Here is a 59,008-nt window from a genome sequence, read left to right as displayed (position 1 = left end):
CCAAGGGCAGTGGACGCTGGGTACGTCCACATGCCGTACAGCACATCATCTACTTGCACCACTTCTATTCAGTTGTTCACCAAGGTTATTGTGGTACCTTGCAGTGCTGTGTTGCCTATCTGTTATTTTATTTTGTATATTATTTAAGGTTGTGTGTGAGTTTGCTCAGGCTACTGCTTCACCAATCCACTACACACTGAAAAAAGTCCGAGCCAAAGACAAAGAAAGAAAAGTTAGTAAGTATCCCTTTTTGTTTATTCCCCCCACCCTCCAACATTGGGATTGGAGGATGCTTCACATTGGCTGATCACTTATCACGACTGAGAGATGAACCTGTCTATCAACGCTGGAGAAAAACGGTTCCCCCCTCTCGCTTTTAACCATTCAATAAAAATTAATAACAACCCAAACGCTGAACGTATGTTTTTGAAAATCGACACAAATGAACGCCAATCATCCATGTCTAAGCACACTAATTTTCAGGGATCTAGCTTTAAAAACAAAGAAGTTATAGGTGATTTTTTGCCCAATGCAATCCTATGGAAAAAAAGTCTAAAATGGTAGATGGAGCTCCGAAAAGATGCGGAGTGCTCCACAAATGAGCAAACTGCTTCATGTCGCTCCGCTGCCCCCCCCCCCGGGCCTGATTCACCTCTGCTTTTGGCGGAGGCGAAGCGAGTCGCTCCGCTCCTACTTCTACGACCCGAAATGGAGTGGAGCACAGCCCTAATCTATATCCCGCCTTTTTTCCTGCAAGGAACCCAAGGTGGCATACATAATCCTCCTCACTTTATCCTCACAACAACAACCCTGTGAGGTGGGTTGGGCTGAGAGTCTGTGACTGGCTAAAAGTCACCCAGGGGGTTTCCATGGCCGAGTGGGGACTAGAACCCAGATCTCCCGACTCCCAGTCTGACCTTCTAGCCACTACATCACACTGGCTCTCAATCTGACTGTTTTGCCTAATGAGGGCTATTTACTAACAGATTGACTTCTTTGATTCCAAACAAGGTTTTACAGTCGACACTGAGCGAGCGTCCCAATTCCCCCTTCCTTGATCAGAGACCATTCCCCACCCCCTTGTAGCTGGTGCAGAAATAACCACACCGGCTACCCTCCAAGGTTAAAAAAGTGACCTCAGAGGAGAAGGAAAGGGAGCCTTCTGGTAGGCAGGGAGGGGAGGAGACTGGAGAGGGCAGGTTGTATGGTATCCTTAGCCGCCTCCTGCATCCTTTGCTTCCCTCCTGAAGGATCCTCGCTAGACCCGTTAAAAGGCCCATCTAGCAAACTGGATTGTCTCTGCTGCTCCTTCCATCCTGCATTGGATGATCAGATGTCTCTGAGTTTGGGGCCGTACAACTGATGGGATTCCACCTTTAAGCTAGTAGTCATCACCACATCTTATGATAGTAGCTTGTATACATAAGTTTTGCATTGTATGAAGGAGAGAATTCATGGTCTACTGCTAGTCATTTCATTAGGTGAACCTGAGTTCTAGTATGAAAGGGAAATTTCTACAAATGCTACTGTTGAGAGAGAGAGAGAGAGAGAGAGAGAAATAGGCAGGCCCACATATAAATGTAGTAGCCTTGAAATTCAATTCAATTAATTTTCTTTTTTGCAAGAAGAAGTTGATGCCTTAAGAGCAAAGATGATTCTTACTAGTTTTTTGGATACTGTTTAACACTGAGTATCATCACACAGGGGGAAATCACGTTTGCTTACCATCGCTTCTCCGCCCACATGTTTGTCCCTCATTATTTCTTTTGAAAGAGGAAGTAAACAATGTGCACGAGGCCCATTCAATGGACCATTTTGATCTTGCTGCTTCTCCTGCACACAGCAGGAGGTAGCATCAACTTATGTCTTTAAAAATAAGTCTGACTTACTAGGGTGGCATTTTGTAGTGCAAAGAAGGCTAGAAGGGGTGGGAGGCAGACAGCGTCGTGAGAGGGACCCATGAAAATCCGTGAGTGCCCAGTAATAAGCGTGCAATAAATCATTCATCTGATGGAGCTCAGTATCTTAAGGAATTGTGTGCTACCAAGTGGTAGGTTATTCAAAACACAGTAAACTGAAGTCCTCCAGGAGAACCTCTTTATCCAAGCATTTCAATATATTTTTACATAATCACAAGGTTGCAATAATTGTGAACCGCCCAGAGAGCTTCGGCTATTGGGCGGTATAGAAATGTAATAAATAAATAAATAATAAAAGTTAACACCTTTAGCCAAAGAGTTGGTGCATTTATATCCCACCGTTTTTCCTCCAACTAGCCCAAGGGGCATACATAATCCTCCTCTCCATGTTATCCTCACCACAACAACCCTGTGAGGTAGATTGGGCTGAGAGTCTGTGGCTGGCCCAGAATCACCCAGTGGGTTTCCATGGCTGAGTGGGGACTAGAACCCAGATCTCCCGACTCCCAGTCCAATACCTTAGCCACACCACCACACTGGCATTTCCTGATCCCAATGCTACAAGGAGGAGAGAAGGCACAAATGTCAAAATCCTTGCTTCTATACAGCTGTTACAGGAGACAGCCACTCAAGTTCTCTGGATTTGCAGAGTTGAGCTACCATGGCACCTTCACACTCAGAATTCTAATCCCAAATCTCTGCCTTGTCCTCCCTGCTGCTTCTTGGAACTATGTGTTTTTCTTCACAAAACAGATATTAAACTTCTCTCATAGCACCTGGTTTGTTTTTGAGCACCCCCCCACACACACACACACAAGAAGTTCATTGCCTTGGCAGGTAGAGTCTTTGTGAACATCACAGCAACTCATGGTACCATAAGGAGATCAAACGGCTCTAGTACACAAACTTTGCTACTGCTGAAGTATCTGCAGCAACTGTTTCTGGGTAGAATAAGAGCCCTCCTTTGTCCTGGCAAGGGCATTATGAGGCAGGATAGATTCAAGCTCGAGAGGCATTGGTGGGAATGTTTTACCAAAAAAGGGGAAGGTGTTAGTATCAGTATCTATCCATGCAACAACATGTTAAGGGATTGCACCACATAAAATGTCAAAAGGGTGCAGAAGTTATTTTATTCATGGAATGAGATTTCCCCCCTGGGATTAAGTCACCTGGGAGACCTTACTGGGGGTGGGGGGTGGAGTCACAGAATCGTAGAATAGTAGAGTTGGAAGGGGCCTACAAGGCCATCGAGTCCAACGCCCTGCTCAATGCAGGAATCCACCCTAAAGCATACCTGACAGATGGTTGGCCAGCTGCCTCTTGAATGCCTCTAGTGTGGGAGAACCCACAACCTCCCTAGGTAACTGATTCCATTGTCATACTGCTCTAACAGTCAGGAAGTTTTTTCTGCTGTCCAGCTGGAATCTGGCTTCCTGTAACTTGAGCCCGTTATTCCATGTCCTGCAGTCTGGGATGATCGAGAAGAGGTGTTGGCCCTCCTCTGTGTGACAACCTTTTAAGTGTTTGAGGAGTACTATCATGTCTCCCCTCAATCTTCTCTTCTCCAGGCTAAACATGCCCAGTTCTTTCAGTCTCTCTTCATAGGGCTTTGTTTCCAGACCCCTGATCATCCTGGTTGCCCTCCTCTGAACACGCTCCAGCTTGTCTGCGTCCTTCTTGAATTGTGGAGCCCAGAACTGGATGCAATACTCTAGATGAGACCGAACCAGGGCCGAATAGAGAGGAACCATAGTCCAGGAGTCAGAGAAGGATTTATTTACCCGAAGAGTGCAAAAGCTTAGTGAATTTTTTTTGTTTATATATGACATAAGTGTCTCAGAAAAGTGAGTCTTACAAAATTCCAGTGGTGGTGGGCTGCGTGATGACATTATCAACATGGCTGCCATGCTATTATGTAGTTGCCAAATTTGAATATGCATAACTGCTCACCTGTTTATGTTAGAGATGATTTTTTTTCTGAAATGTTTCAAATTTAACGACATATTTTTTGTAATTACACATTTTTGTTAACTCCATTAGTTTTGGAGATGATTACATTTGAACGTATAAAATCAGTGTTCACATTGGTTATGTGTGATGTTTAACCATGATTTACTCAAAAACTATATGACTTTTGAAAGAATACTCAATAACAAAAAAGTTGCGTTTTTTAAAGAGGATTAAGAAAATGTATAATAACATGGGGTTTACCACAACGCTTATGGAATTATGAGTGATATCTCGTTATACATCCACTTTCTCAGGATTGTATGATTTTACAGTTTATCCTACAGGGCTTTCATTTCAAAAGCATCCACCCTAAATATCTCTCGATCTGACGCACAGATTATTTTGAACATGTTCAACCATGATTTTTACAGTTGAACATGTTCAAATGTTTTTTTACAAAATTTCAAACAGGACGAGTATGATGAAATATTTAAAAAGACAATTTATTAAGTTGAATTGTTTTCAACTAATGTTTTTAAAACCTTCAGCAAAAATTTACAATTCACAAAATAAAAACTATGTTCTGTGAGAAAGGTTAACAAATAAATTTCATCAGATGTCCTCTTCGCTTTCATTGGAACTGCTGTCACTGTCAAAATCACTTTCCTCGTCTTCTTTTTCACTGTCCTCTTCTGTGGCCATTCCAAGATTTTCAGGGAGTGTTGGACCATCGTACCATTTTATGTGGTACCTGCCATTTTCCAAGTACCAGCCGTGTTTACCAGGATCAAGGACATTGTCAGGTTTTCTACAATCTGTTCATTTCCACAGCCATGAAACTGAATTGCTTCTTTTAATCTTTTGGATCAAAGCAGGTTTAGATGGAGGCAGCATTGTTGGGTCAATCCCTTTAACTTTGGAGAATGCCTTAGACTGGATCTTAGGTGTTGTTTTCTTCATAAATAGTCTGTATCTTGCTTCACTCACAGAGGAATATCTAGGGTGGCTGTACATGGCACAGACAAATTTCTTCAACTGCGCTATCTTTTCTTTGGTTAAAGTTAATGAACCTCCTAGCTGGCTGAGAATTTCTTGGAATTCATGATTCTTTTTCATGATTTCAAAGGGTTTAACCTTTCCCTGTCTTGCAAATGCAGCTGTGAAATCAGAACTTGTAAAACCGGGGTAGCCAGACAAGGCCTCTACCAGATCATGTCCAAGCTCCTCTGTGATACAAGTTACATTCATCGTCCTGCTGTTGTTGGAAGACACACCACTATCAAACCAAACCTGAGAGTTTAGGAAGTGCTTTTGATGGTAAATTAACAAAACCAACACATCAATGTCATTTGCTCTAACTGGGATATTCTTTGCCTCATCACTACCATGTGATGTATGTTGGATGTGCCAAATAATCCTTGTGTCTGCCTCTTGATGATGGCAAGCAAGATCAGGCACCTCTGTTCCCTCAACACTGACATCCTTGCTGGTGTATTTGTAACACATAGTCTCTGCTCTGACAAAGAGAATTTTGCCTGCCAGAACTGAAGCATACTTCTGATTTTTCCACTCATTGTATAGGAAAGATGTAAGGGATGTTTTAAACTGCTCATTCCAAAGTGCATCAACTGCCTTTTTGGGGGGTCTTCTGATCTGTGCCTGTTACTTTGATGTCACTAGTTGGTACAGTTGTTCGCCATTCATGTTCACAATTTTTTATACTTTGATAGCCATAAGTGCACCAGGTGCACTTCCTTAGCTGGTGTACTACTAGTAATGTGCTCCAGTAATTTACGTGCAAGAGCTCTGTAAGTTTCTAGGAACTTCAAAGTATGCAACACGAACATTGCATCATATACAGCCACATCTATGCGAGGTTGACCTGTAGTTATATCATGCTCCTCGTCTAAATTCTGGTACTTTTCTAGCCTGTGTATCAACTTACTTTTGTCTGTTTTATTTATTGATCCACCAATCTGAGCAAGAAAGGATGGCACAGTAGTTAGAGGATACTCAATGACTTTTTTCACATCACATTTTTGAACAGCTGCCATATGAATTACTTTACCGAAAGCATCTAAAGTGCATTTGGCAACCTCTAGTTTGTTTTGTTCGGTTTTCAGGTTACTTGATGCAATAGAAGATGCACAGTTTGGGGCGTGGGCTTTTCAACATTCTTTGGATCTTGCACATACATTTTTTTGAACTTTTCATCAGCTTCTTGCCCCTTAGGATAAAATGAAAGAAGATCCGGTGTGACTTTGTCATTGATTGTCTGTCCAGTTGAAATGTTCCTTAGAGGCGCCTGAGGATGCAAGTCTTGAAATGGGTTTTAAAAACTATTCAGGGTTGAAATTATTTTTCAATTTCTCTGTGATCATTTTCAATGCGTCCTTGTTGCAAATCATGCTTCGAATCTGGAGCTTTTGTAATTCCACTGCTTTCAAGTAAGCTGCTCACTATCTCACTTTTCAATGACCTTGTGATTCATCGGGCTCTAGCAGATTCTGAGTTTGTAAATACTGTGATGCCTGTAAACCTTGAAGCAGCATCAGCATTTATAATCTGCTCCAGTGCCATGTCAACTGGTACCCTAGAGAATGAGTTACTAGAGCACTTTATGCCTAGACCGCCTTGAGAAAGTGCATATATGACTTCAGCGGATTCATTTACTAGGTTGAGAAGTTTCAGGAGGTACACCGTCATCCATCGAGCATAGTTCAGCCTCTTGCCTGAAAAAAATGCTGGAATCATTTTCTCCATGGCATCCATATACATTTCAAGATTACTTGTCCTATAGGCTCTGCTGAGGAATTTGTAGATGTTAATTAGATCAATGTGCTGTTGATAGAACTGTTTTTCTGTGAAATCCTGATCTTGTTTTCCCTTTGAATTCATTGAACTCATCATACACTTGCTTTATATTTGAGCTTAAATAACATCATAGGAGATGAACAAGCTGGCTTTTGTCGTGGCAAATCGACAATAGACCAGTGCTTCATTCTAAACCATCTTAGAGAGAAATACTCTGGGCACCCAAAAAAAATCTATATGCCACATTTGTAGACCTAACCACAGCTTTTGATAGGATTAATAGGGATAGATTATGGTACAAGTTATGGCATCTTGGGATGGATAGGTGTCTTCTGATTTTGATAAAAAACCTATATACAAATACGACCATCCAAGTTAGAGCTGGAAGGGGAGGACAACTGTCGAAGGAAGTTAAAACATCCATAGGGGTTAGACAGGGTTGTCTATTAGCACCTATCCTGTTTAATATATACGTAAATGACATTATTGGTTATCTGTCTGGTAATTCAAACTTTCCTGTAGCCGTTGGTTCGAGAAAACTGAACGTACTGATGTATGCGGATGATATGGTGTTATCACAAAATTTAATAGGAATGAGAAGAATGCTTAAAGCTTTTGGAGAGGCCTGCAGGAAGGAACATCTGTGTATAAACTATTTAAAAACTAAAGTAATGGTATTCGGAGCTCGCCCCCCTAAACATAAATGGATGCTAAACGGTCATCCTCTGGAACAAACCATCCAATTTAATTATCTAGTATTTGCTTCAAGCAAAATGGCTTGTGGTCCAGTCATTTGGCGGCAACAAAGCTGAAAGCACAAAAATCAGCGCATACTGTGTTAAGATTTGCTAAGGTTAGAGGTGGTCAGCTGGTAGCCCCGGCTAGTAGAGTATTTATAGAGAAAGTGGTACCCCAAATAACATACGGTGCTGAAATATGGGGGGGCACAAATGTACGCCCACTTGAGGTTGTCCAAAATAACTTCTTAAGGACACTGCTAGGTCTCCCACCTGCTATACAAGGGCAGAACTTGGGGTATTGCCTATAGCATACTATATTTGGAAGACTATGTTTTTCTATTATCTTAGAATACAACATCCAATAAATAAATTAGTAAGCCTCTGTGCAAATGAACAGAGAATTTCTCCCTTCAGAAATAATTGGATAGACTGATGCAAAATCAGATTACGAAACTTTGGCCTCGATCCTAAAGTAATTTCAGGTGGAGACGTACAACATCAACGTGATGCAATAAGACAAGCACTGCAGAGCTATTTTTGTAAAATAGGCATGGCTGCAATTAAAGTCTCTAGATTTTCCGATAGCTTTCGGCTCATAAAATTAACCCATAGGGAAGAAAAATATCTGACAGAATTACCTCCCCTGGCCTTCGCAAGGAGCTTACTAGCCTGCGATTCCAGACAATGCCATCCAACTTTAGAGAGGGGAGATTCAAAAACATCCCCAGAGAACAACGTTTATGTATTTGTGGTGACCAAGCAGTAGAGGATACAGTTCATTATGTTCTATACTGTAAATTATACAACACCCCTAGAGATAAACATCTAGTGAGATTTCTGGCTTCAATTACTCATTATACATTATATTGAGCTTTCAATAAACATTCCCAAAATATCTTGAGAAAGGTCATCATTTAGTTTTTTCACCTGATCTTGAAGTTCTTCTGATGTACTGTTTTGGAGTTGTTCTATAAACTTCTGGAAAAGGCAGTTTTCAAGAGACAGGAAAAATAAAATGTGTACACATTTGCATCTCTTGCATTGCTTTCCTCCAAGAAATCCTTGTATTGAATCAGATGCCAGAATTTCACTCCCTGAAAGAATATGTTCAATGCCTGAACCTTCGAGATAGTATCCAACAGGTCCAAAGTAGGCTAACTATATGTGGAATGATCCAAAGCAAATGAAGAGATTGCGAGTTCTTTCTTGATTTTGGATCATGATTGCAGGCTTAGCCAAAGCCAGATCGTAATGAACCAAGATTTAAGAATCGCCACACTCAGCAGCTACTTGCTGTGATACCTTCATAGTGAAGTAGGATACAGTCTGTTTATGAAGAAAACAACAAACATTCTCCGAAGTTAAAGGGGTTGACCCAACAATGCTGCCTCCATCTAATTAAAAGAAGCAATTCAGTGTCATGGCTGTGGAAATGAGCAGATTGTAGAAAACCTGACAACGTCCTTGATCCTCGTAAACACGGCTGGTACTTGGAAAATGGCAGATACCACATAAAATGGTATGATGGTCCAACACTTCCTGAAAATCTTGAAACGGCCACAGAAGAGGACAGTGAAAAAGAAGACGAGGAAAGTGATTTTGACAGTGATGATAGCAGTTCCAATGAAAGTGAAGAGGACATCTGATGAAATGTATTTGTTAACCCTTCTCACAGAACATAGTTTTTATTTTATAAATTGTAAATTTTTGCTGAAGGTTTTAAAAACATTGGTTAAAAACAATTCAACCTAATAAATTGTCTTTTTAAATATTTCATCATACTCGTCCTGTTTGAAATTTTGTAAAAAAAAATTGAACATGTTCAACTGTAAAAATCATGGTTGAACATGTTCAAAATGATCTGTGCATCAGATCAAGAGATATTTAAGGTGGATGCTTTTGAAATGAAAGCCCTGTAGGATAAACTGTAAAATCATACAATCTTGAGAAAGTGGACATATAACAAGATATCACTCAGAATTCTGTAAGTGTTGGGGTAAACCCCATGTTATTATACATTTTCTTAATCCTCTTTAAAAAATGCAACTTTTTTGTTATTAAGTATTCTTTCAAAAGTCGTATAGTTTTTGAGTAAATCATGGTTAAACGTCACACATAACCAATGTGAACACTGATTTTATACATTCGAATGTAATTATCTCCAAAACTAATGGAGTTAACAAAAATGTGTAATTACAAAAAATATTTGTCATTAAATTTGAAACATTTAAAGAAAAAAATAATCTCTGTAACATAAACAGGTGAGAAGTTATGCATATTTAAATGTAGCAACTACATAATAGGGTGGCAGCCATGTTGATGATGTCATCACGCAGCCCCCCCCACCACTGGAATTTTGTAAGACTCACTTTTCTGAGACACTGATGTCATATATAAACAAACAAAAATCACTAAGCTTTTGCACTCAGTGGGGTAAATAAAACCTTCCTGGTTCTTGGACTACCAGTACCTCAAGCGATTTGGAAGCTATACTTCTCTTAATGCAACCCAAAATAGCATTTGCCTTTCTTGCAGCCATATTGCACTGTTGTCTCATATTAAGCTTGTGATCTATAACAACTCCAAGATCCTTCTCGTTTGTAGTATTGCTGAGCCAAGTATCCCCCATCTTGTAACTGTGCTTTTGGTTTCTATTTCCTAGATGTAGAACTTGGCATTTATCCCTATTAAACCTTCAGAATTCTCAACAGGCTGATCTCTCACTGGAGGGCTTCCCTCACAAGCCTCGGTCCCCTGCTTACCTGGTTGTGCCACAGTGCAGGTGACTTAGCAGGAAAGACAGTGGTCTGAGTCAGTGGGAGGAGTGCACTGGCTGCTCTGGGTGTGGGAGAGGGTGTGGATGGATGCAGACAGGGAATTCTCTCCAGGACTACAAGGAGTTGCGGCCTGGTCTCCCCTCCTGCTCACACATTGCTTGCCCAACCTACCTTCCCTTTAAATAAGGCTGGTTATTGCTGAGGACTTCAGTCATCTGCGGGTTGACAGGTCTAGGAAGGAAATTTACCTGGAGGAAGGATTGGAGGGTCTCACAGGATTTTCACCTTAGAATCATAGAATAGTAGAACCACCAATTCTTTCCTTTCTTTTCTTTTACTACTCACGTATCTGAAGAAAGCCTTTTTATTGCTTTTAGCATCCCTCGCTAATCTCAGCTCATTCTCAGCTTTAGCCTTCCTGATGCCATTCCTGCACTTCTGTGCTACCTGTCTGTACTCTTCTTTTGTAGCCTGGCCTTCCTTCCACTTCCTATGTGTATCCTTTTTTGTTTTCAGGTCATCTCTAAGCTTTTTGTGGAGCCACATTGGTTTCTTCATAGCAATATATAAGTTGGTTGTAAAGTTATCTGCTAAGCATCACTGTCACAACTTTCCAGTGCAGATGGTATTGGGCTGGATCCAAGTCAAGGGGGAAAGGGGTACTCACCCGTTCCCCTAGCAGGAATGGGGGTGTCCTGGGGGCCCACAAAGGAGCGAGGAAGGAGGCATGTGGATGGCACACACTGTGGCATGGTCGACCCCATGCTTCAGCCTAAAACCTCCCATGGGGTTTCCCAATACGAGGGCTGTGACATGAATCTGTAGCCATTAAATTGTGACCAATTTATAACCCAATCCAACTCTGTGTACTATTCGTTGCCTTTCCTAGGAGGGCACCCTAGGAGCACTCCAGGCGCAAGTGTTGAGTGTAATGCATACCCAGGCTTTTAAAATGCATCTAGCACTAAACAAGATGGTATTTACAAGCAATAGAGATAGTTGGTGTTTTCAGTAACAAGGATTTTCAACATGCCTTGACGTTTATGTATGGGTCACTTTACCAAAGCTCTGGGTTCTGGAATTGTAGTATTGCAGTTGACATTTTTGCTCAAAAATGGAAGGGTGGGGCAGATTTTGAACTGGGGTACAAAAATCTCCAGTTATGATTCTGGCAAAATGCTTCAGAGAATCTAAAAATGGTATGGAGTAGATCTGCTCTGATAGCAATACTACCCTATTTATCTAGAAATGCAGGGGTGGGGGAGTAAAACAACAGATTTTAAGAGTGCTCAGTTTTAGACTGAATTACTCCTATGGTCTCATCATGATCTACTTTTTGCACACCAGCACCTTAAGAAGCTCCTCCCACCAACACTACTACACACACCACAAAAACCTTTCATAGTATTACAAGATTCCAGTTTTCAACAAAACACCTATGAAAGATGTTTAGCATTTGCCAACATATACTAACTTAAATTTCACATGACATGGTAAAAATATCCAGAGTGATGAATAATACATATGATAAACTAGGGTGACCATATGAAAAGGAGGACAGGACTCCTGTATCTTTAACAGTTGTATTGAAAAGGAAATTTCAGCACGTGTCATTTGCATGCATGCAGCACCTGGTGAAATTCCCTCTTCATCACAACATTTAGAGCTGCAGGTGCCCTGTCCTCTTTTAAATCTGGTCACTCTAGTATAGCTCCTGCACTTTTAACTGTTGTGATGAAAGAATTTCACCAGGTTCTCCATATACACAAATGACACCCGCTGAAATTCCCTTTTCTATGCAACTGTTAGATACAGGAGCCCTGTCCTCCTTTTCATATGGTCACCCTAGATAAACATTAGGTTCAGCTAAAAATACACGGAAATATCCAACTGCCTAATAATACTGAGAAATTAGTAGCTGACCATGATGTACTCAAAGAAGACATTCTCTCATTATTTTATATTGCTAAAATGATACATAAATCAATTTTACTCATAAGAATCTTTACTTCCAGTGTCAGCCAAGAGGTTTGAACTAAATAACTTTGAGCCATCATACCTCACCCAACATAATTTTGAAAAGATACTGCAATCCAGCATGTACTGTCATGTAGTGAGTTGTTTTAATGCAACTTGAGTCTTGAAGTAAAACATTGCAACAAGAATTAATGACATGAGTAAGCAAATGGATTATCTTTTATTTGGTAATCATAAAGGTTATGTGTGTTTTTTCATAAACTCAAAATCTCTTTGGTGGGTGGCTGTCAATAAAACTGCCTTGTATTTAGTTGTATGGGAATGCTTTGACTTAGATTAGCATGGCATATTAGATATATTTTTATTTCTTCTATCTTTTAAAATGTGCATAACCAACACCTAATTAATTCACTCCATTAAATTTGTTTGCAGAACAAATTTCAGTACATCAAAATCTACCTAAGTACTTCTTACATTTTGAGAACTGCATAATGCAGTGGGCTGCAGCCAAAGTTGTGCGGAGGACTTCCGCTGGTGCAGTAGACAATTTCTCCCCCCCCCTTCCCCACCCGCAGCAGTCCTAAAATCTGCTCTGAATGGTCCCCCAACTCTCCAGAGCAGATTGGGGAAGGGACTGGGCTGCAGTGGGGAGAGGGAATATTCTCCACTGCTGAATGCCATTCTATCAGCAGACGGAGACAGCTGGATTTTACCTGGTAGGTTTGTGTCATGTTCACCATATAGATGCATGGTGAATATTACAATGGCCCTGTTCAGACGACACACTAAACCATGCTGCTTAACCACAAAATGGTTAATGGAATCCTTAACCATGGTTTACGGTGTCATTTGAGACCCGTTTTCCCTAACCATCTGCCCCGTTAACCACATGTTATTCAGTGTGGTTAGTGGCACTAACCATGGCTAAAAGTGTTGTCTGACACGTGTCTGTGGTTAAGGGTTTAAGGGGTTAAGGCATAGAGCTTCCAGTGCAGAGTTGACTAACTAGGCAGGGCCACTCTAGCCAGCGGGCTCTATGGCTGCTCTGGACTGCTGATTGATACGCTCGCTGCAGCTGCCCTTTCGTGTTTTGCATTAGTTTTTCGGAGCGATTTTTCCTCCTCTTAGAAGAGCATGCCTACAGCAGAGCTTTTAAAATCCCCACTTGCAATTTCCCCATATGAAGCATCTGTTTCTCCTACCTCATTGAAGCGCCATTACACTCCTTAGGTTCTGATTACTGTGGCTGCGCTGCCTGATGACACAGCTAGTGCAGCCATCCAGGAAGGCTTCCGCCTCCCCTGTGATGACTGCGAGGACCTTTTCTTCTGCTGCTCCCAGATTGTGGAATGGCCTGTCGGGAGAGATTCGTCAGCCTAACAGTCTTCCAGAATTTAAGAAAGCTATAAAGACTGATCTCTTCCAGCAGGCCTACCCAGTTGAATTTTAATTTGCCTTTTAATAATGTATTCGTTTTAAATGTTTTAATCAATTATATATATTATATGGTGTTTGCATTTGTGTTGTACAAATAAAATTATTATTGTTGTTGTTGTTGTTGTTATTATTATTATTATTATGACTGTAGAAGTAAGGCAGGCATGGCGATGCAGAAAGCAAAGGAATCGCTCACTAAACGGGACGATGCATGCATGTAATTGCTGATTTCATTGGTGCCTGCTCTAAAATGACGGCCGTAACTGCCAGGGCTCCTTGCACTAGGGCTGCTGGGATACAGGGTGGATCACTTTGTGATTAAGGAAAACTTAACCACAAAAGGTTTAAAAGCAGTGGCAGCATTTCTGTGAACCGCCCAGAGAGCTTCAGCTATTGGGCGGTATAAAAATGTAATAAATAAATAAATAAATAAAATAGAAAAAAAATTCCAGGGGGGCACAGCAGGGGCAAAGTATATTTCTAGGTGGGCGGGCTGTGCCCCATATGTTAAGGTCTCTGAAGAAAAATAACGATATATCTCACACTATAACTTCCATCCTAACCATATATTCTGAAATAAAACATATATTGATTTAGGTGTTTTTTAAAAAAAAATATAGCATGTATTAGCTAAATTCAAATTGCAGTAAGGAAAAAGGCTTTCAAACAAGGTAGTCAGTATATAAAAGCATTTCCTTGACATACAGGTTAAAAAGACAGAACATTTTCTTTAGAAAACAGTTACTTTTCAACCAGTGCAGGTAGAACCAGGAAGGTAGACTCTTAGTGTAAGGAAAGTGAGAGCAAACTGTGGGCCCTGTACACCTAGGAAACCCAATGTATGTTGTTGTGTGGTTATATAATGCCTATTTTCTTTGATATGTTCTTTATGAGCATCACTTAATTGCACTAAAATTGAGCCTCCTTTGGATTTCTGTGTTTGTTTGTAACTCTCCCATGCCACCATACAGGCTTTGTGGGCTGCACTTCTGTTATGCAGCTTCAATCCTGAATCATTAGCAGCAGCGTTTTTCCAGTTGTTGAACCTTTTATGAGTAAATGGATTTTCAGCAGTACAGGGATCTTTTCCAGAGAAATGGAGACAAGCAAAGCAAAACACAGCATTTTGTATTACACTGTATTCTAACCAAGAATAGCATTTGTACCATGCTGGGTTGAAATGTCTCCACGACAATTGGCCATATTTTATTGATGGATAACTTTTTAGCGCTGGCTGAATTGGACTTTCTTCTTGAGACTGTGCAATGTCACTTGGACCAGGTCACTTTTTTTTCTTTTTCACAAAGGGAGGCATTAACTCAACCCCTAAACAAGCACCTGGCAACTCTGAAACACTTTCGTCTTCAGAATTATCTATTTCAGAACTATCAGACTCACTACTACTGCCAGATAATTCCTCCTCCCAGTCAAGTTCTGGTTCAGTTAGTCTTTCCAAGGAACTCTGTGTTTCTGTGACATCAGACCTTTTCTTGAGTTTTACTTGGCTTGTGAAGTAGTAGTCTAAAGATCCAAAAGACAATGTTTTTGAAGATGATGCTCCTGATGATGCTGGGTGGGTTTTTTTATTACAATCCATTGCCTTTGTAACATGTAATAAAAGAAATAAGGCATTGAATATGGTGGGATTAATGGATGAAATTCTCACAATTTACTCTTGCATTGTGAGTAAATTCTTCCCACCCCCATTCCTGTCCTAATTCTCTGAGAAGAAAAAAGGAAGGCGTGGAGAAGGTAAAGATTAATTCTTTCCTCCCCCTCTCATTTTTTCTGTCCTACTGTAATGAGAAAAGAAGGAAGAGATCCATGGAATAAGCAGTGTTCTTCTAGCTGGCTGGCTGCTGGTGCTGTTGTATAGTTTGGAGGACTTCCAAGAATAAGTTTAGGCATCAGTGTTTTTAAGTGTGATGCAGTTATGAGTGCCCCCATCCCAAACCTCAGTTACCTAACCCTAATTGGTGGGGCAGAAAGTGGGTTCACTGGAGGCAGAGCCAAGTGGGTCACCTCCCTCCCAGAAACCTCTCCAGAATAACACAGTTATTCTGTGTTATTACCCCAATAAACAATCATACGTCCCCACACCCAGCTGAACAACAGCTGGCCTTCTCCAGAATACCCACACACGTTAATTTATTTATTTATTTATTACACTTATATACCGCTCCCATAGCCAAGGCTCTCTGGGCGGTTTACAGAAATTCTAAAATTGAGGTAAAAACAAGTATACAAAATTTAAAACTCTAAAACACAGAACATACATAAAGCATTAAAAACGGATTAAAAACTAAACATGTGGGTAATTAGGATGTGCCACCATATGCCTGGGCAAACTTAACCTGGCGCCGGAAAAATAGCAGCGTTGGTGCCAGGCGAGCCTCATCAGGGAGATCATTCCACAGTCTGGGGGCCACCACCGAAAAGGCCCTATCCCTTGTTGCCACACTCCGAGCCTCTTTCGGAGTAGGCACCCGGAGGAAGACCTTAGATGTTGAATGTAGTGACCGAGTATATTCACATCGGGAGAGGCGTTCCGTCAGGTATTGTGGTCCTAAGCCGTGTAAGGCTTTATAGGTCAAAACCAGCACCTTGAATTGGGCTCGGAAACATACAGGCAGCCAGTGCAAGAAGACCAGAGCCGGTGTTATATGGTCAAACCTTCTGGTTCCTGAAATCAATCTGGCCGCTGCATTTTGCACGAGCTGCAGCTTCCGAACCGTCTTCAAAGGCAGCCCTACATAGAGCGCATTGCAGTAATCTAACTTGGAGGTTACCAGAGCATGGACAACTGAAGCCAGGTTATCCCTGTCTAGATAGGGGCGTAGCTGGGCCACCAACCGGAGTTTGTAGAAGGCACTCCGTGCCACCGAGGTCACCTGAGCCTCAAGTGACAATGATGAATCTAAAAGAACCCCCAAGCTACGAACCTGCTCCTTCAGGGTGAGTGCAATCCCATCCAGAACCGGTAGAACACCCCCCCATCCTGTCAGCGGAATCACCTACTCACAGCATCTCAGTCTTGTCTGGATTGAGTCTCAGTTTATTAGCCCTCATCCGGTCCATTGTCGCAGCCAGGCACTGGTTCAACACATCCACAGCCTCTCCTGCTGAAGATGAAAAGGAGAAATAGAGCTGCATGTCGTCAGCATACTGATGCATACACTCCAAAGCTCCGGATGACTGCACCCAGCGGCTTCATGTAAATGTTAAACAACATGGGGGACAAAACTGACCCCTGCGGGACCCCATACTTGAGAGTCCACGGGGCCAAGTAATGTTCCCCAAACGTAAAGAACCTTTCTAACTCCGGGCAACCCCCTCCTGGTTGCCTCGGACCTGATCTTCCCATTTGACATACGCACGCACCACCAAAGAAGATGGAGGGTCTTCTTATCTCTTCATTGGACCCCCTGCCCCATGACCCTTGCTAACCAACTAGTGCCCTTCCTGGGCTTTTGCCCACCCCTTCCCACAGAGGCCAGGCCCACCTCCTTTTCCCACAGCTGAATCCAGTTAGTTTCTCCACCACCCTGATAATCTCCAGTTGCTAGTGGGAGTCAGACTGGCTCAAGGCAGGAATGATCTTGGCCGGCAGCCACCAGCTCTCGCCCTCCCCACCCGAGCCTGGCACAGCAGATTTGAAAACACAATAGAGCATACATAGAGAACAGATTTCACAATCACATAGCAACTGCTTAGAGGTGCAAGTTTGCACCCATGTCCTTCACATAGATCCAGCCGTTTTATACTTGGACTTCGAAAATACTTTTTTTGAGTGGGCAGGAGAGCAAGGGGTCTCACCAAAAAACCCTGAGCAAACTTTGCAGTCATGGAATAAGAGGAGAGGTCCTCTTATGGATTAGTAACTGGTTAAAGAACAGAAAGCAGAGACTAGGAATAAATGGTAATTTCTCCCAATGGAGGGAAGTAAATAGTGGATTCCCACATGGATCTGTATTGGGACCAATGCTTTTCAACTTGTTCATAAATGATCTGGAATTAGGAGAGCAGTGAAGCGGCAAAGTTTGCCAATGACACCAGATTATTGAGAGTGCTTAAAACAAAAGGGAATTCTGAAGAGCTCCAGAAGGATCTCTCTGAACTGGGTGAATGGGCATCAAAATGGAAAATGCAGTTCAACGTCAGCAAGTGTTGAGTGATTAAAGTTGGGGCAAAAAATTCAGAGTTGCCAGTGCTGCCATAGCATAGTATTCTCCACAGCCACCTCACTGCCAATGCCTCACTCTCAGAAAAGACCCCTTAAAGGACTGTATTGAGGGGAAGGTAGGGGGCAGCTTGCCGGGGGAAGTGGGAGGGTGGTGATGGCTTATGCTCCCCTTTCAGGGAGGCCCTGATCCTCCCTCCCTAATTCCACACCCACCCACCCCACACACACTCCTGATCTTCAGGAAATTTTTCACTCTTCTTCTCTGCCTCAAAACTGCCTAACTAGTTTGACTGGATAGAATGTTTGCATCAGCCCTACTTTTCTCTGTGCTCTCTTGATCAGATAAAAATTACGTTAATCGCTGCCAATGAGTTCATTCTAAGTCTTTCCAATTGCCTTATGAAAACTAATTGCCTTAAGATGACTAATGTAAGGCCAGAATAGGTGTCTTAAATGGATGTTGTCGTTTTTATGATTTTGATGGTTTAAAATTTTTGTATATTTGTTTTTAATGTTCACTGTTTTTAACTTTTGTTAACCGCCCAGAGTGCGGTTTATGTAATGTAAATGTAAATGTAATGTAATTTTGCATTTCACAACTAATCTTCTTAAAATTCAAAAGGTAAAAATAATTAAGCTTGCCATGCGGAAGGTAAAAGGCACGCATTGTTCCCTTGCTCTCCTGGCCAAACAAAAAAGAGGCGTTGGCAGTGACGTGGCTGGCCAAACTGTCTGAAGCTCAAACAAAAAAGAGCTTCAGGCAGTTTCAGCTCCCATTGCTTCAAATGCTCTCTGGGCTGCCTAGATGGTCTGAAAGCCCCGCAGTGGGTGCATGGTGGTGCTGCGTTGGTTAAACGACACAGCAGCCATCGTGGGACTGTCCCGTGAAGCTGCGACTTTAAAAAGTCAGAAGTGTTCCTGGACAAAAGGCAACCCCTGATTGGTTGCCCTCTGCCCTGGCAAAGGGTGTGCTCAGTATGCCCATGGCCACTGGAAACCCCGCACCCTCCTTCTGCATCGGGATTAGCTGCCACCACCCCCTGCAGAGGAGGCACGGGGTTTTGCTTAAGGTGGCAGTAACACGGCACCTTATAGGCAGCCCCCTGGACTCTCTGAGCACTACAACAGGGATAGTGAAGTGCTACCAAAGATCTCTCAAACCAGGGGAAATTAGCATTAAAATTGCAAATGCTGTTCAATTTAAGTGGCCCAGTTCAGAAGACACCTTAAACCATGGCTTTAACCATGGTAAATAAACACATGGTTTAAGGAGTCTTCTGAACACGGCCTAGCTTTCTGGCTTAACCACTGTGGTTAAAGCCATCGTTTAAGATGTCTTCTGAATGGGCCCAATAAGTGTGATGTGAAATGCATTGGGGGGAAATATTCTAATTTCACATAAATGCTGTTTGGGTCAGAGCTGGTGGTGACTGACCAGGAAAAAAGATCTCTGGGTGGTGGTAGAGAGCTCAAAGAAAACACTATGAAAAAGGTGAATTCCATGTTAGAGATCAGTAGAAAAGGGATTGGAAGAACTTAAACTACCAATATCATACACACTTATGATGTGACCACACTTGGAATCCTGTATAGTTTTGGTTGCTGCACTTCAACAAGGAAATTGTAGATCTGGAAAAGATGAAGAAAAGGGCAACCAAAATTATCATGGCACTGGTGCACCTCTTCTAATAGGAAATTTTGCAATGTTTGGGGCTTTTGAGCTTAGAAAAAAAAGACTTTTAAAGGAGTATATGATAAAGGTGTATAAAATTATGCATGGCTGAGAGACAGTGAAAACATCTCCCTATCTCATAATACTAAAGCCCATGGTTAACCAATAAAACTGATTGGTGGGAGATTCAGAGCAGATAAAAGGAAGTACTTATTCACACAGTGAATAGTTAAACTATGGAATTCACTGCCACAAGATGTAGAGCTAATCTACACCTGCAGCTCTTTCACTATGGAAGAGGGATGCTTCCGAATGCTCCCCACTTATTATTATTATTATTATTATTTATTTATATAGCACCATCAATGTACATGGTGCTGTACAGAGTAAAACAGTAAATAGCAAGACCCTGCCGCATAGGCTTACAATCTAATAAAATCATAGTAAAACAATAAGGAGGGGAAGAGAATGCAAACAGGTACAGGGTAGGGTAAGCAGGCACAGGGTAGGGAAAAACTAACAGTAGAAAGTAACAGTAGAAGTCTGCACAACATCAAGTTTTAAAAGCTTTAGGAAAAAGAAAAGTTTTTAGTTGAGCTTTAAAAGCTGTGGTTGAACTTGTAGTTCTCAAATGTTCTGGAAGAGCGTTCCAGGCGTAAGGGGCAGCAGACGAAAATGGACGAAGCCGAGCAAGGGAAGTAGAGGCCCTAGGGCAGGCGAGAAACATGGCATCAGAGGAGCGAAGAGCACGAGCAGGGCAATAGTGTGAGATGAGAGAGGAGAGATAGGAAGGAGCTAGACCGTGAAAAGCTTTGAAGGTTAACAGGAGAAGTTTATATTGGATTCTGAAGTGAATTGGAAGCCAATGAAGAGATTTCAGAAGCGGAGTAACATGGTCGGAGCGGCGAGCTAAGAAGATGATCTTTGCGGCAGAGTGGTGAACAGAAACCAACGGACTGATGTGAGAAGAAGGAAGGCCAGAGAGAAGAAGGTTGCAGTAGTCCAACCATGAAATAACCAGTGCATGAACAAGCGTCTTGGCAGAAGAGACAGACAAAAATGATCGAATCCTGGCAATATTATACAGGAAAAATCGACAAGATTTAGCTACTGCCTCAATATGAGGAATAAAGGAGAGCGAGGAGTCGAAGATAAAGCCAAGGCTACGAGCTTCCTTGACCGGAGTAAGCGTAACATCATTGACAGTAAGAGAGAATGAGAGATGAGGAGAAGGTTTAGGAGGAAAAACAAGCAATTCAGTCTTTGCCATGTTAAGCTTCAAGCGACGATGAAGCAGCCAAGCTGAGATATCTGAAAGACATGCCGAGATACGATCGTGAACATCAGGAGAAAGTTCCGGAGATGACAGATATAGTTGTGTATCATCGGCGTACAGATGATATTGGAGGCCATGAGATTGAATAAGCTTGCCCAAGGGCAACATGTATAAGGAAAACAACAACGGGCCAAGCACCGAGCCTTGCGGAACCCCTACTGAAAGGGGAAAGGAGGAAGACGAGCTGCCATTAGTCAACACGCTGAAAGAGCGACCCGCTAGATAGGAGGCAAACCAGTTATAGACAGGGCCACAAAATCCAAGGTCATGAAGGGAATCTAAGAGAAGATCATGATCAACCGTGTCAAAGGCTGCAGTTAGATCAAGGAGAATAAGAACGGAATAATGGCCTTTAGACTTGGCAGTAAGGAGATCATTGGTGATCTTAGTAAGGGCTGTTTCGGTGGAATGCAGAGGACGGAATCCAGATTGAAATGGATCCAAAGCAGAGTTACTAGAAAGAAAGTCAAGACAGCGAGAGTAGACCGCACGCTCCAGGATCTTTGAAACAAACGGCAACAAAGAGACAGGTCGGTAGTTAGATAGAGATAGCCTATCAAGAGTAGGTTTCTTGAGAATGGGAGAGACTGTAGCATGTTTAAAAGCAGAAGGAAATGAACCAGAGGACAGAGAAAGATTAATAATATGTAGCAAGGAAGGGAGGATAGCAGGAATAAGATTAATAAAGACGCGAGAAGGAATCGGATCACGAGAACAAGTGGAAGGCTTCGAAGAGCGCAGTATTGTAGACAGTTCATCCACAGAGACCGAAGGAAACAAAACAGGCTTCTCGAGGCACTTCCAGGGCTCGTCTGCACATCTTCTGGGCCGTCACTATGGCGATGACCCAGGAGGAGCATAGATCGCTGAGCAGCAGGGCCTGGAGCCCAGGCTTTCCCAGGGCTCCTCGAGGCTTCTCCTTGGGCAGCAAAATGGCACCGGCCAACAGCGCACGAGACAGGCTGGATGGAAGGGCTTGTTTCCGGAGCCCCTGCCCCAACTTTAATCCTGAATCAGAGAAGACCTGGAAGGAAAAATCCCCTCCTACTCTCTTTGCCTTGGAACAGGTATTATTTGTGTTTCCGCCCTTCTTTCCTTCTTTCCGCAAATGCCAATAACTTGACCTGGAGAAGTAAAAATAAACCATCTGCCTTTATTTTACTTTTTTTTAAAACTATCCTGTAGCAAGCATGTAATATTAATAATGATTTTTTAAAATTAATAATCCTCTGAAACCTGTTCATGATTTAGCTTCTCCCAATTTATTAATGAATGCCAATATACTTTCCATATTTAATAGCTTGATATTTTGTGTTGCATCATTTAGAATAAATAAAGAATTATCAATGAAGGGCAGGGATGAATGAAGGGATGAATGAAGGGATGAATGAATTATCAATGAAGGGCAGGCCTTTTCTTTTTCTTTCAATGCTTCAGTTCAATAGTAGTCCTTTTTAAACTTAACTAAGAGGAACGAAGAGGAAGCATCAAAGAGTTAACAAACGTCATAAGGAATCCTTTGGCTTTGTTTCATCTATCCATTGATGCTGGTTCATAAAAAAAAATCTGTTGCATTTGCAGTTTCATTTCATTTTTGTTTAAAATGAATGTAAGTTAATAGTGTGGTGTAGTGGCTAAAGTGTTGGACTGGGAGATGGGAGATCCAGGTTCTAGTGCCCACTCAACCATGGAAACTCACTGGGTGACTTTGAGCCAGTCACAGACTCACAGCCCAACCTACCTCACAGGGTTGTTGTTGCGAGGATAAAATGGAGAGGAGGATTATGCATGCCACCCTGGGTTCCTCAGAAGAAAGAAGGTGGTATATAAATGTAATAAATAATAATAATAAATAGGCTGTCAGAAGGTAGAACTCATGAATGAAACATTTTATATTATGACATAATCTATAATACAGCCTTTCCCCAACCTGGTTGGATTTGTTGGATTCCAACTCACATGATGGGAGTTGTAGTCTAACAGATTTTGAAGGCCACAGGTAGTGGAAGACTGCAATAGTACATTTGTTGCTGTCATGCTTGATTGTCTTTGAGTTTCAATCTGTTTTTATGTTTCATTATAAACTGCCCTGGGGACTTTGCTATAGGATCTGTGAACCTTTCCAGAGGAGTAACTGTCTTAATCCGTTGTAGCTTCCAAATTTCTATTGTGAAACATTCTCTACCCTACACGCATCTGGAGTTAATTCTGGCAGTTCACTATAAACTCTAATACTTGCTGTTAAATGCTAAGGAGGTTATAGGTTATCTCTTAGGAACAGAGAATGCTGTGGTCATGGGTAAATTAATTTTCTAGGATGCTACAGTAATTTTTTCTTGGAACAGAAACTTTCTAATTGGAGCTCTTCCGGAAAAAAAAAAATCTGAAAACTGGACAGATACTTTCTTTTCATGATCTCATCTCCCTTCTTGCTTTAATTCTTTTCTGGGGGTTTTGGAGGGACATTTTGGCAACTTTGCAACGTTTAGAAGAAAATCACATTTTATTTCTGTAGTCATGCTGGTGTGACATGATAAGTTAAAGACACAATCTTCTGCATATTTAGACAAGACAAAGTCCCACAACTCCCAGAATCCCCTAGTATGGCTGGCTGGAGAATACTGGGAGCTGTAGAGCTTTTTTTTTTGTCCAAACATGCATAGGATTCATCTTAAGTGAGTTTAGAAAGTGGTACTCTGCACATATATGGAAACATGAAAAAATTAGCAGGGTTGCCATTATTATTATTATTATTATTATTATTATTATTATTATTATTGCATCAGAAATGTAGCAGCTGTGCAATGTAGAAGTGAAATGATTCATTTTAAGATATAAAGGGGGCTGTAAGACCATTACACCCAGCATCCAAAATTGCTTAACAATACCATTGTAAGCTGATGCCTGTCAGGGCAGAGAGGTGCCCACCAGTCAAACACTGCATTTTGCCATTGTAGACAGTGAGGCTGCTTGCAAAGCGTGAACAGGTACCCTGGGTGCTGACATGTTCAATAGAGTGCCAGAGGCCTTCCTCACCTATTGCTTCTTCCAAGCTAGCTCAGGTTTTGCTGCCCAAAAGGGATTTGAGCAGTGATGTTTGGACTAGAGGGCAAGGTAATATGTGAGTGCATAGTGTAGCTTTACTAGTTTGGCTTGGCTTGTTTGAGTGTGTCTGGATCTCCTGGGCTCTAATGGCATCTTTCAGGAGTGTACCTGCTGGTTGTATGATCCATGAGGCAGGCTCTGGTGAGTGCATAGTCCTCCTTGACAGAAGGGGTTTACACTTGCTAAAGTAAGGCGAACAGATGTGAAGAAGCAGAGGCATCCCTTGTTCTTTTGTGTTCAAAAGCCATGAAGTGTCCTATGGCACCTTGAAGACTCACAAACTATGTTCATCTTGTGTGTGACTGACAACTTGCTCCACAACTGCAGAAACCTCCCCCTCTTAACAACTTCCCCCCTTCTCTGTCAATGATCCTATTTTGTGTTTCTAATTATCTTTATGTTAACACTTTGGGATTGCAGGCCCTATTGCAGTCAATGGAATTTCTGAGTAGGCATGTATAACGTTGCATTTTTCAGCTTGCTTAAATTATATCACCAACAGCAATAAAATACTAATGGCCCAGTAAACACCTTCATTTAAGGCTGCAACCCTATATTCATTTATCTGGGAGTAAGCTTGCTTGAAATCAATGGGACTTATTTCTGAGGTTCCTTTGGGTTGTTTTCTTTGGGTCCCTGATTGGGATTTCTGTTCTCTGCACACTGGGGCAGTGTAAATTCAGGGGATATTTGGATAAAAGGAGGCAAAGATCCTTGTCTAGCATTGTGATAATGGGCATCTGTTCAGATACATTGAATGTCTCACTTATTCTTTATTTCAGTTTTAACATTAAGATGTTATGTAGAACAGGTTTGTCTTAATTGTGTGCTGTGAAATCAGACATATGGCCAAGGCCATGTTTGGGTGGGCACGCCCCCTTGGGGTCTGAACATGTTGGTTGGCACACCCCCTTGGGGGCTGGGCATGTTGGTGGACATGCCCCTTTGGGGGCTGGACATGTCAGTCGGCACGCCCCTTTTGGGTGGCCACGTTGTCCTCCTTTTTGGTTTCCAAAATATGGTCACCCTACCTTAATTATTTTGGAACTGTAAACACCCAGAACATTTTTGTAACGGGGCAGAATATAAATAGTGTAAATTAAACAAGCAAGCAAATTACACTGCGCACAGTCGTGTGCAGTGTAGTTAAGGACCGTCAGTAAAATGAACATTCCGCCATGTTAAATTGAGTTACTGGAGGGAGGGTCAATCTAGCACCCTAAAATGAAAAATATTCCAGCAATCTTTCTGAAACGCAGTACTGCTAGAAAGAAATGCTGGCTTTACATTCCCTGCACGTTTCAGGGAGATTGCTGGAATATTGAGGGCTGGATGGGAGTTTAAAGATGAAAAAGGGGGGAAGTATGTCTGTCTCAATCTGATCAGACTTTACTCCTTGGTTGGTGACTTTTTTTTTTTTTGCGCACTTATAGCGCAAAAGGGGAAGCCTCCTCATGCAATCCTTTAGTTGGATTGCATTCCCCTATCCAGCCCATTGATGGAATGGCCTTTCTTTTTTCGAAAGACCATTCCATCAATTTTAAATTAATTTTTTAAAAACCCCATGTTTCCCTATGGGGAATCTGATAAGCTCACGCATTCCAAATTTGTGGGTTCCTGGTGCGCCGCTTTAAAGCCTCCGCCTACAACCCCAGCGTTCTCACTTCGAACCCTGGAGCGGGCGGAGAGCGAAGGGAGGTAAGTAAGAGCGCGGCAGGGCGGTGGGGCGACGTTGGGGAGTGAGGGTTGGGGTGGGTGGGCCCAGGCCGGGGGGTGGGAGGGAGTGAAGGGAGGAGAAAGCGGGGGAGGGAAAGCGGGGTGGGGGTGGGCGGTAGCGAGCATCTTGGGTGCCTCCTGTCCAGCCAGCAGGATAACATAAAAGTATCAGATTCAGAGGAAGTGGGGGTGGGGTGGGGGGAAATGATCTCTACACTGAAGAACCAATTATTGTTACAAGACTTTCCAGCTCTTTATACAAATGAGGGCTCTGGTTTAGAACCAGATGTATGTATAGAGTGTGTGTGTGTGTGTGTGTGTGTGTGAGTGATTGCTGGCAATAAATAATACAGCCTTCCCTGACCTGGTCCCCTCCAGGTGTTTTGGACTTCAACTCCTATCAGCCCCAGCCAGAACAGTCAGGAATGCTGGGAGTTGCTGTCCAAAACTTCTGGAAGGCTCAGGTTGGGGAATCCTGACATAATACAATGACCCAGTAATTAAGAGCAATTAAATATGAAAAGGAACTATTCATAGTTTCACAGAAAGGATATTCATCGAAATTAGCCAGCCAATGAATAGCCATTCCACATTCCCATAGCTCTAGCAGTATCATTCATCGAAAGATTAGGGATGAGAATTGGAAGGAGAGATTTAAAAAGAAGGAAGGAACAAAGTAACCAAAACAAATCCTTAATAATCTCATAAACAGAAATACACATGGTCACCTGCCCTCCCCACAGTTGTTTTGCTTCTCCCCGGGAGCTGGTCAGAGTTGTTGGTATGCTAGGAACAAACCACATTTATATACTGTCCCATAGCCAAAGCTCTCTGGGCGGTTTACTAGCTTTCTGCTAGTCTGTGTGGTTCCTTGGGACAGGAATGGGGCAGAACTGGATTCTGGTGGAAGTGGCCATCATTTGAGCATTACAAGCAGTGCCAGCATGGCAGAACCTATAAACACCCTTTGCCCATCAGACAGTATATATATGCTGCCTGTCAACACACTCCTCAATGCTCCTCCTCTGATAACCATGTCCTCCCCCCCCAAAAAAAAATGTCTCTGCACAGGGTTTTCATCTGCTGTTTTCTGTAGGCACTCACCATCCTTTGTGCCTTAGAGGCCTTCTCTCTCCACACAGATAGACATATGTGTACACATGCAAGGACATACTGTATACACACACAATGAGAAACACACACACACAGCACACACAGTTATGTACAGCACCACAGGCCTCTGCATGGCTGCATGTGCTATCCTTATCTATGCTCCCCCTCGTCCCACACCCATCCCTGTTGGTGCACGTGCACACATACGCAAACATGCACACACATGCTTTTTGCACCACCTACATGGCCTTAGTGCCGATCATTATGCAGATGAGACAAAGAGCGGATGGAGACCACAGCCTCCAATACTAATGCTTTCCAGCCCTGCACTCCCTGAAAAGCATTTGCATTGGAGGAGTGACTTGCTCTGGAGACAGTCACTCTCCAGATGGGAAGAGATGAGCCAAGCTGCACTGTCTGAATTTCTAATCAGAGGACTTTCTCTCCCCACCCCCGCCCCACCCTGTCTCTTCATTGAGTATACAGAGACTGCAGGGATCCCCTCACAGCGGAGAATCCAAGCATCTGCTGAGCAAACAAACAGGTCTTCTAGAATCAAACAGCTCCCTGGAAAATGGCTACCTCGGGACTAGTAGCTGATCCCCTTCCTTGGGAGAAACCCTTAAAAGGCAGCAGTGGGAAATCATTGACTAGATCTGAGAAGCACAAAGCTCACCTTGGACCATACCTCTTTTCCTGACTACGTGACATCCCTGCAATTAAGTCTGTACAGTCATCATTTCTGTGCCTCCCACGCACCTGAGCCTAATCAAGGTTGCACATCTTCAACCCAACAAGCATTGGCAGGAGCACAATCTGCACATTCATGGTCCACATGGACTTTCCCCCATAATACGGTTGCCCATGTTTTTGACCTCAGATGCAAGTCCTGATGCACATGATGGATACATTCTGCCCCTTCGTGACTCAAATGCTTTCTATCCATTCGGGAAGACTGTTCTAGAGAGTGTTCACTGGTGTTTCTAAGATGTAGGAAATCATTCTAGGATGAATCAGGAAGTTGCCAATGTTATGATAAGGGCAGTGATGCCACAAAATATATGACATTTATAAGACAGCTCTACTGTGTTTTAGCATTTGAGGTTTGTGGGTTCTTGTTTTTGTTGCTGTTGTCGTCATTGTCCCTAGGTGGGTGGTTGCTCTCCTTAATAGCTATTACTGTGCCAATTTTGATGTCTTTATCTTTAAAGCTTATGCAGATGTAAGCATTTGTTTAATTTTTCTTTAAAATCCTGTTCCTGCACCCCAGTGGCCACTTGGAAGATACACTCGAAATCTGGTAGCTAAATATTACACTTCTTTTGGCTTTATAGCACAATTAAAGCAGGGTGCATGGGAGTACTTCACAGTCAAAGCAGATTATAAGGTGGAAAACTTCTGAGTCCTTTGCATGCAATTCGCAGTGATTGCACAGTATAACCCTGGTGTGATAAAGCTCAAAGTGTGTGAATTACAACTACAACTTGCTGGTGTCAGGAGTTGTCCTGCTTCCTCTGTGAGTTAACAGCAACCCGCAGCTGCTCTCTCGGCCTCCTCACCCAGTGTGGGGCCCAGGGGCAAAGAAAAGATGTGTGTGGGCATCTGCAGGAATTTTTCTAGTGGGTGGCAAAACTGGTGAACTTTGCACTGCAGCCGATGAGGCCAATTTATGCCCTCCAGTTTTGGCTGCAGATTCTGGAGAGTCCTTGGACAAGACATCTTTAATGGGCCTCATCCCTCAATGGGCGAACTTTCTCACAGCTATTGCCAGCTGCTGCTGTTGCTCCTCATCGACGTTCTCAGCATTGCTCTAACTTGTGTGCTTGACAGGCAGAATGCAGGCGTAGCCTCTACTGCTCCACCTTGGGCCCTAGTTGAAGTGTGGGCACTTGGCAGGTCCCCAAGTATACTTACTCATGGCACCATCCCTGACACCACCAGCTGAGTGGTGCTTAACAGGCAGTCCTGGTGAAAACGGGAAACGGTGGGAGCAGAAAATTCAGCTGCACTTAGCAGTCACTAAAACAACTGCTCAGCCTAAAGATGATAAAATTGCCTTTATGCTTTCATGGCACTGGGGATAGGGCATTGGCATGGAAGTTTATAACATCACGAGCATGCAAAAACCCTGCAAAAGCTTAAAAAAGCATTCAAGGTGGCTACTTGCACATCATCAAAAAAGAGGACATGTGCAAGAGGATTTGTGCAGTATTTACATATTCTAATTTATATGTATAGTTGCACATTTTGAAATAATTACTGTGATTTAAATAGAAATATGGCCCGCTGTCCAGGTGCTCATTGTTGGTGGACAATGTCAAAGACCCTGCTTCTCCCTTGTTTTTCTACTTTTTATTTTTTTACTTTAAAGTGGATTAGGGCAGGATTGACACTACTGCTTTATAACGGTATTGAAGTGCACTGACAACTGTTGGGGCCCATGACACGTACCATATATATACTATTTTCAAACCACTTTCGTAGTGTTATATCCTGCTTAGTGTAGATCTTGGACTGGACAGGCCATCAAATAGATGATGACTCCAAATAGAAGATTGTCCACTTTAAAGGAGGCTGAGAGATAGGGCTAAAGCAACAGCCAACAATACGGCTGCTGCAATTACAAGGTTCTACTACACCATTGGGGTCAATTTGTACCAGCTGCACTTAAAGTTTTCAAGGCCAAACCCCTTATGCAATTGACTTACGGAATTTCAATCTGGATCAAAGCGGTTAATCCTTCAACTGAATCTGTATAAGCTGTTTTTGTACGTTCAATCCTTGGTCTCCCAAAGTGTGTAGCAACACCAGCTCTCCTGCTGGAGACTGGTTTACAGTCTATCACCTCGAGTGCACTAAAATTGAGTGCACTAAAATTCTGGATTCGTTTGTACGGCCCTGGTTCTTTAGGCTACCTCTACAAGATATGAAATGACCCATTCGTCACTGAGTGGATGAAACTACTCTGGAACAAGATCAACTCCTTGGGCTTCTGCCCTGAGTCTCTATTAATGACTGAAGCAAAACAGGCCAAGGCCCTTTTGTCTCAAAGGGTAAGAGATTGCGATACACAAGTTTTAAGATCTGCAGCAGATAGAACCTGCTCCCCTCTGTTCTTAGGTAGTAACCCAAGATTCGGAATGGCAGAAGCGAAATATTTTTCAATGCTTAATATACCCTAATATCGGCGCGCACTAACTCTAGCAAGATTTAATGTCCTGCCATCTACTCTGTTGCAGGGGAGGTTTCAGAAAATTACTTTTCATGATCGCTTGTGCCCATGCGGAAGCAATGAAATTGAATCGGTTGTCCACGTTTTACTCTGTTGTTTTTATACAAAGATTAGAGAGAAATTATTACTTGACACCAGTTTAGAAATTAATGCACTTCTTCATTGCTTCAGAGCCACAGCGGACAGAGACACAATCGAGGCTTTTGCAAAATTCTTTTTGAATGCTATGAGAATAAGGTCTCTCCAGAATTGATTCTGCTGCATACTAAAGTCTGGTCAGTGACCGTAATAAAGTTGATGATGATGAAAGGAGGCTACACAGCCTTAGTATTTGTTAACATGTTGGGGGTGGGGGGGACACAGGACGACAATGTTTGAGAGGTACCAGTTTTGGTAGCACAAGTTTGATGAAGCAGAAATCAGTAGATAACTTTGTTACTGAACTAAGGCAGATTCAAAATTGAACTGTTACTGATAAGAACTACAGATATCTATGAGGAAACAGCTGCTGTTGCACTGCAAGCAAGGAGCAAAGCATGCTTTTGTGTTCATTGGGCGCTTTTCTTTTCTTTTCAGTGTGGGGTAACTGATGGGGCATTTGTGCAATTGCAAAATCTGCTAAAACAAAAACCCTGACGTGCCATCTGACAGCCATCTGAACAGATGCCACCGGGGGCACAGATCCTGCTGCTGCCCACTGCAGCATCCCAAATCTGCTCCAGGGTGAGGGGTGCAGGCGGGAGGAGACGGAAGGGAAATCCCGTCGCGAGATTTTGGATGGAACCCAGTGTGGTGTAGTGGCTAGAGTTTCAGACTGGGAGTCTGGAGATCCGGGTTCTAGTCCCCACTCCGCCATGGAAGCTCACTGGGCGACTTTGGGCCAGTCACAGACTCTCAGCCCAACCCACCTCACAGGGTTGTTGTTGTGAGGATAGAAATGGAGAGGAGGGGGAGGATTATGTACGCTGCCTTGGGTTCCTTGCAGGAAAAAAGCTGGGATACCCGGGGGGTGGCTGGGGAGCGGGGGGTAAGAATCACGACAGTTCCGGATAAGTGAGAGAGCGTCTAGATAAGTGAGAGGGCGCGTCTGGCTAGCTCGGCAGCCAATCCGAGGCAGAGAGGCTGGGCCAAGGATCCGCTGCTGGGAAAGAAGCGGCTGCGTCCGGGGAATCTTTTGGCGCTGGTCGGGCAGAAAGCGGGAGCGAGGCTTTCGCCGGGGGCTTCAGCTTCAGCAGCAGCAGCAGCAGCAGCAGCAGCAGCAGCAGCGCGGAGGGGGATGGCTCCGCAGCAGAAACCCGAGCCCGGCCTGCCGCGTGAGCTGCCTTCTGCCGCTCGGTTCTTCACCTGGGACGAAATCGGACTCCGCACGAAGCCAGAGGATCCGAACCAGCAGATGTGGCTGGTGATCGACAGGAAAGTGTACGACATCGCCAGCTTCTACAAGCGACACCCGGGAGGGTTGCGGATTTTGAAGAGCCACGTCGGGGAGGAGGTCACGGTGAGATGCGGGGCCGGAGGGTGGCGGCGGCGGGGTGTGTGTGTGGGAGTGAGTTTAGCGTCGACCCGCGATTCTCGGCGTCTTGCAGCAGCAGCAGCAGCGGGGTGGGAGGGAAGGTTAAAACGCGACCCTACAGTAGGGACCTTGGGCTCTGGTTTGTTTAGGAAGACCAGAGGAGAGAGAGAGTTGAGCATTTAACTGCACAGTAGATTTGTGTCCCAAAAGGGTCTAGAAATTCCATTTGAAATAAAGCCATCCCCTCCCCTCATGACTGAAAGCAGACGACGATGCCCCATTCCTCCTCCTCACTGTTTTAGTGGTAAAAAAATTATTATAGTAAAATAATCGTCAATTTCCTGCCGCTTTAACAGGGACCCCCCAAATCCGCATTCCACATCATCAAGCCTTCCTGCTTATAGGTAGGACTGCAAGTTAACTTGTAGCCAGCCATAAGCAAAATACAGCATGGCAGGGCTAGGCAGCCAGAACCCCTCCAGATGTTTTGGACTACAACTCCCATCTGCCCCAGCCAGAATGTCGAAGTGCCAAGGATGATGGTCCAAAACATTTGGAGGGAACCAGGTTGCTAACCCCCACAGCAAGGTTTTCCCTAGTATGCAGTCTATACATTTTATTTATATTTTTAAAGAATCCAGATGATCCCATGTGTTAGAGCTGTCTCAGCCACCCTGGGCCATCCGCTAGCATTTGAGAACTACTATCTTACAGGGAAAATATGTTTTTAGGATGTTTTTAACAACGTATATTATGTTTTAATTCAGTTTTATGTATTTTATCGTTGATTGTTGTTCCCCGCCTCAATCAAAGTGGAGAGGCGGGTAAGAAATAAACTTCTTCTTCTTCTTCTTCTTCTTCTTATTCTTATTATTATTATTATTATTATTATTATTAAAAGAGACTAAGACCAAAATTCAACTTTTTACAGCAATATTTATTAAACTAGTTTAAAGCCCATGTTGCCATGGGTGCAAGCAGTCCTGCTCCTTTCCTGCTTTTTTGCCCCTCAGTCCCCTCACCCCAGAGGGGCGCATGAACAATGCAAATGTGGCTCCTGCATAGTGAATTGTTTAGATTCAGTTATTTGCAGTTTCACACTTGTGCAACTGCAGGTGTCCAAAATGCTTTGGCTGGAGCCTCCTATGTTTCAGTTCTGAAATGTACAAGATAACACTCAAGGCTGTACTGTAGCAAGGCTCTTTGGACAGCTTTGCACCGTTAACAGGTGGACAAATGGGATGTAGTTCACCCCCAAAACCCTTGCAAGAGTATTCCCAGGGTTCAATATTTTGCCCTGAACCTTGGAGTGCACTGTTAGGAATTCCCGCTTGCCTGAGCCCCCAGCAATCTGTTTTGAGTGTCCCCAACTCACCACCTCCTTTTTCTCTTAAATGAACTAACTGCTTCTAGTTTGATAGCTGGGGGAGAAAGAAAGGGGGTGGCATGCATTTTTATATGAAAATTGGGTGCTGCAGACTCAGAGGATATACTAGAAGGAGGGGCTCCCCAAGGGTCAGGGTAGCACTCTAAATCCCTGGGGTCTCTTGGCTAACTGGGTGATCCTGAGCACTTTGACAGAGAAAGTTAGCCGAGTGCCCCCTAGGATTTAAAGTCTTGCACCAACCCTTGGGGGTTCCCCCTTCTACTACACCCCACCCTGAGACAGCAGTGCCCTGTTTTCATATTGAAGTGTGTTCCACCCTTTTCCCCTTCATTTTTGTTCATTTTCTATTAGACCTGCCAGATTTTGACAGCTGCCACAACTTTTGTAAGATGTCTGGATAGTCAAACCTTTCTACTTCCTGTCATAGGTTTTTTGACATGGGCTCTTGGACTATAAATTGTTGCTGAGGGAGACCATGTAGTCCTCTATCTGCTTGTCTTCCCCAGCCTGTCTTTCTCAAAGGCACTTGCCCACTCTTGGGCTTGACAACCTCCAAAGTCTTTTGATTTAAATGGATCCAGTCCAAATCAGAGGGCTGGGGGATTTTCTGCCTATTCACATCACTTTCTGAATTACACCTTTGCTTGTCTGTCACTACCTTTGGTCTGTTCTAACACATCATGTAACATTGTATCTTATGTAAGATCTTTAATCATAATTAAAGAAAGGCTTAATGAGATCTTATATAACATTCTGATTTGTAATTGGCAAACAGAAGGAAATGCATCAGTCAGCCAAGACATGGTTGTGTTGAAGTTTGTTTTTTGGTGTGTGTGTGTGTGTGTGTTCCTGATACTAAGGAAAAAGGAAAGGAACCTCTTGTGCAAGCACTGAGTCATTACTGACTCTTGGAGGGACGGCAACTTTCGCTGACGTTTCTTGGCAGGCCTTATAGCGGGGTGGTTTGCCGTTGCCTTCCCCAGCCGTCATTACCTTTCCCGCAGCTAACTGGGTACTCATTTTACCGACCTCGGAAGGATGGAAGGCTGAGTCGACCCAAGCCAGCTGCCTGAAACCAGCTTCCGCTGGAATCGAACTCAGGCCGTGGGGAGAGTTTCAGCTGCAGAAACTGCTGCTTTACCCCTCTGTGCCACACAAGGCTTCTTTCCTGATACTAAACATTCCAACATTTATTTCATTTCTGTAACGTCCCAATGCCCACCTTGTTGGCAAATGCACTATCAAGTTTACTTGGGTAAATCATCTTCCTTATGCTTGCTGTGAGGTTATTAATTCATGCAAACCCAGTGAAATGTGACAGCTATCAGGGAAGGGTGTGCATGATTCTATCATTCAAGTGTAGATAATGAGTGTCTACAGACAGAGGCAGAAGGTTAAGCTAATGGGATGGCACAGAGTAATCTGGAAATATTGTTGAGAGATATGTACTTCATAGAAAGGACATGCCAGTGAAGGAAATGAGGATCAGGACTAGTGTCAGCACAACTACAAGGAAAGATCTGGAAAAGTTTGTATTGGGAGGAGCAGTGAGCTACTGGACAGTGTCATCATATTATCTCTATGGCAAATAATTGAAAACAGGACTAAAATCCCAGCGATAAGGATAGAGAGTCCAAAATGAATTTGAGACATACCATGAAAAAATCCTTTTGATCAACAGCTTGAGGAAGATTAAACAGCAAGCCTGGACAATATGTTTATTGGCATTTCCAATGACCTAGGGAGGCCGTGGGCTCTCCCACAGTAGAGGCATTCAAGAGGCAGCTGGACAGCCATCTGCCAGGAATGCTTTAAGGTGGATTCCTGCATTGAGCAGGGGGTTTATTTATTTATTTATTTATTTATTACATTTCTATACCGCCCAATAGCCGGAGCTCTCTGGGCGGTTCACAAAAATTAAAAACATTCAAAGTATAAAACAACAGTATAAAACCATAATATAAAATACAATATAAAAGCTCAACCAGATAAAAACAGCAGCAATGCAAAATTGGACTCGATGGCCTTATAGGCCCCTTCCAACTCTACTATTCTATGATTCTATGAAATGTTTCCTCCCATGAAATAGAATAATTTCATATTATGGCAGGTATTATAAATCTGGAATTATTTCCATCAGACTTCAGGGATGACATTTTTAAATCACCAAGTCCACATTAAAACCATGTATTTTCAAATCTCCACCTCCAATCTTACAGCCACGCATTGACATGCTTTCCAGCAACAAGAGCTAATCTTTTCTTTGTAATAAGAGATTATTATTTTTTTGTCAAGGAAGTTGCCTTGGTAACAGCGATGTGGGTTTTCTGGAAAGTTTTGAATTTGAAAATTCTTTGGGGGGAAATTGTAGATAGGCGGGGTATAAATTGAAATAATAATAATAATAATAATAATAATAATAATAATAATATCCATTGAGAAATCTCCTGTAGAGTTCCTGCTGCTCTCTGCCCTTTCTGCTGCCAAGACCAATGGCAACAAAACTGTTCATCCCCTATATTTCTTCTGTCACACGCAGATCATATGGCATACTAGAGATATGAACACATGGACAAGTGGGATCATGCCTGCTCTCTTTATCCATGTATTGAACCAAAGCTGGGAACAGAGCCTACACTCTGTAAGGACTGAGGTTGGGGCCCTGTAGCCCCCCACCCCTACCCCATGCTTTTGACCTTGAATGCCTTGTTGGTTATATAAGAATATGTGTCGGTTATATGCCCAAAGGCTTGATTCACTGTTTCAGAGCATCATTGCAAATTGGGATGGAGTGGAAGACGGTGGATGCAATCCTATTTCCACTTGTCAATGTATCCATATTTCTGGATATGTCGCATTAAGAAGCCACACACCTTCTGAAGCAAAATACTGCTTTGGAGGCTCCAGAGTAGGCACCCCTAACCTGACACCGTCCAGATGTGCAAGAGTGCAACTCTCATAATTTCTGTCAATTGTCTGACTGGGAATTATGGGAGTTGCAGTCCAATACATCTGGAAGACATCAAGTTGGGGAAGGCTGCTCAAGACAAAACCTCTCCTCTCCAACTCCAGTATTTTCAGTCCCATCAAGTTGAAGAAGTTCGTATTTTTTATGCTTCATCAGGTTCTTTTATGACTGAAACCTCTTTTTGTCCTAGTGCTGCCAGCTATCCCGCAAACTGTGTTATGTATCCATCTTGTATTTCAGTCCAGCCACAATGTTCATTAAGACAAACATTGCCAAAGACATTGGGGGCAGGAAATAGCCATGAGTGGGAATGGGGGACCAATCAGTATTCACTTAAGATTCCCTGGTGTGTGACCCACCCACCCCCACTCTCTCCCCTCCCTCTGTGAACTTTCAGGATGCCTTTGACACATTCCATGTCAACAAATCATTTGTGAAGAAGTTTTTGAACTCACTATTGATTGGGGAATTGGCACCAGATCAACCTAGTTTTGAACCCAACAAAAATGTAAGTCTGTCCAAATTCCTAACAACTGAATGTGAGATGTGAGCTAGTAAGGAAACAAGGCCCTTCTCTCTGTCCTGCAATCACTGGAGACAAACTTGGCAGGAACAAAAAGAGTCTTCTCGGTGGCTGGTCCCAGGCTCTGAAAAGCCTTGCCGAGTGAGGCCAAGCTAGCTCCATTTTTGTTGTTCTTCTGCAGGTAAGTAAATACATTTTTATTCAGACAGGCTTTTGTCTTTTAAGCTGACTTGTTTGCTGAAGTAGGTTTTAACTGGTGGGTGCTGTTTTATTTCTTTTTTTAATGTAATTTATTTGCTTTTAAGTTTTAATTATAATTGTATTGTTTGTTAGCCACCTTGAGCACTATTTGTATTGGAAAGATGGGGTATAAATTTAATATAATTAATAAACAAGACTTACCCATTCATTTTATAGTTATTGGGGACCATTTGTACAATCTTCTGGGTCTACACAGCTCTTACCCGTCTTTAACTCAATGCTGGCATTAAAAATTGTAAGTTTAGAGGAATCACATGTGTGGCCTGACCTCACTTTGTTCACCAGGAATGTGTGAAGGAAGGTGGTAACCATGTTCATCTGAATGTGGTCACAATCTTCCTTCAGACTTTCCCAGTCAACCCAGGAAAGGGAGTCAAGGGGCAGTGTTGGGGCTGCATGGCCCTCTATTGAACAATTTTGAATGTCTTGTGGCTTATATAAAGATATGAATAAACATAAGCCCCTGATGGTATAGCAAAGATCCCCTTGTGAGATTTTGAGCAGAAGGAACTTACAAACCAACTACCCCAGGCATGGCCACCACTTTCTGTGGTCCCAAATAATGGGATGAAAGAAGGGCCATGGCTAATGGGAAAGGCCATATTTTGGTGGCATTTTTAGTATTATAGCTCAGCCTCCTTTTGTCCAGCGGTCAAGGATGTTGAGAGTTGGAGACTGATGGGCTATACAAATCACCTCTTTAAGAGTGGAGACAGCTGTAATGTTGGATTTCCCCACAGGAAATGCTTATCATGGACTTCCGTGAGCTGCGCACTACTGTAGAAAAGATGGGACTCATGAAACCCAATACTTCCTTCTTCTTGGCACTCCTCTTTCACATCCTTGTACTGGATGTCGCGGCCTGGCTCACCCTTTTGTATTTTGGAACATCTTTGCTACCTTTTGTTGCCTCTTTAGTGTTGCTTACAATAGCCCAGGTAAGTCATCATACCCCCAGAAACCCCCCCAAAGCTAACCTGCCATTCCAGGTAGCTTACTCCCTCCCTCTTCTTCATTCTTGATGAATTCAGTTCTCAATCAGGTCACAATTACCATTGGGACTTGTTTTCCTGCCGTTGTTAGCAGATTTTACTCCAGTCCTTCCCTGTGTAATGTCTGCTTATCAATGAATTATGAATGAGCCTGTGAGTTTTGAGTGAGCCTCTAAAGGAAGAAGTATGGATAATTTCTCAGAAATGCATGCTTAGATTTGCCCAGGTAGCAGGTGTTATAGCATGCAGGGACACTGACTTCTTTGGAACTAAACAACACAGAAAGACTGTAAAGACCATTCAAATGATGCCCAATACATTGCTCTCAGCTAGTTTTCTTAGCTGTCTCTTTTGCCTTTCAGGTTCAAGCTTCATGGCTCCAGCATGATTTGGGGCATTTTTCTGTCTTCCGGAAGACAAAATGGAACTGCCTGCTTCACAAATTTGTGATGTGCCATCTTATTGTAAGTGCTTGTTTCTGAAAACATTCTTAGTAACAGATCTGGACAGATCAGAAAAATAGGCTCCCACATTTGGACAATATATGTAATACATACACAGGAAAAACTTTCTAGAACTTTTTGCAGAAGCATGAGCAAAAATAATAATAATTGCTTGGTATATACAGTATGCATTACACACATATTGATTTTCTACCCATTTAACTGTCATGGCTTCCTCTAGAGTGAGGCTACTAACCCACAGGGTGCTTCCCTCTGCCTACCTACCATGGTGCCCAAGAAAATGTAGGAGACACGATTTGCCCAGCATGGCCTACCATCCCTCACGCTGGAGGCCATGCTCGAGTTGGGTCTGATTGGAGCTTGCTAAGTCCGGTCCACAAGTGGCAGATTCCACACTCGTGCCCTAAAGCAGGAGTGGGGGAGCATGTGGCCTTCCAAGGTGGTTGCACTGCAACTCTCGCCAACCCTAGCTAGCACAGCCAACCGTGAGAGATGATGGGGGGTTGCACTCCAACCTCTGGAGGGCCACATGTTCACCATCCCTAAAGAATCTTGCAAGGGTGCTGAGAATTCTGTTAGCGATGCCTGGCTCCCCAGTTCAGGAATATTGTTCCCAGGGCTTCCTGCAGAGTGGGAGTGACTGTTAAACTACATTAAATCTATAGTATAGATATGCCCCTAGTGTTTACTTTTAGCTATATTGTGATGTGACTTCTCTGAATTTCTTTTCAACAGGGAGCATCAGCCAACTGGTGGAATCTCTTGCACTCTCAGCATCACGCAAAGCCCAATTGCGTCTCCAAGGATCCAGATATTGACATTCACCCATTTTTGTTTAGTTTGGGAAAGTCTGTCTCTGTGGAAGTGAGTATCACGTTGCTTGCATGGCTGCTTCATATTTATTTCCTATTGTTTTGTGATGTTTCTTAAGCCATGTCTGTGGGCCTTGACATAATCTTGTGGGTCACCTTTAGATGCATGCTTAGTTGTGAATTGGATATGTGCTAATACAGCTGTCGTGTTTCTCAAAAAACTTCTAGCCTTCTTGGGAGACAATAACGAGGCCTGCTAAGTAATCCACGAAGCTTTATTTAAGCAATAAACATCTCTTCCCACTTGAAGAGAGTCTAATCTCTTGGAACTTTCCCCCTAGGCAAAACTATGCAAACTAAGCGAGGCAATTGTCCTTTCAAGGAGAATGGAAAGCCTTTTCCCAAGACGCAGAGAGACTAGTTCTGAGGCGGTTTCTGACGTGATGCGAGCCGGGCGGTCTTTCTCTTGCCTTCCTTTCACTCCGCCCATTTTAGTTGGTGGTGTACTCTAGGATCGGCTAACCTGTTGGTGCTCTCTCCTTTGAAAGACTGTTGGCTTCCCACTGACTGTGTATGATTTGCTCTTGATGAGATAATCTCTGGAGAGAGTTCACCAGCAGCAGGTGAAGAGTTTGTGAAAGCTTTCTCCTCCACTGATACAGGCTGGCCTGTGCTAGCGCCGACTCCTCTACTTCAGAGTCTGATTCTGATTGATTACCTGAAACACCTACTTCCAAATCAGGGGGAGCAGGGCTACACATGACACCAGCTTTCGGCCCACTTGAAACGTGCACAGGCTGCACATTTCTGAGAGGGTGCTATTTCCCTCTATTCCTCCTCATTCAGAACAGGGGTGGATTTATCATTTTGATCCTTTTTCACATCCAATTGTGAAAATGTCTAAAGCCAACACTACACAGATGGCTATCATTACAGTTGCTAAAGGGAAAAGGGAAGACTTGGCATGAGGAACCATTCTATTTTTATCCAAGCACTTCACAACTATGTCAAATAACACCATTCAAACAAATTGTGGCATTTTATATTTCCTAACAGATAAACTTCCCTCCTATTACATAGTTATGGTCAGGAACCAGGTCAGGCTTCAGTAGCATAAGATCCTAGGAAGTACCCTATGATCTGGCTGTTCTTTTCCATACTGTTATTCCTTCTAAACCCAATTTAATCATGGGATGCCAAGATGGGGAAAGTTAGTTTTCCTAGTGAAGTAAATCCTGATTTCTTAATGTAAACCAGGGATGGGCAACTTGATGGTCAAGCCATCTGGAGGGCCACAAGTTGCCCGCCTCTGAAATAAACAAGAATGCCCCCTCTCTAGTTCCAAGTTGCAATAAATCCCCATGTCTCCCCCTTTTTTAATACCCAAAGTTAAATTTATTAGAACACTTTAACTGATTCTGAAAGCAGGATATTTGCAATTGTATGTTTAGCAGAGACATTAAGACAGAATGCAGTTTGAGTGATACAGCAGGGTAGCCAGTATATTCTAAACATGTCACAAAGGCCCTTCAGAGACCATGAAGTGCTGTCTCCAGTACGTTTCTCTGCTACTTTTTGCATTGTTGTGGTTCTCTTTATTCTCAGGTCTGTGATTTCTTTCTTTGATGGAAATATCCTCAGGAATGGGTGTAGATAAGGGAACGGCTGTCTGTCACAGAGGAGTTGACTCATAGATCCTGAGGCAGAGGATGTGTTGCACCGTGGGACGGAGCTTCAGTACTCTGCTGCTGAGTGCACTGGAAAAGATTGTTTCCCATCCACCATGTTAAACTCTCCAAGCAGAGCTAGATGCTCCAGGAGGAAAAGGATTCTATTGGTGCCTAAATTTCCTAAAACATTATGGGGCTGGTATATTTATTAGGAAGGCATTTCTAATGTACCCTGAGAGAGCCTGCTGGATGACTATGTACTGTAGCTGTGTGTAGAATAGCCAAAATACTGTATGGCAAAATGTGCATGTAATGACACTGGTGTGGTTTCATATGGAGAAGAGACAAGGTGCTTCTGACCCAGCCAGACGACATGCGAAGCCATGGTTAGGCCGCTAACCCTTTTGTAGCAAATGGTTAGTGAGTGTGTTTAAACTGTGGCTATGTAGCCATCATGGCTAAGAATGGTTTATATGGCACACTAAGTCATGGTTCACACAACACGCTAAGCCATATTGTTTCGTTCAAATCACCATGGCTTAGTGGGTCATCTGAACAGGGTCTTACTTTCCTTTTCCAGCTTGGGATAAAGAAGATAAAGTACATGCCTTACAACCATCAGCACAAGTACTTCTTCATCAGTGAGTATCTCCATCTTCCTGAAAGATCGCAAGAGTCAGAGGATTCACATGGGTTATCGTGAATGCCTATGGTATCATTTCAGTGGGTCATTGTGCACTCAAGAGCTTGAGAGCTAAAGCAGCATCCTATGGCAGGTTAATCGGCAGAGCTATGCATCTCTGCTCTGCTTGACGCCTTACTGTACAAGTGTCTTTTATGCCTCCTTAAGGTATGCATTCAACTTAATGCTAGTGGGAAAAGCTATTGTTGTTTTACAAGTGTTAGTAGAAGAACTAGCAAAAGCAACACTTGGCTTCATGATGTCACGAAAGCACTTGTGCAACAGCCTGAACAATGGCTTGCAGGAGCAGAAGCCGTATTGGATTTGATAATTGAGCAAGAATGAAAACAAGATTTCTGTCAGTGGTAGAAGCTTTGTGCCAGTGCATACAATAAAATCATACATTTTGTTGGAAGTGTTGCACTGAAAAATCAAGTTGTCCTATTGTGCAACTGGATTTTAATCATGGGGCTGTTAATATCCACCTAATAGCCTCTTATGGGCCACACCTGTGTCAGCAGGATGTGGAGGACTTGGAAGGGGAAATAGCACAGCAGCAGGGAATAGATCCTAATTAAATCACTTTACCAGAACAAGAGAACTAGTTGTTCCCTTCTTGGCATTGCAGTCCAGATCTCGTGCAATAAAATCTATAGACTTCCTGTGTCCTGTTACATTTAACTATGCCAAAACCTTCTGCCCAGGATATTCACTGTTATTGTGCCCTTACTAGCCCACCTAAATCAACCACTGGTCTCCCCGTACATCAAATTTCTTTTACATTTGTTGTATTTTGATGCTGTGGCTATCAAGATGTCTGTTTCTTTTATGGCCTCCACCAGCTATGCCTCCATTGCTGTTTCCCACCTTCTTCCAGTTCCACACCTTTTATGTTACTTTCAAGAAGAAATTCTGGGTGGTAAGTATTGCATTTTTGGGATTTCTGATAAAGATACAGCCTTCATTCCCACCCCAGGCTGACTAGTTTCATATGGGCCATGAGAGCTGTGGATAGACTATGGTTTTGCTCCAGAAAAGATTGATTAGGAGTCTTTAAGAGCAAATATTCCAGTTCCACAGGTTTCACATGAGAAATAAATACAGCAAAACTAAACTATTTGAATTTAGAAACTATATCAAGTAGAGTATTTGTTTTCAATTTTGATTGACAGAGCATATCGTGCTGAACCAAAAGCACTGACATGCTCAGACAAAATATTTGCAACGTTACTTTAGGAATGGGAACTGTTTTCCTTTAATTACATTTATATCCTGCTTCTTACCTGCCAAAAGGGGTATCATGGTGGCTTACATAAATAAACAAAAAAGTTCTGTAATTTGAAACCACAGAATACCCCAAAACCACACAGCTGAAAAAGCCTTCCATCAATTGGTAAAACAACAGAAGAAATTGTGACACAAAGATTGGGCTGGGACATCACAATAACCCAAGATGTGTTAAATAAGCCAAAATGGCTTATTCAACCCACCATGGATTATTGTGTTATCTGTCGGGGATTTTTTTTAACCCAGGATGGTTTATTTTGCCCAAAATAACCTACTCTGATAACCCATGAGCTGCAGAGTGCGTTATTTAACCCAGCATGGGTTGTCATGTTGTCTGTCAGACACCGTGGATTGATTTCCTCACCTAGAGATCTGTGTGGCAAGAGCAGTTCAGATTACTGCTGCTCTACTCCTTGTGGGCTTTAGCGCTATTGGGGAACATGTTAAAGCAACTAAGCCCATTGTGTATGGGGTGTGTGTGTTCATTTCAGGAGGAAATAAAGTTTATAAAATAGGGCTTGATCAGAGCAAAGGAATGAAGCAAAATGGGATGATTTATTGTCTCTAACAACAAAGTTTCAGGTGGAAGTACAAAGAGATTGAGATGAGTGCTATTGGGAACAATTAAAGCAACTGAGGCCTTAGCTAGACCTAAGGATTATCCCAGGGAAATGGAGGGGTCGTGCCTGCCTGTTCCCGGGATCCCGTGTGTCATTTGGATGCACAGGGATGATCCCGGGACAATCCCGGGATATAGGCCTGGTGTCAGCAGTGTCCATGTGGGAAATGTGTAATGTTGCTATAGCACTTTAACACTATTGAGAACACGTTAAAGTAACTGAGCTAGCAATGCCCATTTGGTACACCTGGGATTATCCCTCCTCTGTAGCCTTGTAGCCCTTTAGCCCCTGCTGCGATGTAATGAATGGGTGAAGCAGTGCCACTGCTCAGGCGGGAGGACTGCAGTGGGACAGGGGGTGGGGAATTGAGTCAGATTATGCACAGTAGCTTAATAGCCTGGTCGTGTGGTGGGGCATTATGGACTATTTCAAAAATAAGCTACTGTGAGTAGCTTATTAAGCCACCGTGGTTTATAGTGATGTCCCAACATGGCCAAAGTCCCATCTGTTTTTGTTTTTTTTAAGTGTTTCTAACTTCAGAAAGCTTTCCAGTGAGCTAGCCTAGTGGGCCTCCCTTGGCAAAGAATTCCGCAAGGAGGATACGTGGCAAACTGTCTGCCACTATGATGGGCCTGTGTGTGCAAGGGCTGTTGGCAGGCAAGAGGGGGAGCAACCTTCTGTGAAATCCCTTTCAGGAAAGGCTCAGTCACCCAGAGTTGAAGGCAGATGTGAGGGCAAATAAAAGGGTGCACTCAGGAATACCACTGAAGTTAGGTGATGCACCCTTTTCCTGTTTCTAGAGACCCCAGCCATTAAGAATCAGTCCTGGCTGACATTAAATGTAAAGGATAGTGGGAGAATGGTGTGGAATGTTAACTGGCTTTTATGCAGATAAAATACATTTACTTTATTCATTATTTTTTTAGAGTATTCATTAGCTGCTCTTTAGGAAAAGCTCTGAGTGGTTTAGAAATCAGATAATAAAACATTTAAACCACAAGTAATTCACAATAAATATAAAGCACAGCAGATAAATGCATGTATAAAATTACCAAACTGTATTAAACAACCAAAACAGCTAAAAGGCCTGTCTTCTAAAATTTATTTCTAAACTTTAGAAGATATTCCTCTGCACAGAACGAACATGATTCTGTTTAGCCTGAGGACCTAACCGAAGTGAATCAGGAAAGTTCTAGCAGCATCACTGCAATAAACAATCATAAGAAAGAATGGCAGTATGCCGCAAGTTTCTGCAACAGGCATCTTTGTAACAACTTCTTCATTTTTCTTTTTATAGGATCTGGCCTGGATGGCATCATACTACATCCGGTTGTTCTTCATGTATAGGTCCTTACTAGGAATAAAGAGTTTTCTGCTATACTACTTGTTATTCAGGTACTACGCAACACAGCCCCCAATTTAGCTAAAGTTAGTCATTGCTGTCACGGAAAGCAAATGGGCTTGTGTTAAGTGGTGACTTACTAGTCCAGTACTTTCCATGGGACTTAACCAATGCGAGCCTTAGCTGGCTGTTCCATCTCATTCTTCAAATCCCATCCCTTTTGCTCTTTCCTTTTAATTACAATTTATCAGGGTATGGTATAAATAATTCACATTATCACTCGTACTTTACAAAATATACAAAGCCTGAAATAAACCATAAAGTGTTATTTCCACATCCAATCCCATACTTTTAAATTCATATACGTGACCGTGATTCTTCAAAAAGCAATGTAGCAATAAATGCAAATACATGCAAAATTAATTAACAGGAAGTAGTAGAGAGAGTTAGGTTGCAATTTTGAATAGAGCAGGGACAGAAAGAGGCATAAGTGGTTGGAGTGCATCAGTTCTCTTTGGGAATCTGATTCAGGTTTAGGGGATTCACTATCTGCTGTTTATTTATTTTATTTATTTATTATTACATTTTTATACCGCCCAATAGCCGAAGCTCTCTGGGCGGTTCACAAAAATTAAAATCATCATAAAACAACCAACAAGTTAAAAATACAAATACAAAATACAATATAAAAAGCACAACCAGGATAAAACCACGCAGCAAAATTGATATAAGGTTAAAATACAGAGTTAAAACAGTATAATTTAAATTTAAGTTAAAATTAAGTGTTAAAATACTGAGTGAATAAAAAGGTCTTCAGCTGGCGACGAAAGGAGTACAGTGTAGGCGCCAGGCGGTTGGAGTGTCCATTTGCTTACAGTGTTCTCTCCTTGTAGGTTTGTAAATTTAAAACATGCAAGCCACTTATTTGAAGTAGGAGCTTTTCAGCCCACAAAAATTTGAAAACGTAGAAGAATGAGCATGAGTTTTTCAGGGATTCATATTCCAAGTAGTCCTTGTTAAGACAAAAAGCCTGGTCACAGGTCTGTCCAGTATTTTTCAGAAATGATAGAATTAATGAACTATGCTTACAACTGTAGTAACTACTTTATTTACCTGTGCAGGATGATGGAAAGCTCCTGGTTTGTCTGGGTATCCCAAATGAACCATATACCTATGAATATAGATTATGATAAGAACTTGGACTGGGTCTCTACTCAGGTAAGGTATTTTACCTCTAGCAACTGTGTGACTTTACATCCTCAAAAGTATTAATATCTTTGAGTTAGCTCAGGCCAAGTAGATTAGATGATAATAAGGATGATATATTTAAACTGGAAGAAGAAAAAATGCAGAGCATGGTTCTAGACAATGACGATTTAGTCCACTCGGCTGAGCCAGCAATTCATCTGGGCTGGAGATGCAGCAAGAATGCAAGTTAAATGATGTAGATTAGAAGACAAAGCCAGATAAAGAAGCAGGAGTGAACAACAAGGGGCATGTCTATACCATGCCTATATCCCGGGGTAGTCCTTGGATAGTCCCTGTGCGTCCACATGACGCACAGGGGATCCCGGGGGCAACCCGGGACGAGCAAGGACTTACCCTGAGATATCAGGAACTGCAGAAAACCTGACTTTTCCGCGGTTCCAGGACCATCCCGCGGAGTGCTGCCATGAGGCCTCTGCTCCTGGGTTGTCCCATCCTCCCTGCGAGTAGCAGGGCACTTGAAAAAGCAGGGAACGGAGCTGTACGGCGGCAGTCCATACCCATCGGGAGAGGGGAGCGGGATCTGGGTTTTCCCCCCTTACCTTTTGTGGTGGAGTACCAGCGCACTCCCTTCATTGCTTTTTTAAGAAATGGCGGCTACGACATCCTTCTGGGACGTCGTGCGGCCGTCAAGACAACCAGGGAGGATTACAGAAGCCGGTAAGTCCATGATTCTCCCCCTACACCCTTTTGGTATAGACAGGCCCAAGAAGTCAGAAAGGGCAAAAAGCATCAGTGAATTCCAGTATGCTAGGGCTGGATGGGCTGCATGTGGTGGTGGTGGTGGTGGTCAGGGAGCCGCAGGCATGCAGTGGACAAGTCCTGGTCTCCCGGCCCACACAACCACCTCAGCATCATCAGGAACTTGATTGGAGGTAAGGGTTAAGCGGGAGAAAGAGAAAGAACAAGAAGTATGAAGGGTAGCAAGCAACAAAGTATATTAAGGATAAAGGTCAGAGGAGATGGTAGCAGGTAAGCTCAAGAAAGAGATTTAGAAAGTTTTGTGAAAACAAACAGGGATTGTGAGGATCTCCAAAAGGATCTCTCCTAGCTGGGAGATTGGGCATATTGAGAATAAAACTGCCAGTATCAAACTGCCCTTATATAAATCTATGGTGCAACCACGTTTAGAACACTATATACAGCTCTGGTCACCGCACCTAAATATTGCACAGCTGGAAAAAGTGCAAGGTAACTAAAATTATCAAGGACATGGAGCAACTCCCATATGAGGAATGCTTACAACAGCTGATTTATTTAGCCTGAGGGAAGTGAATAAGTAAGACGTGTACAAAATTATGCATGGTGTGGAGAATATGGATAGAGAGATATTGTTCTCCCTCTTTCCTAATACTACAATCCGGGGTTATCCCATGAAGTTGAATGGTGGGAGATAAAAGGAAATACTTCTTAACACAGCATAGTTGTACTATGGAATTTGCTACCACAAGACGTAATAATGGCCACCAATTTGGATGGCTTTAAAAGGAGGGGGTAGACAAATTCCTGGAGAAGGCTTTCAACGGCATGGGAGGGCCCTTTGGGAATATTTGGATAGTAAGAAGTTAGTGCAATTTATGGTTATGATTTGGAACTAGATAGCTGCCATTCTGGAAAATGTTTTTCAATGCTTTAGCATGTATCCATTTTCCATTTCAGCTTCAGGCAACATGCAATGTTGAGACGTCCTTATTCAATGACTGGTTTACTGGGCACTTGAATTTCCAGATTGAACACCAGTAAGTATGGACTTCAAGGAAGTGTTTTCTACATATCCTAGAATTTCTCTCAAGCCATGAGATTCTTTGCAGGAAAAAACAACATAGCATTTGAAGCCCCTCTTAAATTGGCTGAATTCACACGACAGCACTGGTTGTCACTGAACCATAAGTTATTGTGTTGTGTGAACCCAGCCACTGGGGATGTTTGCACGACACAACAGCCCACTGCAGCCACCATTTTGAGTGTGCAACCCCCCACCCCGAATAGGTTGTATATGCAATCTGGTGCCTGTGAGCACTATGGCTCATCCTGGGTTAAGTAATTTGTGACAAACCACAGCGTGTCATCTGAACCCAGTCATTGTCAGCAATCTGGGTAAGGTCTGTACAACACCTGCACTAAAAATCTATGAATAGCAATACATAAGAGACAACTTGGAATTCTTTTTCTTCCAGTCTTTTCCCCACGATGCCACGACACAACTTCTGGAAGGTAGCCCCTCTGGTGAAGTCAATGTGTGCCAAACATGGTATTGAGTACAAATGCAAGACTCTGCTGACAGCTTTTGCAGATATTTTACAGTATGTATAAAATTGGAAATTCTGCATAATGATAAATGTGTAGATGTACAGTAGAGAAGGCTTAACAGCAGAGGTAGGGAACCTGTGTCCTTCCAGATACTGTTTGCTTACAATGCCTAGCATCCTCAACTATTGGCCACATTGGCTGGAGCTGATAGGAGCTATGGTCCAACAATATCTGGAAGGACACAGGTTCCCCGCCCTTGATTTGTAGGATAACTTTCTGCTTTGTGGCCCCTAAGTGGATTCCCACTTTTCTATTTGACTTCATAGGATCAGTCCTATAACACTTTATTGTTCTTTTCTCCCATGTCACTGCAGCTCACTGAAGGATTCAGGAGATCTCTGGCTGGATGCCTATCTGCATAAATAAGTACTGGCTTTACAGAGAATGAGGCAATTTGTTGTCACCATGAAGACGTACCTCAACCCAGCAGAAAGCTTTGGGCACTTTTCATTGTTGCCTATTTATAATAAAATTCTCCTATCTTTTTCATATTTTGTATGTTTATCCCTTTGATCCTAGAAGGAAGCAAAGTTAATTTTCAGATGTCCCAAATAAGCTAAGGTTGAAACAGGAAAAAGCAAAAATTGCTGTTTAAATTGCTGTTTAAAACAGTTTCCTCCATACATAGACTGAGGTGTGACATACTATTTACATGAAAATCCTGATCCATCAGAGTTCTGTACACTTAATTTTTACAGTGGGTGTAAATACCTGAAACCACATAAAGGGTTATGTAATGGAATGTTGCCCCACAATTACAGCTAGGGGCACAATGCACTGAATGCTCCTCCATATACGAACAATCCCTGCATCCATTCTGGGAATTATATGTATAGCAGAGGATTTAGGTTAGCCATCTCCCAGATATGCTTATTTTATAGGCAAGAGATTCTTTTTATATGAAGAAACAGTTATCATGCAAGATGCCAATAACAGCCTGAAGCAGCCCAGCCCAGACACAAGTTTATTATCTCAATAAAAACTATGCCAGAGTGAGCATTTAGTGTGTTCCCTGATTAAGAAGGTGGTACACGAACAAGTTCTGAATCTAGCGACCTAAGCATGTTCTCTTTAATATCGATGCTAAAGTTTATTACTTTGCACACAGACAGTCTGGCACTTTCGGTCTAGTAAATAATTCTTTTGTAAACCACTAACAAATCCAATATATGAATTCCATGTTTGTGCTTGGCATGTTGTCTAAAGAATCAGACCAAAGCTATGAGGAGGTTCCAATATCTCTTTCTCTACAAGGATGCTGTGAAGCGATGTCATATTTATAAAGGGCCTTGCTAGACCTATCGGATAATCCGGCTGGGAGTCGGGGCGACAGCGCGCCATCGCCCTTTTCCACATGTAAGACGCGATGGGGCAAGGGAAAGCCCCATCGCATCCGCCATTTTTGTTTCAACTTAAAGGGCCATGTGCGCAGGAGTGCACTGCCGGAGAAGGTAGGTTTAAAAAAAATAAATATAGGGTCCCCGCTCCCCCTGCCCGATTCCCCCGCCCCACAATGCCTGATGCCCCCCTGCCCGCTCACTCGCCCGTCCTCCCCCCGATGCCCTATCCCCCGTCCTTTCCAACCCCGATGGCCGTCCTTCTTTCCCCCCTCCCCAATGCCTGTGCTTCCCCCGTCCCCGATGCCCGTCCTTCTTCCCCCGTCTGCCATACCCGTGCCCGTCCTTCCCCCCCCCTTCTGCCGGGTCCGGCCTTTCCCCTGGCCCCTATCTCCTCCCCCCCCCCGGCCCAGTCCGTGGCTTCTCCCAGCTACTCACGAGTAAGCGAGCAGCCGGGAAAAGCCGGGCCATAAGTGAATCCGCTTATCCCAGCTTAAGGGAGGCGTTAGCCCGGCCTGACCCCGGGATCCCGTGCATCATCTGGATGCGCAGGAGGGAGACCGGGCCTCACACCGCGCTAACGCCTCGTCTAGCAAGGGCCACAGTCATTCAAGACACAATTGTAAATAGGTTTACCATATAGCTCCTATGCCACAAATAAGCAGATATTCCCCACTAACAGAGTACTTTAGAAAGAAAAATAGTTTTTGCTGTATGCTTCAAAATCTTGGCTATTTTAAATTAACACAACTATTATAAACATTTTAGAATGTTTTGTAAAGTCTGCTATAAAGGAGGACATAATGAAAAGGAGGGCTTTATTGTAGAATTATTACAAGAGTTAAAATGAAGTAATAGTCAAGGATAGGAAATGTTTGTTACTATATTTTCCCTTAGCTTCTGACCTTCTTTGAAATTCATTTAGTTTCTTTTTGTTGGCAAAAACAGATTGTATAACTAAGATAGGGTGAGAAGTTGAATGCACAATCTCTGCAGCAATCCTATCTTAAGTATTACAGTGACCACATTGTAGTACTGCTTCCACAGAAACTCTTTTTTGCCCACCTGTTTCATTTTGAGCACTCTGGATTGTGCTGCAGAAACTTCTAGCTACACATCTCAACCTCTTAAAATCATTTTGACGTCAACAAGCTCTACATAAAAACAGTAAAAGTACTAGTTTTGCTATATTTATTGCATTTATTTAGATTTACTATATTTATTGGAAGCTACAACTTGAAGCTAAACCCATTCCAGCATGGTACAGCTAATGAAGTTCAATTCATAGTTCACAGCAGTCAAGGTGGCAAAAGCAACACTCTTTGGGTCATTTGGCAATAGTACCAGCCTTCAGTCTGTAGCCATTGATTAGCAGTGTCAGACATCTTGTCATCGAAAGCAGCGTCCTGCATTCATCAGTTTAGGCTGAGCTGAAGGACTGAAAATAGGTGTGCCATGTTTTCTCATAGAGCAAAAGTATGTTACATCAAGGTCCAACATTTGCTGTTTAATATATTGTGTTCCAAGAGGATCTAGAGTGGAATGGAACTGATCCAGTTCTAGAAAAGAGGTTTATTTCCCTCTTTTAAACTTTGATGTTGCTGCACCACTACCCTTTGCTTTCTTCTTAGCAGAGCCCTTGGGTTCTGGTTCTTTGCGCTTGGCTGAAGTGATGGAGCCAGTAACTTTAAAGAAGTCATCTAGTCGGCCCTGTGTGCTACCCTGACGACTCTTATTTAGTCTCTTGATCCCATTACGGATTCTTTCTTCATTGAACTGCTTCTCTCCACACAAGAAGCCAACAAGTCCGTCCTCATCTGGCTCACTCCATTTCAGTTCCACAGTTTCTGGGTCTATAACCTCAGGCTCCAAGAAGAGCTGTTGGGCCTCTTTGTGCAGCCAATTCTCAGGCACAGAGTATTTCTTGGTATCTATTTGCTGAACAATCTTTTCTATGCTTTTGTGCTGCTTGATAAGCTCCATGGCACGCTTGGGTCCAATACCACGGATGCTCTCACAGTAGTCACAACCTAGCAATATGCAAAGATCCACAAACTCCTTATAAGTCACGTTCATATCCTGAAGGACACGACTTAGGTGGAATTCCTGAATAGGCAGTTTCTTTGCCTCACTGGCTGTAAGATGCCGCATTAGCACAGGGCTACCAAAGGTCAAGCAGTCCATATCCTCAGTAGCAGCTGCATAGACCTTGTTAGCTTTCACCAGGGCTGCACAGCTAGCTTCTGCTTCACCAGGTGCATCTACATAGGGGACACCCATCAAGGCCAGCAGTTTCTTGCACTCATCGTTATGCTGTTTGGTCACCTTAACTAACCTCTTGCTAAACTTTTCTATATTTTCTTCCTCACCTGCCTCTTTGGCTTCTTGTAGCTGCTTCTCTGCCTCAGTTCGGCGCTCAGTGCGCTTAGCCAATTCACCTGATTTCAATTGCGGGGCTTTGCCATCAAAGACATAGGCAGGCTTGATGCCATTTTCTAACATGCGAATGGTGCGGTAGAACATACCCATTAGGTGGCTCGTGGTTTCACCTTCTTCATTCTGCAACATGTCAGCTCCCTGCCGTACAGCAATCAGGAACTGGTAAATACTCATAGACGCATCAATGGCCACCTTCCGGCCGAAATAACTCTTAATGTCATTCTCTCGAATGGCAGCAGGAGCTATATCTGCAATCAGTTTGGCCAAACCATGGATTCCCATCCTGGTAACAAAATTGAAATTGAAGTGTGAATCTGAGGTGATGCAACACAGAAGAAACCTAGGAAGTAAAAATACAGATGTTAACTGAAGTGACAGGAAAGCAAGCTGTCCTTTTATTGGATCATGGTACATGCTTTTCTCAGTTTTTCTATCACTCTAAGCTTATCAGTAGGTTAATGAATTATGTTCACTTAGGTCAATCAATTATTTACATTCAGGTTAAATTTCAATGAACTGAAGTTTTTAAATGGATACTGTTGTTTTTATGTTTTTAAATTTTGTATACTTTTTAATGTTTACTGTTTTTAACTTTTGTAAACTGCCCAGGGAGCTTCGGCTATGGAGCGGTGTATAAATGTAACAAATAAATAAATAAAATAAGGTAAAAGCTATTAAAGATTTTTTTTACAATCAGGAAAGGTTTAGGTGCTCATAACAGGATATAGATGACTAGGGCAAGGAAAGCAGTTTAAGAGATTACCAGATAGTTAGATGACTGTGCTAGGATATGGATTTTTAAAATAATTTACCTTGAGTAGTAAGGACTAAGGAAACCTCTTCCAAAAGAGTGATTAGAACAACCTGGATAGCAGCTTTTCTTATGTTTACATCCATTGTAGAAAGTAACTATGCCCCTGCATTGTCCTACCCACCCATTCACAATTTAATTTGCCCAGGTAACTTTTTGCTATTGGACAAACTAAAAATATAATTAACAAACAAATAATTGATCATTAATTTGGAGGAAAATGATAGAGATAATTAAGAAAGATCAATATTTTAAAAGTGGGTTTGTGCACAATTCTTATAAAATGCAAAGAAACTCCCTAAAGCATCCATTCTCAGCATAAAGTTTCTTTCTCGAAGATATTTCTAAAAGTTTTTCTCATTTTCTAGATAATGATATATAATTAGGGGTGCAATCCAGAGGCTGACAGGAATCCCATGCAGTGCAGGAGCAGCCTGGGAGCAAATGGGGCAAACTTTCCCTTCATGTTCCAGCTTGCCCTGTATTTCTGCTAGATGGATGATTTCGCCATCTAGCAGCAGCACCTTGGAGGGAGAAGGAAGCTGCGGCGGCCATAAGAAATGGTGTACGGATGCCACCCTGGCCTTTTCCCTCCCCTCCTCCCAGAACACCCCCTGTCCCCACCTTCACGCTAAGTTTTTGGAATTAGAGATGTAGCTGGTGCAGTTTTCTCCATTCTGGCTATGAGAGGAATGGGGAGGGGAGTGCAGTTTCCTGTCTGGGGGCATAGGTTTGCACCCTATATATCTTCACAATACTATTTCAAGGTGATATAGACACTTAAATCTGAATCTCTGAGTATCTGCTCATTAGATTTTGTTATTAGTTACATTTATAAAAGGAAGTTTTGGGAATGCTCATTACATTTTATTAGAATCTTTATTCCAATACATATGGGAAGAATTAAAGGGCTCAAAACACACCCACAAACAAAAGCAATTCAGCTGAGACTCTTTAAACAGAGCTTTTGCTATCATTACAGTTTGCAAATCCTGCCTCAGGCAATTACCCACAGATGATTTCTTTCACAATCCCTCCCTGAATATAAAACGCAGTATGGAAAGGCACAACTGTGATTCAAAGCTACCACATATTATCCTTCAAGCACAACTCAAGAGTGCTGGAAAGCCAAAGCAATAGCAGTAGCAGATTGCTGGGATGCTCCTGAGAGAAAGGGGGGGGGGCACCCCTTCTTACTAATGTAGCCCAGATGCTCTTTGTTGTTTCTTCCTGACAATTTAAAACCTGTCCTGTTGGACCTGCTGCCAACATTTCCATCTAGAAATGTCTCTCCAGTCTAATGCCTCTGGAAGTTTACACGCTGGACTTCCAGCAGAAGCAACCAAGTTCCCAACCTGTGTGTGTGTGACTTTCCATGGTGTTCCCAGCATGTTTAATAACAGCAAATCACAGCCGCTTGCTGGGAGGGGAAGAAGAGGTGTTTGAGAGTAAAAGCAGCGAGCTCTAGTGTTATGCAGTGTGTGAAGCAGCAGCTTCGAGCAGCCAATTTGGGATGTTACAAAAGGCAGCAAATTGCTCATTAATTATTAGATTTTCACTGCTCGGGATGATGAAAGGCACTTGCCTCAGGTGCCAAACTTGGCCAGCAGCTAGACAGGGCCGGCGTGCAATATATTGCTTAGCCTCTGGCAGCAAATTATCTTGGGGCAACACTGTAGACTAGCCTTCCCCAACCTGGACCCCTCCAGATATGCTGGACTGCAACTCCCATTATCTCAGCCAGTATGGGGCTGATGGGAGTTACCAGGCAACATTTCTGGAGGGCACGAGGTTGGGGGAGGTCGTAGACCTAACCTAACACGCGGCTTCCCGAGAAAGGCAGGCCGGACGCAATGCTCGTTCCGACTCTAAAATCGCGAAGGATCGTCGGCAAGAAAGGTCTCAGCCGCCCACCTAGCATCACCTTTTGGCCTCTTTCGCCATTCCCCCGTCTCGTGCATACTTTATATTTTTACGGGGTCCCAGTCCAAACGTTTTAAGAATTACTACGGCAACCCAACCCTCCTCGGCTGCCTTACAGGCTGGCAGGCCTTCCCGCAGGGCGGACTCAAGCCTGGCTGTGACCCTGCCAGAGCGCAGGACGAGAGGAGCCCCGTTCCTCGGCCTCGCGTGGGCGCCAAGCGGGCCGAAACACCACGCACGCACGCGCGCGGGCGCACCTCGTCCGCTCCTCCCCGCCACTGCCCCGGCGCGCGCCAACACGTCTTCTCTTGGCCGTTGGCGTTTGACTCACCTGCGGTCCGCGTCCGCTCTCCGCGCTGGGCGCCTGCACACCGGCTCAGCCTGCCTCCGTCTGCGACCGCAGAATTCCCGCCCCGTCTCTTCTGGCGCCTTCCAAATCCCGCGCTCTGAGGAGGCAGAAAAGGAGGCGGGGCGGGGCGGCACTGGGGTGTAGTTCACAACCACGGCTTTGCCCTGCTTTGCCCCGCGGTAGAAGGCTAAACAGACTGCAGTTCCCGGCAAGCTTTGAGAGAGCGGCGTCTGGCGGGGGAGGAAGCCGGCCGGCGGAATTCCGGCGACGGAAAGGAGGAGGCGGAGGAGGAGGAGCGAGTGTCGGAGGAAGAGACGTGTCCTTCCTTCCGCCAGCCGTGAAGAGCCGCAGCAGGAGGCAGCGCAGCCATGGTGAGGGGCTAGGAGGAGGGCTGGGGCGGCACCGGCACCCCAATTGCCTCAGCCTTTGGGCTCCTTTTCCCCACTGCCGCCCTTGGTGGTGGGTCTGTTCGGCCCGGGAGGGGGACCAGTCATCCCGAAAGAACTTGCGGAGGATGGTCTGCGGGCGCAAATGGTCGGTCACTGGAGGACGGGCGCTCTGGTTCACCCTTCGCCGCTCGCTGGGGTCTCTTTAAAACAGCCTTCCCCAAATTGGTGCCCTCCAGATGTGCTGCCGCCCTTGTTGGTTGGGGACGATGGGAGCTGTGGTCCAACAACACGTCTGCAGGGTAGGAGGTTAGGGAAGCCTGCTTTAAAACAATTAAAATGTTCTTATACATTCTTTCTACTTCTTCCCATCATATTTAGGAGCTTGAGACGATGAGCAGATATACCAGCCCGGTGAACCCGGCTGTGTTTCCACACCTCACTGTGGTGCTCCTGGCCATCGGCATGTTCTTCACCGCTTGGTTCTTCGTGTATCCTCTTCCTACCAAGAGCAGCATATTAAAGTCGTGGGACTCCAGCATCAGATGTGTTTTGGTTGACCACAGGGATGTGGGGGTTTGGGTTGCCAGCAACTGAGAGGAGCACTTGTACTTTTATTTAGAAATGGATATTTTATACTTACCATAAATTCTTGTTCTTGATGTCTCACAGAAATTGAGCTGCAGAAGCTTTTAACGTTGTATATACCAAGAAACTTCACCTGTTTAATTTCTGCTTCTCAGGCTGCTGTTAATGACAGAGGGGCAGTACAGAGGGTGGCAATCCTATTGAGGGAAAATGCCAAGGGTTTTATAAAAGTATCAGTTTTTCAATGTGCAATGCCTGGACTTTTTGTTCCTGGTTACTGCTTTAATTAATATCTCAGCTATGAAGTTACTTCTACCAAATATACCCGGGACATTTACAAGGAACTGCTCATCTCCCTGGTGGCTTCACTCTTTATGGGTTTTGGAGTACTCTTCTTATTGCTGTGGGTTGGAATCTATGTGTGACAGTAAGCCAGGAGCTGTTTCAGGTAAGACACTAAAAGTCAAGATTAGTGACATTTGTTTTCTGGACTATTTTGAATTAGAAAACTTTCCAGAATTTTTCCTGACATCCTATATTGATTAGCATCTGATATGGCATTTTAAATGTTCCATAAATCTCTCAAAGATATTTTTTTTCATTCCCCAGAAGTGATTTGAAGTGAAATACTTGATTAGGGAAAAAAACCCATAAGCCCTTTCAGTGCAGTCTTAGCATGTTTATTCAAAATCAAGTTCCACTGTGTTCAATGAGTCTTTAATTTATGACTGCAGTCCTTACCTAGCAAGAAGTTCCATTGGACTTATAGGAGTTACTTATGAATAGACATTCATAGGCTTACACTGTTACTGTGACTTTAAAGTTACATTCAAATGGATGCAAAGCCTTTTTTGAATAATTTTTATTGGAATACGTGTAAATATTTTAAGACTTAACTCAATAACATAACATTGTTTACATTTTAAGAGAAAATTATGGTAATGAAAACTTAACATACTAATTTTAGCATGTCCAATGAGCTATTATGCATCTATAGTTATTATATATGCATGCTTCTTAGGGACAATCACCTGGAAAAAGTAGCATACAACTTTTAAAACAACAAATTTGACTGGTATACTAGCCATACATTAATGAATGTTTCTAATTAATCTTTTGAATTAATGGAGTTTAGAAACAAAAACCTTTCTTTTCCTTTCTAGAAATGGAAAATGTAGCAGTAAATTACAGAAAATGGCCACCCCACAACACTGATCAACACTGTTTATTTAATAGTTCTGTTTTAAATGTATAGACTTAACTTTCCTGCAGATAAGCATTTGTCAGTCAAATGTGTGATTAGGTTCCTGTAGCATATTAGGGCCACTTCACATTTTTCGTCTGAACATGATTGCATGAATAGTATTTGTATATAGGCTTCCAGAAGTTGCATGAACTTATTCATGAAGAGTTACAGGACCTGCTCATCTTGGGGTCTAAATGTGTTCCAATAACACAAGAAGCTTCTGTTTCTGAGCACTTCAGACCAACATGGCCTTCTGAAAAGGGTTGTCATAAAGAAAGATTGCATTCAAATTGGGTAACAGAATATATCCATTCTCCTTGGAGTTATAAGAGGAAGTCCTTTGCGTGCTTTAACTGCTAGGACAAGCTTCAAGTCCAAAAACGTATGCTTGTATTTGTGATTAGGAGCTTGATGTGTTCCTGTCCTGAGCTCTTAGCCAGTGTGTAGTTCAGATTATACATACAATAAAACACAAATATCCAGTCCTTGACCACAAAAGCCAGTTTATACTTAATCTGAACAATGATTCCTAGTTATTCTGCCTTCCAGTAAAGTTAAACCCTATCTGTACCATCACATTAACAGATGTGTGCTGGTTAGCCTTTTGTATGGGAGGCAAAAAGGTGAGACTATGGTGGTTGCTTGACTGGTTATTGCGGATGAATTCGTCAACCAGCATTCTTGTACAAAGGAAGGCTTGCAACATTTGGGGCTCTTTAGCTTTAAAAGCAGGTAGAAAAAGGGTAAGAGGGCATGATAGAGATGTATACAATTATGTATAATATGGAGAAAATTGATAGGGAGAAGTTTTTCTTCCACTCTCACAATACTAGCGGTCATTTATCAATCTGAATGATGGGTGATTCAAGATAGATAAAAGTACTTCTTCACACAACAGATACTTACCAATAGTGTTTGCTGGCATGATGGGTTTCCCTGGAAAAAACATTACACTAGCAATGCTATTGGCGTTACGCTACAAATTGCTTACGCCTGCGCATAATCATATCTAAATGAAAAAAAATGGGAGGCATGAGTTTAGGATAACTAGATGTTGTGTAGAGGGTAGGGGCCCCATTAATTGGTGTCTAAACTATTTGTCAAGCCCTTTGTCTACCTTCTGAGGTTTTACCACATAGTCTTTTGGGTAGTAACATAGAAAGCTATATTGATGAATATTTGGAAGAAGTTTGATCCATCTGTTTTGTTTGTTTGTTTTTTCATTACAGATTCCAGAAGCCTCACTGAAGCTCCTTTTTATTTTTGTACTTAATATGGCTCATTGCAGCTGTGGGCTATGTTATTCTGACACACGACTGCAGCCCAGAGTGACATAACATCAAATCAATAAAGCTGACTCTGTGATGAGCTGAAGTTTTTGTGCTTCTTTGTTCTTTTGAACTCTCTTTTCTGTTATACATGAAAACCCATTTCCCCACCACCTCTCACAGGCCTATTAACTATTGTGGTCTCTTGGTATGCCTATACCTCCTATACTACAGTAGTGAAGGGCACAACTGAAATGGTGCATAGCCAAGGGACATGCTGTTGAAATCAGAACTAGACATGAGATATCTTGCTGCCAAGAATCTGTTATGAGAATTGAGATTACCATATCTATGATCCAATAATGTATTTCTAATTTTTTTTTGCAGTAGGCTATTACAAAAGGAATCTGTCCTTTTGTTTATACTTAAGTTCTTATTCCTTTGTCCTTTTCACGTGGTTAATTCTCACTCAGTGTTTTGCACATTGAGCAAAGACAAGATCCTTAGAGTTTTAATTTCTACTGGCTATTGGAATGTAATTAGATATGCATTATAGATAAATCACTGTGTGTGATATGTGCTTGTCACATTTC

General features: G+C 42.9%; 3 protein-coding genes across 3 annotated transcripts; 2 read left to right on the top strand and 1 right to left on the bottom strand.

Moving 5' to 3' along the window:
• Positions 1-31,299: 31,299 nt before the first annotated feature.
• Positions 31,300-48,520, top strand: LOC134393667 (acyl-CoA (8-3)-desaturase-like). Its single transcript, XM_063118730.1, has 12 exons — positions 31,300-31,469; positions 36,237-36,347; positions 37,364-37,561; positions 37,978-38,079; positions 38,815-38,943; positions 41,142-41,202; positions 42,086-42,162; positions 44,448-44,545; positions 45,614-45,710; positions 47,418-47,497; positions 47,936-48,061; positions 48,383-48,520. Exons 1-12 carry the CDS (start codon positions 31,365-31,367, stop codon positions 48,432-48,434), a joined length of 1,236 nt encoding a protein of 411 aa, XP_062974800.1. The 5' UTR covers positions 31,300-31,364; the 3' UTR covers positions 48,435-48,520.
• Positions 48,521-50,588: 2,068 nt separating this feature from the next.
• FEN1 (flap structure-specific endonuclease 1) lies at positions 50,589-55,128 on the bottom strand. The gene is made up of 2 exons (XM_063117001.1): positions 54,910-55,128; positions 50,589-52,184 (listed from the first exon to the last, which is right to left on the bottom strand). The coding sequence occupies exon 2, from the start codon at positions 52,124-52,126 to the stop codon at positions 50,978-50,980; it is 1,149 nt and encodes a 382-aa protein (XP_062973071.1). The 5' UTR covers positions 52,127-52,184; positions 54,910-55,128; the 3' UTR covers positions 50,589-50,977.
• A 64-nt stretch (positions 55,129-55,192) lies between these two features.
• TMEM258 (transmembrane protein 258) lies at positions 55,193-58,521 on the top strand. Its single transcript, XM_063117002.1, has 4 exons — positions 55,193-55,298; positions 55,695-55,804; positions 56,200-56,349; positions 58,377-58,521. The coding sequence occupies exons 1-3, from the start codon at positions 55,296-55,298 to the stop codon at positions 56,324-56,326; spliced, it is 240 nt and encodes a 79-aa protein (XP_062973072.1). The 5' UTR covers positions 55,193-55,295; the 3' UTR covers positions 56,327-56,349; positions 58,377-58,521.
• The last annotated feature ends 487 nt before the right edge of the window (positions 58,522-59,008 follow it).

The sequence above is a fragment of the Elgaria multicarinata genome, chromosome 2, assembly GCF_023053635.1.
Source record: "Elgaria multicarinata webbii isolate HBS135686 ecotype San Diego chromosome 2, rElgMul1.1.pri, whole genome shotgun sequence".
Lineage (NCBI taxonomy): Eukaryota > Metazoa > Chordata > Lepidosauria > Squamata > Anguidae > Elgaria > Elgaria multicarinata.
This window is presented reverse-complemented; position numbering and strand designations above follow the sequence as displayed.

Coding starts and splice junctions, on each gene's coding strand:
- LOC134393667 (XM_063118730.1), top strand. CDS start 31,365: ATGTGGCTGGTGATCGACAGGAAAGTGTACGACATCGCCAGCTTCTAC. Junction 42,163..44,447: donor TCAAGAAGAAATTCTGGGTG/GTAAGTATTGCA, acceptor TTCTTTTTATAG/GATCTGGCCTGGATGGCATC. Junction 48,062..48,382: donor GCTTTTGCAGATATTTTACA/GTATGTATAAAA, acceptor ATGTCACTGCAG/CTCACTGAAGGATTCAGGAG.
- FEN1 (XM_063117001.1), bottom strand. CDS start 52,126: ATGGGAATCCATGGTTTGGCCAAACTGATTGCAGATATAGCTCCTGCT.
- TMEM258 (XM_063117002.1), top strand. Junction 55,805..56,199: donor TTCACCGCTTGGTTCTTCGT/GTATCCTCTTCC, acceptor TTAATATCTCAG/CTATGAAGTTACTTCTACCA.